The following is a 71811-nucleotide window of genomic DNA, read 5'->3' as shown; positions in this document are numbered from 1 at the left end:
GTTAGATACTGGAGGACTGTAGATGTACCTGTTAGATACTGGAGGTCTGTAGATGTACCTGTTAACCTGTTAGATACTGGAGGTCTGTAGATGTACCTGTTAACCTGTTAGATACTGGAGGTCTGTAGATGTACCTGTTAACCTGTTAGATACTGGAGGTCTGTAGATGTACCTGTTAACCTGTTAGATACTGGAGGTCTGTAGATGTACCTGTTAGATACTGGAGGACTGTAGATGTACCTGTTAGATACTGGAGGACTGTAGATGTACCTGTTAGATACTGGAGGTCTGTAGATGTACCTGTTAACCTGTTAGATACTGGAGGTCTGTAGATGTACCTGTTAACCTGTTAGATACTGGAGGTCTGTAGATGTACCTGTTAGATACTGGAGGACTGTAGATGTACCTGTTAACCTGTTAGATACTGGAGGTCTGTAGATGTACCTGTTAGATACTGGGGGGACTGTAGATGTACCTGTAGATGTACCTGTTAACCTGTTAGATACTGGAGGTCTGTAGATGTACCTGTTAGATACTGGGGGGACTGTAGATGTACCTGTTAGATACTGGGGAACTGTAGATGTACCTGTTAGATACTGGAGGACTGTAGATGTGCCTGTTAAACTGTTAGATACCTGAGGACTGTAGATGTACCTGTTAGATACTGGGGGGACTGTAGATGTACCTGTTAGATACTGGAGGACTGTAGATGTACCTGTTAGATACTGGGGGACTGTAGATGTACCTGTTAGATACTGGGGGACTGTAGATGTACCTGTTAGATACTGGAGGTCTGTAGATGTACCTGTTAGATACTGGGGGACTGTAGATGTACCTGTTAGATACTGGAGGACTGTAGATGTACCTGTTAGATACTGGAGGGCTGTAGATGTACCTGTTAGATACTGGGGGTGACTGTAGATGTACCTGTTAGATACTGGGGGACTGTAGATGTACCTGTTAGATACTGGGGGACTGCAGATGTACCTGTTAGATACTGGGGGACTGTAGATGTACCTGTTAGATACTGGGGGACTGCAGATGTACCTGTTAGATACTGGGGGACTGTAGATGTACCTGTTAGATACTGGGGGACTGTAGATGTACCTGTTAGATACTGGAGGACTGTAGATGTACCTGTTAGATACTGGGGGGGACTGTAGATGTACCTGTTAGATACTGGGGGACTGTAGATGTACCTGTTAGATACTGGGGGACTGTAGATGTACCTGTTAGATACTGGGGGACTGTAGATGTACCTGTTAGATACTGGGGGACTGTAGATGTACCTGTTAGATACTGGGGGACTGTAGATGTACCTGTTAGATACTGGAGGGCTGTAGATGTACCTGTTAACCTGTTAGATACTGGGGGGACTGTAGATGTACCTGTTAGATAATGGGGGGACTGTAGATGTATGTACCTGTTAGATACTGGGGGGACTGTAGATGTATCTGTTAGATACTGGAGGACTGTAGATGTACCTGTTAGATACTGGGGGACTGTAGATGTACCTGTTAGATACTGGGGGGACTGCAGATGTACCTGTTAGATACTGGGGGACTGTAGATGTACCTGTTAGATACTGGGGGGACTGTAGATGTACCTGTTAGATACTGGGGGACTGTAGATGTACCTGTTAGATACTGGGGGGACTGTAGATGTACCTGTTAGATACTGGGGGACTGTAGATGTACCTGTTAGATACTGGGGGACTGTAGATGTACCTGTTAGATACTGGAGGGCTGTAGATGTACCTGTTAGATACTGGGGGGGACTGTAGATGTACCTGTTAGATACTGGGGGACTGTAGATGTACCTGTTAGATACTGGGGGGACTGTAGATGTACCTGTTAGATACTGGAGGACTGTAGATGTACCTGTTAGATACTGGAGGGCTGTAGATGTACCTGTTAGATACTGGGGGACTGTAGATGTACCTGTTAGATACTGGGGGGACTGTAGATGTACCTGTTAGATACTGGAGGACTGTAGATGTACCTGTTAACCTGTTAGATACTGGGGGACTGTAGATGTACCTGTTAGATACTGGGGGGACTGTAGATGTACCTGTTAACCTGTTAGATACTGGGGGACTGTAGATGTACCTGTTAGATACTGGGGGGACTGTAGATGTACCTGTTAGATACTGGGGGACTGTAGATGTACCTGTTAGATACTGGAGGACTGTAGATGTACCTGTTATATACTGGAGGTCTGTAGATGTACCTGTTAGATACTGGGGGGGACTGTAGATGTACCTGTTAGATACTGGGGGGACTGTAGATGTACCTGTTAGATACTGGGGGACTGTAGATGTACCTGTTAACCTGTTAGATACTGGAGGTCTGTAGATGTACCTGTAAGATACTGGGGGACTGTAGATGTACCTGTTAACCTGTTAGATACTGGAGGTCTGTAGATGTACCTGTTAGATACTGGGGGACTGTAGATGTACCTGTTAGATACTGGGGGACTGTAGAAGTACCTGTTAACCTGTTAGATACTGGAGGACTGTAGATGTACCTGTTAGATACTGGGGGACTGTAGATGTACCTGTTAGATACTGGGGGGGACTGTAGATGTACCTGTTAGATACTGGGGGACTGTAGATGTACCTGTTAACCTGTTAGATACTGGAGGTCTGTAGATGTACCTGTTAGATACTGGGGGACTGTAGATGTACCTGTTAACCTGTTAGATACTGGAGGTCTGTAGATGTACCTGTTAGATACTGGGGGACTGTAGATGTACCTGTTAGATACTGGGGGACTGTAGATGTACCTGTTAACCTGTTAGATACTGGAGGACTGTAGATGTACCTGTTAGATACTGGGGGACTGTAGATGTACCTGTTAGATACTGGGGGGGACTGTAGATGTACCTGTTAGATACTGGGGGGACTGTAGATGTACCTGTTAGATACTGGGGGACTGTAGATGTACCTGTTAACCTGTTAGATACTGGAGGTCTGTAGATGTACCTGTTAGATACTGGGGGACTGTAGATGTACCTGTTAGATACTGGGGGACTGTAGATGTACCTGTTAACCTGTTAGATACTGGAGGTCTGTAGATGTACCTGTTAGATACTGGGGGGACTGTAGATGTACCTGTTAGATACTGGGGGACTGTAGATGTACCTGTTAGATACTGGAGGACTGTAGATGTACCTGTTAGATACTGGGGGACTGTAGATGTACCTGTTAGATACTGGGGAACTGTAGATGTACCTGTTAGATACTGGGGGACTGCAGATGTACCTGTTAGATACTGGGGGACTGTAGATGTACCTGTTAGATACTGGGGGACTGTAGATGTACCTGTTAGATACTGGAGGACTGTAGATGTACCTGTTAGATACTGGGGGGGACTGTAGATGTACCTGTTAGATACTGGGGGACTGTAGATGTACCTGTTAGATACTGGGGGGACTGTAGATGTACCTGTTAGATACTGGGGGGACTGTAGATGTACCTGTTAGATACTGGGGGGACTGTAGATGTACCTGTTAGATACTGGGGGACTGTAGATGTACCTGTTAGATACTGGGGAACTGTAGATGTACCTGTTAGATACTGGGGAACTGTAGATGTACCTGTTAGATACTGGGGAACTGTAGATGTACCTGTTAGATACTGGGGGACTGCAGATGTACCTGTTAGATACTGGGGGACTGTAGATGTACCTGTTAGATACTGGGGGACTGTAGATGTACCTGTTAGATACTGGGGGGACTGTAGATGTACCTGTTAGATACTGGGGGACTGTAGATGTACCTGTTAGATACTGGGGGGACTGTAGATGTACGTGTTAGATACTGGAGGACTGTAGATGTACCTGTTATATACTGGAGGTCTGTAGATGTACCTGTTAACCTGTTAGATACTGGAGGACTGTAGATGTACCTGTTAGATACTGGGGGACTGTAGATGTACCTGTTAGATACTGGGGGACTGTAGATGTACCTGTTAGATACTGGGGGGACTGCAGATGTACCTGTTAGATACTGGGGGACTGTAGATGTACCTGTTAGATACTGGGGGACTGTAGATGTACCTGTTAGATACTGGAGGACTGTAGATGTACCTGTTAGATACTGGGGGGGACTGTAGATGTACCTGTTAGATACTGGGGGACTGTAGATGTACCTGTTAGATACTGGGGGGACTGTAGATGTACGTGTTAGATACTGGAGGACTGTAGATGTACCTGTTATATACTGGAGGTCTGTAGATGTACCTGTTAACCTGTTAGATACTGGGGGGACTGTAGATGTACCTGTTAGATACTGGGGGACTGTAGATGTACCTGTTAGATACTGGGGGACTGTAGATGTACCTGTTAGATACTGGGGGACTGTAGATGTACCTGTTAACCTGTTAGATACTGGAGGTCTGTAGATGTACCTGTTAGATACTGGGGGACTGTAGATGTACCTGTTAGATACTGGGGGACTGTAGATGTACCTGTTAGATACTGGAGGACTGTAGATGTACCTGTTAGATACTGGGGGACTGTAGATGTACCTGTTAGATACTGGGGAACTGTAGATGTACCTGTTAGATACTGGGGGACTGCAGATGTACCTGTTAGATACTGGGGGACTGTAGATGTACCTGTTAGATACTGGGGGACTGTAGATGTACCTGTTAGATACTGGGGAACTGTAGATGTACCTGTTAGATACTGGGGGACTGTAGATGTACCTGTTAGATACTGGGGGACTGCAGATGTACCTGTTAGATACTGGGGAACTGTAGATGTACCTGTTAGATACTGGGGAACTGTAGATGTACCTGTTAGATACTGGGGACTGCAGATGTACCTGTTAGATACTGGGGGACTGTAGATGTACCTGTTAGATACTGGGGGACTGTAGATGTACCTGTTAGATACTGGGGGGACTGTAGATGTACCTGTTAGATACTGGGGGACTGTAGATGTACCTGTTAGATACTGGGGGGACTGTAGATGTACGTGTTAGATACTGGAGGACTGTAGATGTACCTGTTAGATACTGGGGGGACTGTAGATGTACCTGTTATATACTGGAGGTCTGTAGATGTACCTGTTAACCTGTTAGATACTGGAGGACTGTAGATGTACCTGTTAGATACTGGGGGACTGTAGATGTACCTGTTAGATACTGGGGGACTGTAGATGTACCTGTTAGATACTGGGGGGACTGTAGATGTACGTGTTAGATACTGGAGGACTGTAGATGTACCTGTTAGATACTGGGGGGACTGTAGATGTACCTGTTATATACTGGAGGTCTGTAGATGTACCTGTTAACCTGTTAGATACTGGAGGACTGTAGATGTACCTGTTAGATACTGGGAGACTGTAGATGTACCTGTTAGATACTGGGGGACTGTAGATGTACCTGTTAGATACTGGGGGGACTGCAGATGTACCTGTTAGATACTGGGGGACTGTAGATGTACCTGTTAGATACTGGAGGACTGTAGATGTACCTGTTAGATACTGGGGGGACTGTAGATGTACCTGTTAGATACTGGGGGACTGTAGATGTACCTGTTAGATACTGGGGGGACTGTAGATGTACGTGTTAGATACTGGAGGACTGTAGATGTACCTGTTATATACTGGAGGTCTGTAGATGTACCTGTTAACCTGTTAGATACTGGGGGGACTGTAGATGTACCTGTTAGATACTGGGGGACTGTAGATGTACCTGTTAGATACTGGGGGACTGTAGATGTACCTGTTAACCTGTTAGATACTGGGGGGACTGTAGATGTACCTGTTAGATACTGGAGGGCTGTAGATGTACCTGTTAGATACTGGGGGGGACTGTAGATGTACCTGTTAGATACTGGGGGACTGTAGATGTACCTGTTAGATACTGGGGGGACTGTAGATGTATCTGTTAGATACTGGAGGACTGTAGATGTACCTGTTAGATACTGGGGGACTGTAGATGTACCTGTTAGATACTGGGGGACTGTAGATGTACCTGTTAGATACTGGGGGGACTGTAGATGTACCTGTTAGATACTGGAGGACTGTAGATGTACCTGTTAGATACTGGGGGACTGTAGATGTACCTGTTAGATACTGGGGGACTGTAGATGTACCTGTTAGATACTGGGGGACTGTAGATGTACCTGTTAGATACTGGAGGACTGTAGATGTACCTGTTAGATACTGGGGGGGACTGTAGATGTACCTGTTAGATACTGGGGGACTGTAGATGTACCTGTTAGATACTGGGGGGACTGTAGATGTACCTGTTAGATACTGGGGGGACTGTAGATGTACCTGTTAGATACTGGGGGGACTGTAGATGTACCTGTTAGATACTGGGGGACTGTAGATGTACCTGTTAGATACTGGGGAACTGTAGATGTACCTGTTAGATACTGGGGAACTGTAGATGTACCTGTTAGATACTGGGGAACTGTAGATGTACCTGTTAGATACTGGGGGACTGCAGATGTACCTGTTAGATACTGGGGGACTGTAGATGTACCTGTTAGATACTGGGGGACTGTAGATGTACCTGTTAGATACTGGGGGGACTGTAGATGTACCTGTTAGATACTGGGGGACTGTAGATGTACCTGTTAGATACTGGGGGGACTGTAGATGTACGTGTTAGATACTGGAGGACTGTAGATGTACCTGTTATATACTGGAGGTCTGTAGATGTACCTGTTAACCTGTTAGATACTGGAGGACTGTAGATGTACCTGTTAGATACTGGGGGACTGTAGATGTACCTGTTAGATACTGGGGGACTGTAGATGTACCTGTTAGATACTGGGGGGACTGCAGATGTACCTGTTAGATACTGGGGGACTGTAGATGTACCTGTTAGATACTGGGGGGACTGTAGATGTACGTGTTAGATACTGGAGGACTGTAGATGTACCTGTTATATACTGGAGGTCTGTAGATGTACCTGTTAACCTGTTAGATACTGGGGGGACTGTAGATGTACCTGTTAGATACTGGGGGACTGTAGATGTACCTGTTAGATACTGGGGGACTGTAGATGTACCTGTTAGATACTGGGGGACTGTAGATGTACCTGTTAACCTGTTAGATACTGGAGGTCTGTAGATGTACCTGTTAGATACTGGGGGACTGTAGATGTACCTGTTAGATACTGGGGGACTGTAGATGTACCTGTTAGATACTGGAGGACTGTAGATGTACCTGTTAGATACTGGGGGACTGTAGATGTACCTGTTAGATACTGGGGAACTGTAGATGTACCTGTTAGATACTGGGGGACTGCAGATGTACCTGTTAGATACTGGGGGACTGTAGATGTACCTGTTAGATACTGGGGGACTGTAGATGTACCTGTTAGATACTGGGGAACTGTAGATGTACCTGTTAGATACTGGGGGACTGTAGATGTACCTGTTAGATACTGGGGGGACTGTAGATGTATCTGTTAGATACTGGAGGACTGTAGATGTACCTGTTAGATACTGGGGGACTGTAGATGTACCTGTTAGATACTGGGGGACTGTAGATGTACCTGTTAGATACTGGGGGGACTGTAGATGTACCTGTTAGATACTGGAGGACTGTAGATGTACCTGTTAGATACTGGGGGACTGTAGATGTACCTGTTAGATACTGGGGGACTGTAGATGTACCTGTTAGATACTGGGGGACTGTAGATGTACCTGTTAGATACTGGAGGACTGTAGATGTACCTGTTAGATACTGGGGGGGACTGTAGATGTACCTGTTAGATACTGGGGGACTGTAGATGTACCTGTTAGATACTGGGGGGAATGTAGATGTACCTGTTAGATACTGGGGGGACTGTAGATGTACCTGTTAGATACTGGGGGGACTGTAGATGTACCTGTTAGATACTGGGGGACTGTAGATGTACCTGTTAGATACTGGGGAACTGTAGATGTACCTGTTAGATACTGGGGAACTGTAGATGTACCTGTTAGATACTGGGGAACTGTAGATGTACCTGTTAGATACTGGGGGACTGCAGATGTACCTGTTAGATACTGGGGGACTGTAGATGTACCTGTTAGATACTGGGGGACTGTAGATGTACCTGTTAGATACTGGGGGGACTGTAGATGTACCTGTTAGATACTGGGGGACTGTAGATGTACCTGTTAGATACTGGGGGGACTGTAGATGTACGTGTTAGATACTGGAGGACTGTAGATGTACCTGTTATATACTGGAGGTCTGTAGATGTACCTGTTAACCTGTTAGATACTGGAGGACTGTAGATGTACCTGTTAGATACTGGGGGACTGTAGATGTACCTGTTAGATACTGGGGGACTGTAGATGTACCTGTTAGATACTGGGGGGACTGCAGATGTACCTGTTAGATACTGGGGGACTGTAGATGTACCTGTTAGATACTGGGGGGACTGTAGATGTACGTGTTAGATACTGGAGGACTGTAGATGTACCTGTTATATACTGGAGGTCTGTAGATGTACCTGTTAACCTGTTAGATACTGGGGGGACTGTAGATGTACCTGTTAGATACTGGGGGACTGTAGATGTACCTGTTAGATACTGGGGGACTGTAGATGTACCTGTTAGATACTGGGGGACTGTAGATGTACCTGTTAACCTGTTAGATACTGGAGGTCTGTAGATGTACCTGTTAGATACTGGGGGACTGTAGATGTACCTGTTAGATACTGGGGGACTGTAGATGTACCTGTTAGATACTGGAGGACTGTAGATGTACCTGTTAGATACTGGGGGACTGTAGATGTACCTGTTAGATACTGGGGAACTGTAGATGTACCTGTTAGATACTGGGGGACTGCAGATGTACCTGTTAGATACTGGGGGACTGTAGATGTACCTGTTAGATACTGGGGGACTGTAGATGTACCTGTTAGATACTGGGGAACTGTAGATGTACCTGTTAGATACTGGGGGACTGTAGATGTACCTGTTAGATACTGGGGGACTGCAGATGTACCTGTTAGATACTGGGGAACTGTAGATGTACCTGTTAGATACTGGGGAACTGTAGATGTACCTGTTAGATACTGGGGACTGCAGATGTACCTGTTAGATACTGGGGGACTGTAGATGTACCTGTTAGATACTGGGGGACTGTAGATGTACCTGTTAGATACTGGGGGGACTGTAGATGTACCTGTTAGATACTGGGGGACTGTAGATGTACCTGTTAGATACTGGGGGGACTGTAGATGTACGTGTTAGATACTGGAGGACTGTAGATGTACCTGTTAGATACTGGGGGGACTGTAGATGTACCTGTTATATACTGGAGGTCTGTAGATGTACCTGTTAACCTGTTAGATACTGGAGGACTGTAGATGTACCTGTTAGATACTGGGGGACTGTAGATGTACCTGTTAGATACTGGGGGACTGTAGATGTACCTGTTAGATACTGGGGGGACTGTAGATGTACGTGTTAGATACTGGAGGACTGTAGATGTACCTGTTAGATACTGGGGGGACTGTAGATGTACCTGTTATATACTGGAGGTCTGTAGATGTACCTGTTAGATACTGGGAGACTGTAGATGTACCTGTTAGATACTGGGGGACTGTAGATGTACCTGTTAGATACTGGGGGGACTGCAGATGTACCTGTTAGATACTGGGGGACTGTAGATGTACCTGTTAGATACTGGAGGGCTGTAGATGTACCTGTTAGATACTGGGGGGGACTGTAGATGTACCTGTTAGATACTGGGGGACTGTAGATGTACCTGTTAGATACTGGGGGGACTGTAGATGTACGTGTTAGATACTGGAGGACTGTAGATGTACCTGTTATATACTGGAGGTCTGTAGATGTACCTGTTAACCTGTTAGATACTGGGGGGACTGTAGATGTACCTGTTAGATACTGGGGGACTGTAGATGTACCTGTTAGATACTGGGGGACTGTAGATGTACCTGTTAACCTGTTAGATACTGGGGGGACTGTAGATGTACCTGTTAGATACTGGAGGGCTGTAGATGTACCTGTTAGATACTGGGGGGGACTGTAGATGTACCTGTTAGATACTGGGGGACTGTAGATGTACCTGTTAGATACTGGGGGGACTGTAGATGTATCTGTTAGATACTGGAGGACTGTAGATGTACCTGTTAGATACTGGGGGACTGTAGATGTACCTGTTAGATACTGGGGGACTGTAGATGTACCTGTTAGATACTGGGGGGACTGTAGATGTACCTGTTAGATACTGGAGGACTGTAGATGTACCTGTTAGATACTGGGGGACTGTAGATGTACCTGTTAGATACTGGGGAACTGTAGATGTACCTGTTAGATACTGGGGGACTGCAGATGTACCTGTTAGATACTGGGGGACTGTAGATGTACCTGTTAGATACTGGGGGACTGTAGATGTACCTGTTAGATACTGGAGGACTGTAGATGTACCTGTTAGATACTGGGGGGGACTGTAGATGTACCTGTTAGATACTGGGGGACTGTAGATGTACCTGTTAGATACTGGGGGGACTGTAGATGTACCTGTTAGATACTGGGGGGACTGTAGATGTACCTGTTAGATACTGGGGGGACTGTAGATGTACCTGTTAGATACTGGGGGACTGTAGATGTACCTGTTAGATACTGGGGAACTGTAGATGTACCTGTTAGATACTGGGGGACTGTAGATGTACCTGTTAGATACTGGGGGACTGTAGATGTACCTGTTAGATACTGGGGGACTGTAGATGTACCTGTTAGATACTGGGGGACTGCAGATGTACCTGTTAGATACTGGGGGACTGTAGATGTACCTGTTAGATACTGGGGGACTGTAGATGTACCTGTTAGATACTGGAGGACTGTAGATGTACCTGTTAGATACTGGGGGACTGTAGATGTACCTGTTAGATACTGGGGGACTGTAGATGTACCTGTTAGATACTGGGGGACTGTAGATGTACGTGTTAGATACTGGAGGACTGTAGATGTACCTGTTAACCTGTTAGATACTGGGGGGACTGTAGATGTACCTGTTAGATACTGGGGGACTGTAGATGTACCTGTTAGATACTGGGGGACTGTAGATGTACCTGTTAGATACTTGGGGGACTGCAGATGTACCTGTTAGATACTGGGGGACTGTAGATGTACCTGTTAGATACTGGGGGACTGTAGATGTACCTGTTAGATACTGGAGGACTGTAGATGTACCTGTTAGATACTGGGGGGGACTGTAGATGTACCTGTTAGATACTGGGGGACTGTAGATGTACCTGTTAGATACTGGGGGGACTGTAGATGTACGTGTTAGATACTGGAGGACTGTAGATGTACCTGTTAGATACTGGGGGACTGTAGATGTACCTGTTAGATACTGGGGGACTGTAGATGTACCTGTTATATACTGGAGGTCTGTAGATGTACCTGTTAACCTGTTAGATACTGGGGGGACTGTAGATGTACCTGTTAGATACTGGGGGACTGTAGATGTACCTGTTAGATACTGGGGGACTGTAGATGTACCTGTTAGATACTGGGGGACTGTAGATGTACCTGTTAACCTGTTAGATCCTGGGGGGACTGTAGATGTACCTGTTAATTAGATACTGGGGGGACTGTAGATGTACCTGTTAACCTGTTAGACACTGGGGGGACTGTAGATGTACTTGTTAGATACTGGGGGACTGTAGATGTACCTGTTCGATACTGGGGGACTGTAGATGTACCTGTTAGATACTGGAGGGACTGTAGATGTACCTGTTAACCTGTTAGACACTGGGGGGACTGTAGATGTACATGTTACATACTGGGGGGACTGTAGATGTACCTGTTAACCTGTTAGATACTGGGAGACTGTAGATGTACCTGTTAGATACTGGGGGGACTGTAGATGTACCTGTTAGATACTGGGGGGACTGTAGATGTACCTGTTAGATACTGGGGGGACTGTAGATGTACATGTTAGATACTGGGGGGACTGTAGATGTACTTGTTAGATACTGGGGGGACTGTAGATGTACTTGTTAGATACTGGGGGACTGTAGATGTACCTGTTAGATACTGGGGGGACTGTAGATGTACTTGTTAGATACTGGGGGACTGTAGATGTACCTGTTAACCTGTTAGATACTGGGGGGACTGTAGATGTACCTGTTAGATACTGGGGGGACTGTAGATGTACCTGTTAACCTGTTAGATACTTGGGGGACTGTAGATGTACCTGTTAGATACTGGGGGGACTGTAGATGTACCTGTTAGATACTGGGGGACTGTAGATGTACCTGTTAGATACTGGGGGACTGTAGATGTACCTGTTAACCTGTTAGATACTGGAGGTCTGTAGATGTACCTGTTAGATACTGGGGGACTGTAGATGTACCTGTTAGATACTGGGGGACTGTAGATGTACCTGTTAGATACTGGAGGACTGTAGATGTACCTGTTAGATACTGGGGGACTGTAGATGTACCTGTTAGATACTGGGGAACTGTAGATGTACCTGTTAGATACTGGGGGACTGCAGATGTACCTGTTAGATACTGGGGGGGACTGTAGATGTACCTGTTAGATACTGGGGGACTGTAGATGTACCTGTTAGATACTGGAGGACTGTAGATGTACCTGTTAGATACTGGGGGGGACTGTAGATGTACCTGTTAGATACTGGGGGACTGTAGATGTACCTGTTAGATACTGGGGGGACTGTAGATGTACGTGTTAGATACTGGAGGACTGTAGATGTACCTGTTAGATACTGGGGGACTGTAGATGTACCTGTTAGATACTGGGGGACTGTAGATGTACCTGTTATATACTGGAGGTCTGTAGATGTACCTGTTAACCTGTTAGATACTGGGGGGACTGTAGATGTACCTGTTAGATACTGGGGGACTGTAGATGTACCTGTTAGATACTGGGGGACTGTAGATGTACCTGTTAGATACTGGGGGACTGTAGATGTACCTGTTAACCTGTTAGATCCTGGGGGGACTGTAGATGTACCTGTTAATTAGATACTGGGGGGACTGTAGATGTACCTGTTAACCTGTTAGACACTGGGGGGACTGTAGATGTACTTGTTAGATACTGGGGGACTGTAGATGTACCTGTTCGATACTGGGGGACTGTAGATGTACCTGTTAGATACTGGAGGGACTGTAGATGTACCTGTTAACCTGTTAGACACTGGGGGGACTGTAGATGTACATGTTACATACTGGGGGGACTGTAGATGTACCTGTTAACCTGTTAGATACTGGGAGACTGTAGATGTACCTGTTAGATACTGGGGGGACTGTAGATGTACCTGTTAGATACTGGGGGGACTGTAGATGTACCTGTTAGATACTGGGGGGACTGTAGATGTACATGTTAGATACTGGGGGGACTGTAGATGTACTTGTTAGATACTGGGGGGACTGTAGATGTACTTGTTAGATACTGGGGGACTGTAGATGTACCTGTTAGATACTGGGGGGACTGTAGATGTACTTGTTAGATACTGGGGGACTGTAGATGTACCTGTTAACCTGTTAGATACTGGGGGGACTGTAGATGTACCTGTTAGATACTGGGGGGACTGTAGATGTACCTGTTAACCTGTTAGATACTTGGGGGACTGTAGATGTACCTGTTAGATACTGGGGGGACTGTAGATGTACCTGTTAGATACTGGGGGACTGTAGATGTACCTGTTAGATACTGGGGGACTGTAGATGTACCTGTTAACCTGTTAGATACTGGAGGTCTGTAGATGTACCTGTTAGATACTGGGGGACTGTAGATGTACCTGTTAGATACTGGGGGACTGTAGATGTACCTGTTAGATACTGGAGGACTGTAGATGTACCTGTTAGATACTGGGGGACTGTAGATGTACCTGTTAGATACTGGGGAACTGTAGATGTACCTGTTAGATACTGGGGGACTGCAGATGTACCTGTTAGATACTGGGGGGGACTGTAGATGTACCTGTTAGATACTGGGGGACTGTAGATGTACCTGTTAGATACTGGGGGACTGTAGATGTACCTGTTAGATACTGGGGAACTGTAGATGTACCTGTTAGATACTGGGGGACTGTAGATGTACCTGTTAGATACTGGGGGACTGCAGATGTACCTGTTAGATACTGGGGAACTGTAGATGTACCTGTTAGATACTGGGGAACTGTAGATGTACCTGTTAGATACTGGGGACTGCAGATGTACCTGTTAGATACTGGGGGACTGTAGATGTACCTGTTAGATACTGGGGGACTGTAGATGTACCTGTTAGATACTGGGGGGACTGTAGATGTACCTGTTAGATACTGGGGGACTGTAGATGTACCTGTTAGATACTGGGGGGACTGTAGATGTACGTGTTAGATACTGGAGGACTGTAGATGTACCTGTTAGATACTGGGGGGACTGTAGATGTACCTGTTATATACTGGAGGTCTGTAGATGTACCTGTTAACCTGTTAGATACTGGAGGACTGTAGATGTACCTGTTAGATACTGGGGGACTGTAGATGTACCTGTTAGATACTGGGGGACTGTAGATGTACCTGTTAGATACTGGGGGGACTGTAGATGTACGTGTTAGATACTGGAGGACTGTAGATGTACCTGTTAGATACTGGGGGGACTGTAGATGTACCTGTTATATACTGGAGGTCTGTAGATGTACCTGTTAACCTGTTAGATACTGGAGGACTGTAGATGTACCTGTTAGATACTGGGGGACTGTAGATGTACCTGTTAGATACTGGGGGACTGTAGATGTACCTGTTAGATACTGGGGGGACTGCAGATGTACCTGTTAGATACTGGGGGACTGTAGATGTACCTGTTAGATACTGGAGGACTGTAGATGTACCTGTTAGATACTGGGGGGGACTGTAGATGTACCTGTTAGATACTGGGGGACTGTAGATGTACCTGTTAGATACTGGGGGGACTGTAGATGTACGTGTTAGATACTGGAGGACTGTAGATGTACCTGTTATATACTGGAGGTCTGTAGATGTACCTGTTAACCTGTTAGATACTGGGGGGACTGTAGATGTACCTGTTAGATACTGGGGGACTGTAGATGTACCTGTTAGATACTGGGGGACTGTAGATGTACCTGTTAACCTGTTAGATACTGGGGGGACTGTAGATGTACCTGTTAGATACTGGAGGGCTGTAGATGTACCTGTTAGATACTGGGGGGGACTGTAGATGTACCTGTTAGATACTGGGGGACTGTAGATGTACCTGTTAGATACTGGGGGGACTGTAGATGTATCTGTTAGATACTGGAGGACTGTAGATGTACCTGTTAGATACTGGGGGACTGTAGATGTACCTGTTAGATACTGGGGGACTGTAGATGTACCTGTTAGATACTGGGGGACTGTAGATGTACCTGTTAGATACTGGGGGACTGTAGATGTACCTGTTAGATACTGGGGGACTGTAGATGTACCTGTTAGATACTGGGGAACTGTAGATGTACCTGTTAGATACTGGGGGACTGCAGATGTACCTGTTAGATACTGGGGGACTGTAGATGTACCTGTTAGATACTGGGGGACTCTAGATGTACCTGTTAGATACTGGGGGACTGTAGATGTACCTGTTAGATACTGGAGGACTGTAGATGTACCTGTTAGATACTGGGGGACTGTAGATGTACCTGTTAGATACTGGGGAACTGTAGATGTACCTGTTAGATACTGGGGGACTGCAGATGTACCTGTTAGATACTGGGGGACTGTAGATGTACCTGTTAGATACTGGAGGACTGTAGATGTACCTGTTAGATACTGGGGGACTGTAGATGTACCTGTTAGATACTGGGGGACTGTAGATGTACCTGTTAACCTGTTAGATACTGGAGGTCTGTAGATGTACCTATTAGATACTGGGGGACTGTAGATGTACCTGTTAGATACTGGGGGACTGTAGATGTACCTGTTAGATACTGGAGGACTGTAGATGTACCTGTTAGATACTGGGGGACTGTAGATGCACCTGTTAGATACTGGGGAACTGTAGATGTACCTGTTAGATACTGGGGGACTGCAGATGTACCTGTTAGATACTGGGGGACTGTAGATGTACCTGTTAGATACTGGGGGACTGTAGATGTACCTGTTAGATACTGGGGGACTGTAGATGTACCTGTTAGATACTGGGGAACTGTAGATGTACCTGTTAGATACTGGGGGACTGTAGATGTACCTGTTAGATACTTTAGATACTGGGGGGACTGCAGATGTACCTGTTAGATACTGGGGGACTGTAGATGTACCTGTTAGATACTGGAGGACTGTAGATGTACCTGTTAGATACTGGGGGGGACTGTAGATGTACCTGTTAGATACTGGGGGACTGTAGATGTACGTGTTAGATACTGGAGGACTGTAGATGTACCTGTTATATACTGGAGGTCTGTAGATGTACCTGTTAACCTGTTAGATACTGGGGGGACTGTAGATGTACCTGTTAGATACTGGGGGACTGTAGATGTACCTGTTAGATACTGGGGGACTGTAGATGTACCTGTTAACCTGTTAGATACTGGGGGGACTGTAGATGTACCTGTTAGATACTGGAGGGCTGTAGATGTACCTGTTAGATACTGGGGGGGACTGTAGATGTACCTGTTAGATACTGGGGGACTGTAGATGTACCTGTTAGATACTGGGGGGACTGTAGATGTATCTGTTAGATACTGGAGGACTGTAGATGTACCTGTTAGATACTGGGGGACTGTAGATGTACCTGTTAGATACTGGGGGACTGTAGATGTACCTGTTAGATACTGGGGGACTGTAGATGTACCTGTTAGATACTGGGGGACTGTAGATGTACCTGTTAGATACTGGGGGACTGTAGATGTACCTGTTAGATACTGGGGAACTGTAGATGTACCTGTTAGATACTGGGGGACTGCAGATGTACCTGTTAGATACTGGGGGACTGTAGATGTACCTGTTAGATACTGGGGGACTGTAGATGTACCTGTTAGATACTGGGGGACTGTAGATGTACCTGTTAGATACTGGAGGACTGTAGATGTACCTGTTAGATACTGGGGGACTGTAGATGTACCTGTTAGATACTGGGGAACTGTAGATGTACCTGTTAGATACTGGGGGACTGCAGATGTACCTGTTAGATACTGGGGGACTGTAGATGTACCTGTTAGATACTGGAGGACTGTAGATGTACCTGTTAGATACTGGGGGACTGTAGATGTACCTGTTAGATACTGGGGGACTGTAGATGTACCTGTTAACCTGTTAGATACTGGAGGTCTGTAGATGTACCTGTTAGATACTGGGGGACTGTAGATGTACCTGTTAGATACTGGGGGACTGTAGATGTACCTGTTAGATACTGGAGGACTGTAGATGTACCTGTTAGATACTGGGGGACTGTAGATGTACCTGTTAGATACTGGGGAACTGTAGATGTACCTGTTAGATACTGGGGGACTGCAGATGTACCTGTTAGATACTGGGGGACTGTAGATGTACCTGTTAGATACTGGGGGACTGCAGATGTACCTGTTAGATACTGGGGAACTGTAGATGTACCTGTTAGATACTGGGGAACTGTAGATGTACCTGTTAGATACTGGGGACTGCAGATGTACCTGTTAGATACTGGGGGACTGTAGATGTACCTGTTAGATACTGGGGGACTGTAGATGTACCTGTTAGATACTGGGGGGACTGTAGATGTACCTGTTAGATACTGGGGGACTGTAGATGTACCTGTTAGATACTGGAGGTCTGTAGATGTACCTGTTAACCTGTTAGATACTGGAGGACTGTAGATGTACCTGTTAGATACTGGGGGACTGTAGATGTACCTGTTAGATACTGGGGGACTGTAGATGTACCTGTTAGATACTGGGGGGACTGTAGATGTACGTGTTAGATACTGGAGGACTGTAGATGTACCTGTTAGATACTGGGGGGACTGTAGATGTACCTGTTATATACTGGAGGTCTGTAGATGTACCTGTTAACCTGTTAGATACTGGAGGACTGTAGATGTACCTGTTAGATACTGGGGGACTGTAGATGTACCTGTTAGATACTGGGGGACTGTAGATGTACCTGTTAGATACTGGGGGGACTGCAGATGTACCTGTTAGATACTGGGGGACTGTAGATGTACCTGTTAGATACTGGAGGACTGTAGATGTACCTGTTAGATACTGGGGGGGACTGTAGATGTACCTGTTAGATACTGGGGGACTGTAGATGTACCTGTTAGATACTGGGGGGACTGTAGATGTACGTGTTAGATACTGGAGGACTGTAGATGTACCTGTTATATACTGGAGGTCTGTAGATGTACCTGTTAACCTGTTAGATACTGGGGGGACTGTAGATGTACCTGTTAGATACTGGGGAACTGTAGATGTACCTGTTAGATACTGGGGGACTGCAGATGTACCTGTTAGATACTGGGGGACTGTAGATGTACCTGTTAGATACTGGGGGACTGTAGATGTACCTGTTAGATACTGGAGGACTGTAGATGTACCTGTTAGATACTGGGGGGGACTGTAGATGTACCTGTTAGATACTGGGGGACTGTAGATGTACCTGTTAGATACTGGGGGGACTGTAGATGTACCTGTTAGATACTGGGGGGACTGTAGATGTACCTGTTAGATACTGGGGGGACTGTAGATGTACCTGTTAGATACTGGGGGACTGTAGATGTACCTGTTAGATACTGGGGAACTGTAGATGTACCTGTTAGATACTGGGGGACTGTAGATGTACCTGTTAGATACTGGGGGACTGTAGATGTACCTGTTAGATACTGGGGAACTGTAGATGTACCTGTTAGATACTGGGGGACTGCAGATGTACCTGTTAGATACTGGGGGACTGTAGATGTACCTGTTAGATACTGGGGGACTGTAGATGTACCTGTTAGATACTGGAGGACTGTAGATGTACCTGTTAGATACTGGGGGACTGTAGATGTACCTGTTAGATACTGGGGGACTGTAGATGTACCTGTTAGATACTGGGGGACTGTAGATGTACGTGTTAGATACTGGAGGACTGTAGATGTACCTGTTAACCTGTTAGATACTGGTGGACTGTAGATGTACCTGTTAGATACTGGGGGACTGTAGATGTACCTGTTAGATACTGGGGGACTGCAGATGTACCTGTTAGATACTGGGGGACTGTAGATGTACCTGTTAGATACTGGGGGACTGTAGATGTACCTGTTAGATACTGGAGGACTGTAGATGTACCTGTTAGATACTGGGGGGGACTGTAGATGTACCTGTTAGATACTGGGGGACTGTAGATGTACCTGTTAGATACTGGGGGGACTGTAGATGTACGTGTTAGATACTGGAGGACTGTAGATGTACCTGTTAGATACTGGGGGACTGTAGATGTACCTGTTAGATACTGGGGGACTGTAGATGTACCTGTTATATACTGGAGGTCTGTAGATGTACCTGTTAACCTGTTAGATACTGGGGGGACTGTAGATGTACCTGTTAGATACTGGGGGACTGTAGATGTACCTGTTAGATACTGGGGGACTGTAGATGTACCTGTTAGATACTGGGGGACTGTAGATGTACCTGTTAGATACTGGGGGACTGTAGATGTACCTGTTAGATACTGGGGGACTGTAGATGTACCTGTTAGATACTGGGGGACTGTAGATGTACCTGTTAGATACTGGAGGACTGTAGATTTACCTGTTAGATACTGGGGGGGACTGTAGATGTACCTGTTAGATCCTGGGGGGACTGTAGATGTACCTGTTAACCTGTTAGACACTGGGGGGACTGTAGATGTACTTGTTAGATACTGGGGGACTGTAGATGTACCTGTTCGATACTGGGGGACTGTAGATGTACCTGTTAGATACTGGAGGGACTGTAGATGTACCTGTTAACCTGTTAGACACTGGGGGGACTGTAGATGTACATGTTACATACTGGGGGGACTGTAGATGTACCTGTTAACCTGTTAGATACTGGGAGACTGTAGATGTACCTGTTAGATACTGGGGGGACTGTAGATGTACCTGTTAGATACTGGGGGGACTGTAGATGTACCTGTTAGATACTGGGGGGACTGTAGATGTACATGTTAGATACTGGGGGGACTGTAGATGTACTTGTTAGATACTGGGGGACTGTAGATGTACCTGTTAGATACTGGGGGGACTGTAGATGTACTTGTTAGATACTGGGGGACTGTAGATGTACCTGTTAACCTGTTAGATACTGGGGGGACTGTAGATGTACCTGTTAGATACTGGGGGGACTGTAGATGTACCTGTTAACCTGTTAGATACTTGGGGGACTGTAGATGTACCTGTTAGATACTGGGGGGACTGTAGATGTATGTACCTGTTAGATACTGGGGGGACTGTAGATGTACCTGTTAGATACTGGAGGGACTGTAGATGTACCTGTTAACCTGTTAGATACTGGGGGGACTGTAGATGTACCTGTTAGATACTGGGGGGACTGTAGATGTACCTGTTAGATACTGGGGGACTGTAGATGTACCTGTTAACCTGTTAGATACTGGGGGGACTGTAGATGTACCTTTTAGATACTGGAGGACTGTAGATGTGTTGGGGGCATCCTGGGATGTGCTTGTGGATGTTATTGAGTTAGCTAGCATGCTCTATTTGTAATGGTCCCATTAGCTCCCTGGTAATTCAGTTATTTCCATGCCTACAGACGAATAACAAATCTACAACTATCAACATACTGTTATCCTACATATCTAATGTGCTTCCTTGCGTCTGTCATCAGAATAAACACCAATCACCTGGGACCTCTGACTAGACAGTCCTTTCTTTAAAAACACAACGCAAAAGAGTTACGAAGTACGATCACGTGTTACACTGGTGCCGTGACCAGTCTTAAATAATAATCTGTTAATCAGATGCACGTCATCTGAATAGTGCATATCCTCTAACAACAATATCCCCTTGACATCAATATACTCCAACATCAATATACTCTAACAACAATATCCTCTAACAACAATATCCTCTTGACAACAATATACTCTAACAACAATATACTCTAACAACAATATCCTCTTGACAACAATATACTCTAACAACAATATAATCCAACAACAATATACTCTAACAACAATATCCTCTAATAACAATATACTTCAACAACAATATACTCTAACAACAATATACTCTAATAACAATATACTCTAACAACAATATACTCTAACAACAATATCCTCTAATAACAATATACTTCAACAACAATATACTCTAACAACAATATACTCTAACAACAATATACTCTAACAACAATATACTCTAACAACAATATACTCAAACAACAATATACTCCAACAACAATATACTCTAACAACAATATACTCTAACAACAATATACTCTAACAACAATATACTCTAACAACAATATACTCTAATAACAATATACTTCAACAACAATATACTCTTAACACCAATATACTCTAACAACAATATACTCTAACAACAATATACTCCAACAACAATATACTCTAACAACAATATACTCTAACAACAATATACTCTAACAACAATATACTCTAATAACAATATACTTCAACAACAATATACTCTAACAACAATATACTCCAACAACAATATACTCTAACAACAATATACTCTAACAATAATATACTCTAACAACAATATACTCTAACAACAATATACTCCAACAAAAATATACTCTAACAACAGTATACTCTAACAACAATATCCTCTGACAACAATATAGTCTAACAACAATATCCTCTTGACAACAATATACTCCAACAACAATATACTCTAACAACAATATACTCTAACAACAATATCCTCTTGACAACAATATACTCTAACTACAATATACTCTCACAACAATATCCTCTAACAACAATATCCTCTTGACAACAATATACTCTAACAACAATATACTCTAACAACAATATCCTCCTGACAACAATATACTCTAACAACAATATACTCCAATAACAATATACTCTAACAACAATATCCTCTAATAACAATATACTTCAACAACAATATACTCAAACAACAATATACTCCAACAACAATATCCTCTAATAACAATATACTTCAACAACAATATACTCCAACAACAATATACTCTAACAACAATATACTCTAACAACAATATACTCTAACAACAATATACTCTAATAACAATATACTCCAACAACAATATACTCTAATAACAATATACTCCAACAACAATATACTCTAACAACAATATACTCTAACAACAATATACTCTAACAACAATATACTCTAACAACAATATACTCTAACAACAATATACTCTAATAACAATATACTCTAACAACAATATACTCTAACAACAATATCCTCTAATAACAATATACTTCAACAACAATATACTCTAACAACAATATACTCAAACAACAATATACTCCAACAACAATATACTCTAACAACAATATACTCTAACAACAATATACTCTAACAACAATATACTCTAACAACAATATCCTCTAATAACAATATCCTCTAACAATATACTCTAACAACAATATACTCCAACAACAATATACTCCAACAACAATATACTCTAACAACAATATCCTCTAATAACAATATACTTCAACAACAATATACTCTAACAACAATATACTCTAACAACAATATACTCCAACAACAATATACTCTAACAACAATATACTCTAACAACAATATACTCTAACAACAATATCCTCTTGACAACAATATACTCTAACAACAATATACTCTAACAACAATATCCTCCTGACAACAATATACTTCAACAACAATATACTCTAATAACAATATACTCTAACAACAATATACTCTAACAACAATATACTCTAACAACAATATACTCTAACTACAATATACTCTAACAACAATATACTCCAACAACAATATACTCTAACAACAATATACTCCAACAACAATATACTCTAACAACAATATACTCTAACACCAATATACTCTAACAACAATATACTCTAACAAAAATATACTTCAACAACAATATACTCTTAACAACAATATACTCTAACAACAATATCCTCTAATAACAATATACTTCAACAACAATATACTCTAACAACAATATACTCTAACAACAATATACTCTAACAACAATATACTCCAACAACAATATACTCTAACAACAATATACTCCAACAACAATATACTCTAACAACAATATACTCCAACAACAATATACTCTAACAACAATATACTCTAATAACAATATACTCTAACAACAATATACTCTAACAACAATATCCTCTAATAACAATATACTTCAACAACAATATACTCTAACAACAATATACTCAAACAACAATATACTCCAACAACAATATACTCTAACATCAATATACTCTAACAACAATATACTCTAACAACAATATCCTCTTGACAACAATATACTCTAACAACAATATACTCTAACAACAATATCCTCCTGACAACAATATACTCTAACAACAATATACTCTAACAACAATATACTCTAACAACAATATACTCTAACAACAATATCCTCTAATAACAATATACTTCAACAAAAATATACTCTAATAACAATATACTCTAATAACAATATACTCTAACAACAACATACTCTAACAACAATATACTCTAACAACAATATACTCTAACAACAATATACTCCAACAACAATATACTCTAACAACAATATACTCCAACAACAATATACTCTAACAACAATATACTCTAACAACAATATACTCTAACAACAATATACTCTAACAACAATATACTTCAACAACAATTAACTCTTAACAACAATATACTCTAACAACAATATCCTCTAATAACAATATACTTCAACAACAATATACTCTAACAACAATATACTCTAACAACAATATACTCTAACAACAATATACTCTAATAACAATATACTCTAACAACAATATACTCTAACAACAATATACTCTAATAACAATATACTTCAACAACAATATACTCTAACAACAATATACTCCAACAACAATATACTCTAACAACAATATACTCTAATAACAATATACTTCAACAACAATACACTCAAACAACAATACACTCAAACAACAATATACTCCAACAACAATATACTCTAACAACAATATACTCTAACAACAATATAGTCTTAACAACAATATACTCTAACACCAATATACTCTAACAACAATATACTCTAACAACAATATACTCCAACAACAATATACTCTAACAACAATATACTCTAACAACAATATACTCTAACAACAATATACTCTAACAACAATATACTCTAACAACAATATCCTCTAATAACAATATACTTCAACAACAATATACTCCAACAACAATATACTCTAACAACAATATACTCTAACAACAATATACTCTAACAACAATATCCTCCTGACAACAGTATACTCTAACAACAATATACTCTAACAACAATATCCTCTGACAACAAAATAGTCTAACAACAATATCCTCTTGACAACAATATACTCCAACAACAATATACTCTAACAACAATATACTCTAACAACAATATCCTCTTGACAACAATATACTCTAACAACAATATACTCTCACAACAATATCCTCTAACAACAATATCCTCTTGACAACAATATACTCTAACAACAATATACTCTAACAACAATATCCTCCTGACAACAATATACTCTAACAACAATATACTCTAACAACAATATACTCTAACAAAAATATACTCTAACAACAATATACTCTAACAACAATATCCTCTAATAACAATATACTTCAACAACAATATACTCTAACAACAATATACTCTAATAACAATATACTCTAACAACAATATACTCTAACAACAATATACTCTAACAACAATATACTCTAACAACAATATACTCTAACAACAATATACTCCAACAACAATATACTCTAACAACAATATACTCTAACAACAATATACTCCAACAACAATATACTCCAACAACAATATACTCTAACAACAATATACTTCAACAACAATATACTCTTAACACCAATATACTCTAACAACAATATACTCTAACAACAATATACTCCAACAACAATATACTCTAACAACAATATACTCTAACAACAATATACTCCAACAACAATATACTCTAACAACAATATCCTCTAACAATATACTCTAACAACAATATACTCCAACAACAATATACTCCAACAACAATATACTCTAACAACAATATACTCTAACAACAATATCCTCTAACAATATACTCTAACAACAATATACTCTAACAACAATATCCTCTAACAATATACTCTAACAACAATATACTCTAACAACAATATACTCTAACAACAATATCCTCTAATAACAATATACTTCAACAACAATATACTCTAACAACAATATACTCTAACAACAATATACTCCAACAACAATATACTCTAACAACAATATACTCTAACAACAATATACTCTAACAACAATATCCTCTTGACAACAATATACTCTAACAACAATATACTCTAACAACAATATCCTCCTGACAACAATATACTCTAACAACAATATACTCTAACAACAATATACTCTAACAACAATATACTCTAACAACAATATCCTCTAATAACAATATACTTCAACAACAATATACTCTAATAACAATATACTCTAACAACAATATACTCTAACAACAATATACTCTAACAACAATATACTCTAACTACAATATACTCTAACAACAATATACTCCAACAACAATATACTCTAACAACAATATACTCCAACAACAATATACTCTAACAACAATATACTCTAACACCAATATACTCTAACAACAATATACTCTAACAAAAATATACTTCAACAACAATATACTCTTAACAACAATATACTCTAACAACAATATCCTCTAATAACAATATACTTCAACAACAATATACTCTAACAACAATATACTCTAACAACAATATACTCTAACAACAATATACTCCAACAACAATATACTCTAACAACAATATACTCCAACAACAATATACTCTAACAACAATATACTCTAACAACAATATACTCTAACAACAATATACTCTAATAACAATATACTCTAACAACAATATACTCTAACAACAATATCCTCTAATAACAATATACTTCAACAACAATATACTCTAACAACAATATACTCAAACAACAATATACTCCAACAACAATATACTCTAACATCAATATACTCTAACAACAATATACTCTAACAACAATATCCTCTTGACAACAATATACTCTAACAACAATATACTCTAACAACAATATCCTCCTGACAACAATATACTCTAACAACAATATACTCTAACAACAATATACTCTAACAACAATATACTCTAACAACAATATCCTCTAATAACAATATACTTCAACAAAAATATACTCTAATAACAATATACTCTAATAACAATATACTCTAACAACAACATACTCTAACAACAATATACTCTAACAACAATATACTCTAACAACAATATACTCCAGCAACAATATACTCTAACAACAATATACTCCAACAACAATATACTCTAACAACAATATACTCTAACAACAATATACTCTAACAACAATATACTCTAACAACAATATACTTCAACAACAATTAACTCTTAACAACAATATACTCTAACAACAATATCCTCTAATAACAATATACTTCAACAACAATATACTCTAACAACAATATACTCTAACAACAATATACTCTAACAACAATATACTCTAATAACAATATACTCTAACAACAATATACTCTAACAACAATATACTCTAATAACAATATACTTCAACAACAATATACTCTAACAACAATATACTCCAACAACAATATACTCTAACAACAATATACTCTAATAACAATATACTTCAACAACAATACACTCAAACAACAATACACTCAAACAACAATATACTCCAACAACAATATACTCTAACAACAATATACTCTAACAACAATATAGTCTTAACAACAATATACTCTAACACCAATATACTCTAACAACAATATACTCTAACAACAATATACTCCAACAACAATATACTCTAACAACAATATACTCTAACAACAATATACTCTAACAACAATATACTCTAACAACAATATACTCTAACAACAATATCCTCTAATAACAATATACTTCAACAACAATATACTCCAACAACAATATACTCTAACAACAATATACTCTAACAACAATATACTCTAACAACAATATCCTCCTGACAACAGTATACTCTAACAACAATATACTCTAACAACAATATCCTCTGACAACAAAATAGTCTAACAACAATATCCTCTTGACAACAATATACTCCAACAACAATATACTCTAACAACAATATACTCTAACAACAATATCCTCTTGACAACAATATACTCTAACAACAATATACTCTCACAACAATATCCTCTAACAACAATATCCTCTTGACAACAATATACTCTAACAACAATATACTCTAACAACAATATCCTCCTGACAACAATATACTCTAACAACAATATACTCTAACAACAATATACTCTAACAAAAATATACTCTAACAACAATATACTCTAACAACAATATCCTCTAATAACAATATACTTCAACAACAATATACTCTAACAACAATATACTCTAATAACAATATACTCTAACAACAATATACTCTAACAACAATATACTCTAACAACAATATACTCTAACAACAATATACTCTAACAACAATATACTCCAACAACAATATACTCTAACAACAATATACTCTAACAACAATATACTCCAACAACAATATACTCCAACAACAATATACTCTAACAACAATATACTTCAACAACAATATACTCTTAACACCAATATACTCTAACAACAATATACTCTAACAACAATATACTCCAACAACAATATACTCTAACAACAATATACTCTAACAACAATATACTCCAACAACAATATACTCTAACAACAATATCCTCTAACAATATACTCTAACAACAATATACTCCAACAACAATATACTCCAACAACAATATACTCTAACAACAATATACTCTAACAACAATATCCTCTAACAATATACTCTAACAACAATATACTCTAACAACAATATCCTCTAACAATATACTCTAACAACAATATACTCTAACAACAATATACTCTAACAACAATATACTCAAACAACAATATACTCTAACAACAATATACTACAACAACAATATACTCTAACAACAATATACTACAACAACAATATACTCTAACAACAATATACTCTAACAACAATATCCTCAAACAACAATATACTCTAACAACAATATACTACAACAACAATATACTCTAACAACAATATACTCTAACAACAATATACTCTAACAACAATATACTCAAACAACAATATACTCCAACAACAATATACTCTAACAACAATATACTCTAACAACAATATACTCTAACAACAATATACTCTAACAACAATATACTTCAACAACAATATACTCTAACAACAATATACTCTAACAATATACTCTAACAACAATATCCTCTAATAACAATATACTTCAACAACAATATACTCTAACAACAATATACTCTAACAACAATATAGTCTAACAACAATATACTCTAACAACAATATACTCTAACAACAATATACTCTAACAACAATATACTCTAACAACAATATACTCTAACAACAATATCCTCCTGACAACAGTATACTCTAACAACAATATACTCTAACAACAATATCCTCTGACAACAATATAGTCTAACAACAATATCCTCTTGACAACAATATACTCCAACAACAATATACTCTAACAACAATATACTCTAACAACAATATCCTCTTGACAACAATATACTCTAACAACAATATACTCTCACAACAATATCCTCTAACAACAATATCCTCTTGACAACAATATACTCTAACAACAATATACTCTAACAACAATATCCTCCTGACAACAATATACTCTAACAACAATATACTCTAACAACAATATACTCTAACAAAAATATACTCTAACAACAATATACTCTAACAACAATATACTCTAACAACAATATACTCAAACAACAATATACTCCAACAACAATATACTCTAACAACAATATACTCTAACAACAATATACTCTAACAACAATATACTCTAACAACAATATACTCTAACAACAATATACTCTAACAACAATATCCTCTAATAACAATATACTTCAACAACAATATACTCTAACAACAATATACTCTAACAACAATATACTCTAACAACAATATACTCTAACAACAATATACTCTAACAACAATATACTCTAACAACAATATACTCCAACAACAATATACTCCAACAACAATATACTCTAACAACAATATACTCTAACAACAATATACTCTTAACAACAATATACTCTAACAACAATATACTCTAACAACAATATACTCTAACAACAATATCCTCTAATAACAATATACTCTAACAACAATATACTCTAACAACAATATCCTCTGACAACAATATAGTCTAACAACAATATCCTCTTGACAACAATATACTCCAACAACAATATACTACAACAACAATATACTACAACAACAATATAAGCCATACTGTAGCTGTAAAGTTGCCACATGAGATTAACGTGCAGAATATGTAATCTAATCAACATGTGGGTTCTGTTGACGCTCTTCGTTATCGCTGTTGACATGAAATCAAAAGCTCTCAGTACAAATCGTTTCACATCGTGTCTTTATTTCACAGACAAATAGAACTTTAGCAAAGACATTACACAGTTGGCACTCCTCCAAGTCAACGAACAATACAAAATAAATATGTGAAGATTTCAACAGACATTCTACAAATTGTACATGTAACCGGGCAACATTTAGAGAGAGAGACAGAGAGAGGTGGAGAGAGAGAGAGACAGAGACAGAGAGAGGGGGAGAGAGAGAGAGAGAGAGAGACAGAGAGAGAGACAGAGGGAGTGAGAGACAGAAACAGAGAGAGACACACAGAGAGAGAGAGAGAAACATACAGAGAGAGAGACACAGAGACAGAGACACAGAGAGAGACAGAGGGAGGGGGCGCGAGAGGCACAGAGAGACACACAGAGAGAGAGAGAGAGAGAGAGAGAGAGAGAGAGAGAGAGAGAGAGAGAGAGAGAGAGAGAGATATAGACACACACACACAGAGGGGCAGAGAGACACAGAGAGACAGAGAGAGACACACAGAGAGAGAGGGACATACAGAGAGAGAGACACAGAGACAGACACAGAGAGAAATAGAGAGAGACACAAACACACAGAGAGAGAGAGAGACACAGAGAGAGAGAGGGACATACAGAGAGAGAGACACAGAGAGAGAGGCACAGAGAGACACACTGAGGCAGAGAGACACAGAGAGACAGAGAGAGACACAAACACAGAGAGAGAGAGAGAGAGACACACAGAGAGAGAGGGACATATGTTTCATAAGATGAGGGACAGTGTCTGACAGACCAACCAACCTGAACATGGTCTCTATGCTTATTGTTATTGTTCAATGTATGGTTATTTTGATCCTTGGTTATTGTTGTTACTTTTGTCCCTTTGACAACATTGATTATTACTTTTTTTTATGTTAATATTGTAAATGTCCAAAGTAAGCTTTGGCAATATGCACATTAGTAACGTCATGCCAATAAAGTGTATTGAATTGAAATTAGAGAGAGAGAAAGAGAAGGAGAGCGAGAGAGAGAGAGAGAGAGATGTCTCTATTCTTTTAGTTCATTGTAAATACAACCCATATTTATGTTTATTTTCCCTTTTGTACTTTAACTATTTGCACATCATTACAACACTGTATATAGACATAATATGACATTTGAAATGTCTTTATTCTTTTGGAACTTCTGTGAGTGTAATGTTTACTGTTCATTTTTATTATTTATTTCACTTTTGTATATTATCTACCTCACTTGCTTTGGCAATGTAAACATAAGTCTCCCATGCCAATAAAGCCCTTTGAATTGAATTGAGAGGAGAGAGTGACAGAGAGAGAGAGAGAGACAGAGAGAGAGACAGATAGACAGGGAGAGAGAAAGACAGTGAGAGAGAGAGAGAGAGAGACAGCGAGAGACAGCGAGAGACAGCGAGAGAGAGAGAGAGAGAGAGAGAGACAGCGAGAGACAGCGAGAGAGAGAGAGACAGCGAGAGAGAGAGAGAGAGAGAGAGAGAGAGAGAGAGATGGAGAAAGAGAGAGAGAGATGGAGTCCAGGCTCTATTTAATGGGTGAGTTCAGTATCTCCTGGTAGTCCTGCCGTACAGCCCGGCTGACCCTGTATAGCTTCACTCCCGTTAGAGTAAACACACTGGCCATGATGACCAGCCCCCCGATGACGTCGTAGATGGAGGGGACCATGCGCAGCACCATGAGCTGAAGCAACATGGCCACCACTATCTCCAGGTGCTGCACGGTGCTCACCAGGGCGGGGTGGAACTTGTTGAGGGCGTAGTAGACCCCCAGGAACGCCACGGTGGAACAGATACAGATCCCCGTGAGGTAGCCCCACGTCTCCCCATCCAGGGGGATAATCGGCTCCTGCATAACGAACATGGTGGAGGCGCCCCACACCGTGCCCGTCCAGCCGAACGTGAACAGGGCTGTCCACATGCTGACACGCTCCTTGATGGCCCGGTAGACGATCATGGACAGGGCTCCGGTGAGGCCGGCCATCACCGTCATGGTGTAGCCGAACGCCTCCTTCCAGAAGGTGAGGCGAGACTTCTCCTCGTCGGCCACATTGGGGATCATGACGAGACACAGGCCGAACACGCTGCCCACCACCGTCACCACGTCCGTGTAGCCCAGCCTCTCGTCTAACAACAGGAAGGCCATCACGCCGCTGAACACCGTGGTGGTTGCGCGCCACATGATGGTACCGTTGCTGGGCGGCACGATGGCGAAGGCGGTGTAGGCGCAGGTGATGGAGATGACGTTGCAGACACCATAGAAGAAGAGGCGGAGGCGGTACCCCTTCGGGCCGAAGGGTTCCTCCTGGTTATAAAACACCACTGTGATGGACAGGACCTGGATCACAGACCGGATGAAGATCAGCTCCAGGGACGGCACTTTGGAGCGGTCTGCCGCCAGCCGCGTGATCAGAGCAACGCAGCCGTGAGCCACCGCTGCCCCGAACAACGCCATCCAGGTGACCCGGGACGCCAGGACGTTGGCCTCCCCGAAGCTAGCCAGCTGCCCCCCGACCCCCTTGTCCCGGCTCTGGGGCTCCACCCCTCCCCCCGATGGCCCCTTCCCCCCTAGCGGACAGGGGGTCTCTATGGTGCCAAAGAAAGTCCTCCTACTACTGTCTGTCACCAGTCTCTTAGCAGGGCTGGCCTCTGCAAACGACCCAAAGTCTTCAAAGGATGGAGCATCATCGTAACCCTCGTCTCCAGGCTGGGGGAAGTGGGTGGCGTATTTCACTGTGACGGAATTGGGGTGGATCTTCACCCTCTTCTTAGATCCTCCATACTGCTGCTGGCCCCCAGACACATCCATGTTCCTTCAGCAGATCAGAACACACTGGAGAAGGACAGAGGTCAGAGTTACTTCATGTACATACTACCTCAACCGCACATTGGCTAACCGGGCTATCTGCATTGTGTCCCATCACCCAACAACCCCTATTTTACGCTACTGCTACTCTCTGTTCATCATATATGCATAGTCACTTTAACCATACCTACATGTACATACTACCTCAATAAGCCTGACTAACCGGTGTCTGTATATAGCCTCTCTACTGTATATAGCCTCGCTACTGTATATAGCCTCTCTACTGTATATAGCCTCTCTACTGTATATAGCCTCTCTACTGTATATAGCCTCGCTACTGTATATAGCCTCACTACTGTATATAGCCTCACAACTGTATATAGCCTCACTACTGTATATAGCCTCACTACTGTATATAGCCTCTCTACTGTATATAGCCTCTCTACTGTATATAGCCTCGCTACTGTATATAGCCTCACTACTGTATATAGCCTCACAACTGTATATAGCCTCACTACTGTATATAGCCTCACTACTGTATATAGCCTCTCTACTGTATATAGCCTCTCTACTGTATATAGCCTCGCCACTGTATATAGCCTCACTACTGTATATACATCCCTCTACTGTACATAGCCTCTCTACTGTATATAGCCTCTCTACTGTATATAGCCTCTCTACTGTATATAGCCTCGCTACTGTATATAGCCTCACTACTGTATATACATCCCTCTACTGTATATAGCCTCTCTACTGTATATAGCCTCACTACTGTATATAGCCCCTCTACTGTATATAGCCTCACTACTGTATATACATCCCTCTACTGTATATAGTCTCTCCACTGTATATAGCCTCTCTCCTGTATATAGCCTCTACTGTATATAGCCTCTCTACTGTATATAGCCTCTACTGTATATAGCCTGTCTTTTTACTGTTGTTTTATTTCTTTACTTACCTATTGTTCACCTAATACCTTAATTGCACTATTGGTTAGAGCCTGTAAGTTAACATTTCACTGTAAGGTTGACGACACCTGTTGTATTCAGCGCACGGGACAAATAAACTTTGAATTATTAGACATGATTAAATTACTGACTGGTGGTAATATACTGGTAGTAATATACTGGTGGTAATATACTGACTGGTAGTAATATACTGGTGGTAATATACTGACTGGTAGTAATATACTGGTGGTAATATACTGGTGGTAATATACTTGTGGTAATATACTGGTGGTAAATACTGGTGGTAATATACTGGTGGTAATATACTGACCGGTGGTAATATACTGACTGGTGGTAATATACTGGTGGTAATATACTGACTGGTAGTAATATACTGGTGGTAATATACTGACTGGTAGTAATATACTGGTGGTAATATACTGGTGGTAATATACTGGTGGTAATATACTGACTGGTAGTAATATACTGGTGGTAATATACTGACTGGTGGTAATATACTGGTGGTAATATACTGACTGGTGGTAAAATACTGGTGGTAATATACTGGTTGTAATATACTGACTGGTGGTAAAATACTGGTGGCAATAAACTGGAGGTAATATACTGGTTGTAATATACTGACTGGTGGTAAAATACTGGTGGCAATATACTGACTGGTGGTAATATACTGGTGGTAATATACTGACTGGTGGTAATATACTGGTGGTAATATACTGGTGGTAATATACTGGTGGTAATATACTGACTGGTGGTAATATACTGGTGGTAATATACTGACTGGTGGTAATATACTGGTGGTAATATACTGGTGGTAATATACTGGTGGTAATATACTGGTGGTAATATACTGACTGGTGGTAATATACTGGTGGTAATATACTGGTGGTAATATACTGACTGGTGGTAAAATACTGGTGGTCATATACTGGTGGTAATATACTGACTGGTAATATACTGGTGATAATATACTGACTGGTAGTAATATACTGGTGGTAATATACTGACTGGTGGTAATATACTGACTGGTGGTAATATACTGGAGGTAATATACTGGTTGTAATATACTGACTGGTGGTCAAATACTGGTGGTAATATACTGGTGGTAATATACTGACTGGTGGTAAAATACTGGTGGTAATATACTGGTTGTAATATACTGACTGGTGGTAAAATTGTGGTGGTAATATACTGGCTGGTGGTAACATACTGGTGGTAATATACTGGTGGTAATATACTGGTGGTAATATACTGACTGGTGGTAATATACTGACTGGTGGTAATATACTGGTGGTAATATACTGACTGGTGGTAATATACTGGTGGTAATATACTGACTGGTGGTAATATACTGACTGGTGGTAATATACTGGTGGTAATATACTGGTGGTAATATACTGGTGGTAATATACTGACTGGTAGTAATATACTGACTGGTGGCAATATACTGGTGGTAATATACTGGAGGTAATATACTGGTGGTAATATACTAACTGGTGGTAATATACTGGTGGTAATATACTGGTGGTAATATACTGACCGGTGGTAATATACTGGTGGTAATATACTGGTGTTAATATACTGACCGGTGGTAATATACTGGTGGTAATATACTGACTGGTAGTAATATACTGACTGGTGGTAATATACTGGTGGTAATATACTGGTGGTAATATACTGGTGGTAATATACTGACTGGTAGTAATATACTGACTGGTGGCAATATACTGACTGGTGGTAATATACTGGTAGTAATATACTGACTGGTAATATACTGACTGGTAATATACTGACTGGTGGTAATATACTGAATGGTGTTAATATACTGGTGTTAATATCCTGGTGGTAAGATACTGGTGGTAATATACTGGTAGTAATATACTGGTGGTAATATACTGACTGGTGGTAAAATACTGGTGGTAATATACTGGTTGTAATATACTGACTGGTGGTAAAATACTGGTGGTAATATACTGGCTGGTGGTAACATACTGGTGGTAATATACTGGTGGTAATATACTGGTGGTAATATACTGACTGGTGGTAATATACTGACTGGTGGTAATATACTGGTGGTAATATACTGACTGGTGGTAATATACTGGTGGTAATATACTGACTGGTGGTAATATACTGACTGGTGGTAATATACTGGTGGTAATATACTGGTTGTAATATACTGACTGGTGGTAAAATACTGGTGGTAATATACTGGCTGGTGGTAACATACTGGTGGTAATATACTGGTGGTAATATACTGGTGGTAATATACTGACTGGTGGTAATATACTGACTGGTGGTAATATACTGGTGGTAATATACTGGTGGTAATATACTGACTGGTGGTAATATACTGACTGGTGGTAATATACTGGTGGTAATATACTGGTGGTAATATACTGGTGGTAATATACTGACTGGTAGTAATATACTGACTGGTGGCAATATACTGGTGGTAATATACTGGAGGTAATATACTGGTGGTAATATACTAACTGGTGGTAATATACTGGTGGTAATATACTGGTGGTAATATACTGACCGGTGGTAATATACTGGTGGTAATATACTGGTGTTAATATACTGACCGGTGGTAATATACTGGTGGTAATATACTGACTGGTAGTAATATACTGACTGGTGGTAATATACTGGTGGTAATATACTGGTGGTAATATACTGGTGGTAATATACTGACTGGTAGTAATATACTGACTGGTGGCAATATACTGACTGGTGGTAATATACTGGTAGTAATATACTGACTGGTAATATACTGACTGGTAATATACTGACTGGTGGTAATATACTGAATGGTGTTAATATACTGGTGTTAATATCCTGGTGGTAAGATACTGGTGGTAATATACTGGTAGTAATATACTGGTGCTAATATACTGGTAATAATATACTGGTTGTAATATACTGACTGGTGGTAATATACTGGTAGTAATATACTGGTAGTAATATACTGACTGGTGGTAATATACTGACTGGTAGTAATATACTGGTGGTAATATACTGGTGGTAATATACTGACTGGTAGTAATATACTGGTAGTAATATACTGACTGGTGGTAATATACTGGTGGTAATATACTGGTGGTAATATACTGACTGGTGGTAATATACTGACTGGTGGTAATATACTGACTGGTAGTAATATACTGGTGGTAATATACTGACTGGTGGTAATATACTGGTAGTAATATACTGGTAGTAATATACTGACTGGTAGTAATATACTGGTAGTAATATACTGACTGGTGGTAATATACTGGTGGTAATATACTGGTAGTAATATACTGGTGGTAATATACTGGTGGTAATATACTGACTGGTGGTAAAATACTGGTGGTAATATACTGACTGGTGGTAATATACTGGTGGTAATATACTGGTGGTAATATACTGACTATAATATACTGGTGGTAATATACTGACTGGTGGTAATATACTGACTGGTGGTAATATACTGACTGGTAGTAATATACTGGTGGTAATATACTGGTTGTAATATACTGACTGGTGGTAATATACTGACTGGTAGTAATATACTGGTGGTAATATACTGACTGGTGGTAATATACTGGTAGTAATATACTGGTAGTAATATACTGACTGGTAGTAATATACTGGTAGTAATATACTGACTGGTGGTAATATACTGACTGGTGGTAATATACTGGTAGTAATATACTGACTGGTGGTAATATACTAACTGGTGGTAATATACTGGTGGTAATATACTGACTGGTGGAATATACTGGTGGTAATATACTGGTGGTAATATACTGGTGGTAATATACTGGTGGTAATATACTGGTGGTAATATACTGACTGGTGGTAATATACTGGTGGTAATATACTGACTGGTGGTAATATACTGGTGGTAATATACTGGTGGTAACATACTGGTGTTAATATACTGACTGGTGGTAATATACTGACTGGTGGTAATATACTGACTGGTAGTAATATACTGGTGGTAATATACTGACTGGTAGTTATATACTGGTAGTAATATACTGACTGGTGGTAATATACTGGTGGTAATATACTGGTAGTAATATACTGACTGGTAGTAATATACTGGTAGTAATATACTGACTGGTGGTAATATACTGGTGGTAATATACTGGTAGTAATATACTGGTGGTAATATACTGACTGGTGGTAATATACTGACTGGTGGTAATATACTGACTGGTGGTAATATACTGGTGGTAATATACTGACTGGTGGTAATATACTGGTAGTAATATACTGGTGGTAATATACTGGTGGTAATACACTGGTGGTAATATACTGACCATTAGTAATATACTGGTGGTAATATACTGACTGGTGGTAATATACTGACTGGTGGTAATATACTGGTGGTAATATACTGACTGGTGGTAAAATACTGGTGGTAATATACTGGTGGTAATATACTGGTAGTAATATACTGGTGGTAATATACTGGTAGTAATATACTGGTGGTAATATACTGACTGGTAGTAATATACTGGTGGTAATATACTGGTAGTAATATACTGGTGGTAATATACTGGTAGTAATATACTGGTGGTAATATACTGGTGGTAATATACTGGTAGTAATATACTGGTGGTAATATACTGACTGGTAGTAATATACTGGTGGCAATATACTGGTAGTAATATACTGGTGGTAATATACTGGTAGTAATATACTGGTGGTAATATACTGGTAGTAATATACTGGTGGTAATATACTGACTGGTAGTAATATACTGGTGGCAATATACTGGTAGTAATATACTGGTGGTAATATACCGGTGGTAATATACTGGTGGTAATATACTGACTGGTAGTAATATACTGGTGGTAATATACTGGTAGTAATATACTGGTGGTAATATACTGGTGGTAATATACTGGTAGTAATATACTGGTGGTAATATACTGGTGGTAATATACTGGTAGTAATATACTGACTGGTGGTAATATACTGACTGGTGGTAATATACTGACTGGTGGTAATATACTGGTGGTAATATACTGACTGGTGGTAATATACTGACTGGTGGTAATATACTGACTGGTGGTAATATACTGGTGGTAATATACTGACTGGTGGTAATATACTGGTGGTAATATACTGACTGGTGGTAATATACTGACTGGTGGTAATATACTGACTGGTGGTAATATACTGACTGGTGGTAATATACTGGTGGTAATATACTGACTGGTGGTAATATACTGACTGGTGGTAATATACTGACTGGTGGTAATATACTGACTGGTGGTAATATACTGGTGGTAATATACTGGTGGTAATATACTGACTGGTGGTAATATACTGACTGGTGGTAATATACTGGTGGTAATATACTGACTGGTGGTAATATACTGACTGGTGGTAATATACTGACTGGTGGTAATATACTGACTGGTGGTAATATACTGACTGGTGGTAATATACTGACTGGTGGTAATATACTGGTGGTAATATACTGACTGGTGGTAATATACTGACTGGTGGTAATATACTGGTGGTAATATACTGGTGGTAATATACTGACTGGTGGTAATATACTGACTGGTGGTAATATACTGGTGGTAATATACTGACTGGTGGTAATATACTGGTGGTAATATACTGACTGGTAGTAATATACTGGTAGTAATATACTGACTGGTGGTAATATACTGGCTGGTGGTAATATACTGACTGGTGGTAATATACTGACTGGTAGTAATATCAATCAAATCAAACAATCCACAAGCAATAAAGATGACAGATGAAAATATGAATATATTGTGGTCTTGGAGAGGAACAGCAAAGGGAGAAATATTTGAGAAAGACAGAGGGCCAGCGGGTTTCTGCTGCTCAAGATGGAGGTTTTCCCAAACACAGATGAAACACTTACATAATTCATAACTCACTGCCTCAGTGATCTCTCTGTCTCTCTCTCTCTCTCTCTCTCTCTCTCACTTTCTCTCTCTCTCTCTCTCTCTCTCTCTCTCTCTCTCTCTCTCTCTCTCTCTCTCTGTCTCTCTCTCTCTACCTCTCTCTCTCTGTCTCTCTCTCTCTCCCTCTCTCTCTCACTCGCTCTATGTCTCTCTAAATCCCTGTATTGAGCATTTCTCCATTCCCAAAATTATCCATCCACCTGACAGGTGTGGCATATCAAGAAGCTGATTAAACAGCATAATCACTCTCTCTCTCTGTCTCTCTCTCTCTCTCTCTCCATCCACCTGACAGGTGTGGCATATCTAGAAGCTGATTAAACAGCATAATCACTCTCTCTCTGTCTCTCTCTCTCTGTCTCTCTCTCTCTCTCCATCCACCTGACAGGTGTGGCATATCAATAAGCTGATTAAACAGCATAATCATTACACAGGTGCATCTTTTGATGGGAAAAAAGATATGAAAATATATGATGATGAAAATATCCTCAAATTAAAGCTGACAGTCTGTATTTTAACCTCAGCCATTGTATCATTTAAAATCCAAAGTGATGGGGTAGAGAGCAAAAACAACACGTTTGTCACTTTCACAATATTTTTGGAGCTCCCTGTCCCTGCTTTCAACCCCTTCTGCCATCAGAACAGCTTCAATTCATTTGGGAAAGTGTTCCACAGGGATGCTGGCTCATGTTGACTAAAAGTGCTTCCCACAGTTGTGTCAAGTTGGCTGGATGAACCATTCTTGATACACACAGTAAACTGTTGAGTGGGAAAGAAAAGAGCAGATTTGTAGTTCTTGACACACTCAAACTAGGGCTGGACTGTATACCGTATTTTACTGTATACCGGTAGTGATGCACGGACCGGTCTGGGTTTATCGGTAACAGAATCCTCCTTCATGGTCTGACCCAACAACAGAAGGTCACCTCCTTCATGGCCTGACCCAACAACAGAAGGTCACCTCCTTCATGGTCTGACCCAACAACAGAAGGTCACCTCCTTCATGGTTTGACCCAACAACAGAAGGTCACCTCCTTCATGGTCTGACCTAACAACAGAAGGTCACCTCCTTCATGGTCTGACCCAACAACAGAAGGTCACCTCCTTCATGGCCTGACCCAACAACAGAAGGTCACCTCCTCCATGTCCTGACCCAACAACAGAAGGTCACCTCCTTCATGGTCTGACCCAACAACAGAAGGTCACCTCCTTCATGGCCTGACCCAACAACAGAAGGTCACCTCCTTCATGGTCTGACCCAACAACAGAAGGTCAGAAGTGCCTCCCTAAAAGCGTCAAGGGTTCTAACTAAACACAACATGCCCTTCACAGACTACGGAGGTATTTAAAAAGTGCATGGTGACAGTTTTGGCAGAATTGGCTACAGACAAGTCTATGGATAGCATAATTTCTCTCTGTTAAACAGGTGCCCCTGTTCTGTGTCAACAGCCGGATGCCGTGTCCGTGCACTGGGAGATGAGGTGCATAGGATTGTTCTGGAGGGGCTCAGTCAGGCTGATGATGAGAGTACTGACAACACCGATGGAGAACAGTTGTGTGTGTAGCGGACCGTTATTTTACTGGACATGAAAGGAAGAGCTACGGATTCGAAGGGACACACCATCGGGGACATTCTATTCACACAACTGGAACAATTGTTTACGCAGCATGGCCTGTCACTTGGTGGTCCCCGATGGGGCTCCTGGTGTGGTGGGCAGACACAGGGGCCTGGTGTGGTGGGCAGACACAGGGGCCTGGTGTGGTGGGCAGACACAGGGGCCTGGTGTGGTGGGCAGACACAGGGGCCTGGTCAGCAGGTTGAAGGAGATCGCCCCACAAACGAATGGTTTGCATTGTCTCATCCATCAGAGTGTGTTGTGTGCCAGAATAAACGCTGAGCTAAAAAGATGTGATGGGATGAAGTCATATGCATAATCAACTTTGTTAGGGAGATCAGACAGAATCAGAGGAGGCCTCCCACGATGATCTCCTGCTTCACAACACTGTCTTTTTCTGCAAGCTTGTGACAGAATCAGAGGAGGCCTCCCATGACGATCTCCTGCTTCACAACGACGTGATCTGGCTGAGTAAAGGAAAAGAGAGGTTCAGTGAGCTGCACGACCAGGTTGTAGATTTTCTCAGAAAAAGCCAAATGAAAGCAGCATCTGGCCACCTTTGTTTCAGGGAATGTAGGAATTCGTATCCAATCTGCAGTTACAAGGAAGAGGGAAAACAGTCGTGGACATGATGGAAAAACTTGAGGTCTTTACTGGGAAAGCGGTTTGATCTGACCTTCTGCAAGACCACTGCACTTCAGCACACTGAAGAACATATAGGCAGTCCACCCAAGTGGTGAATTCTCCTCCCCGAGCTCAGAAAACGATACCTTCGCTGGATGAGGCCGCATTTCAAACGGAGCTGATTGAACTCCAGACGTCGAGCCGAATCAGGGATGCGCTCAGGAGTGCCGAGTCCCTGTGTGCGTTTTGGGTGGGCATGCTCAGAGAACTACAGCACTATAAAGAAACGTGCATTTTATGTTCTAACAATGTTTGGATCGACTTACAACGACCTGTGAGTCGTCCTTTCCACATCAGTCAATAGACTGACTGCCTGCACATCCATCTCACTCGACATCCACAAGTTGATGTCTGAGGGGTAAGTAACTCAGCGGCCTATATGCCTGTATTTAGTAAACACTGACATTATTGTCCAGGGATATTTAGGTGTTAAGCTGTTTGTTCTGTCGTGAAAAGAGCAGGCTATCCCGATTATAGACATTCAGACACAAACATTACATATTTCTCTTTAAATGACTGTTTTATGTAGGATGCTACATTTTTTGGGCCAGTTACAATTGTAAGTAGGCCTAATGAAAACCAATCCTACTTCTATTAGGCTGTTAAGCCTCATAGTCTACCTCAGCCAGTTAAGATATTTTATATAGGTCTAGGCTCTGAAGAAATAGACTCCAATTAAGCCCTCTTGTTGTTTGTAAAGTCAAATTCAAATTAAGATTATTGTTGAAATGAATTATTCTACTGGTGTAGCTTTTCTCCATCTGTTGCTGGGCAAGATATATATATTTTCAGCACCAGGCCTCCTATTGGTTGCAGCTTTACGTTTCAGCACCAGGCCTCCTATTGGTTGCAGCTTTACGTTTCAGCACCAGGCCTCCTATTGGTCGCAGCTTTACGTTTCAGCACCAGGCCTCCTATTGGTTGCAGCTTTACGTTTCAGCACCAGGCCTCCTATTGGTTGCAGCTTTACGTTCATGTGACTAAAACATTTCAGTTAATTACTAGTGCTCCCAACTTGGGCCAATCAGTGTAATTGTGTAAATAACAGATCTCTATGGCAAGATGCGTCATTCACCCACGTTTAGTCAAAATGGGGTCAGTGCTCGCTGCGATATCGCGTGTGACTAACGCATGAACGGACGGATGGAGACAGATCCACAGTCCCCTCCCTGATTTCATTGTGGGGGACAATGATTCACATGATGTTTCCCTATTAGCTGCTTGACTGGACCACAACAAAAGAAGCCCCACTCAGTGAGATGAAGCACAGCTTGATGCTTCATGCTGCCGTGCACTAGCCTGCCGTGCACTAGCCTGCCGTGCACTAGCCTGCCGTGCACTAGCCTACTAATAGCAGAGAGGGAATGGGGGCGGAGGGAACAGATGATATTCAGATGTTGTAGCATCTAATGATGAGAAAATATATAGAAATCTTGTAAGAATCTAAATGCATTGTGTTTAGTACAACACAATACAGCAGGCCTATCCATGGCCTTACAATACAATACAATATATTACATTACAATACATTACATTACAATACAATACATTACTTTACAATACATTACATTACCATACATTACAATACATTACAATACATTACAATACAATACATTACTTTACAATACAATACATTACAATACAATACTTTATAATACAATCCATACATTACCATACAATACAATACATTACCATACATTACAATACATTACATTACCATACAATACTTTACAATACATTCCTTTACATTACAATGCATTACTTTACAATACAATACATTACATTACATTACAATACAATACAATACATTACAATACAATACATTACAATACAATACATTATAATACAATACATTACAATACAATACAATACATTACAATACAATATATTACATTACAATACATTATAATACAATACATTACATTACAATACAATACATTACAATACAATACATTACAATACAATACATTACAATACAATACATTACATTACATTACAATACATTATAATACATTACATTACATTACAATACAATATATTACATTACAATACATTATAATACAATACATCACATTACAATACATCACAATACAATACATCACAATACAATACATCACAATACATTACAACACATGGCCTTACAATACATTACAATACAATACAAAATCCATTCAAATCAAATCAAATGTTATTGGTCACATATTTAGCTCCAACAGTGCAGTAGTATCTAACAATTCACAACAACATACACATCTGAAAGTAGAAGAATGGAATTAAGAAATATATAAATATTAGGACGAGCAATGTTGGAGTGGCATTGACTAAATACAATAGAATATAATACAGTATATACATATGAGATGAGTAAAGCAGTATGTAAACATTATTAAAGTGGCTAGAGTTCCATTATTAAAGTGACTAGAGTTCCATTATTAAAGTGACTAGAGTTCCATTATTAAAGTGACTAGAGTTCCATTATTAAAGTGGCTAGAGTTCCATTATTAAAGTGGCTAGAGTTCCATTATTAAAGTGACTAGAGTTCCATTATTAAAGTGGCTAGAGTTTCATTATTAAAGGGACCAGTGTTCCATTATTAAAGTGGCCAGTGTTCCATTATTAAAGTGGCCAGTGTTCCATTATTAAAGTGGCTAGAGTTCCATTATTAAAGTGGCTAGAGTTCCATTATTAAAGTGACTAGAGTTCCATTATTAAAGTGGCTAGAGTTCCATTATTAAAGGGACCAGTGTTCCATTATTAAAGTGGCCAGTGTTCCATTATTAAAGTGGCTAGAGTTCCATTATTAAAGTGGCTAGAGTTCCATTATTAAAGTGGCCAGTGTTCCATTATTAAAGTGACCAGTGTTCCATTATAAAAGTGGCCAGTGTTCCATTATTAAAGTGGCTAGAGTTCCATTATTAAAGTGGCCAGTGTTCCATTATTAAAGTGGCCAGTGTTCCATTATTAAAGTGGCTAGAGTTCCATTATTAAAGTGGCTAGAGTTCCATTATTAAAGTGGCCAGTGTTCCATTATTAAAGTGGCTAGAGTTCCATTATTAAAGTGGCTAGAGTTCCATTATTAAAGTGGCCAGTGTTCCATTATTAAAGTGGCTAGAGTTCCATTATTAAAGTGGCTAGAGTTCCATTATTAAAGTGGCTAGAGTTCCATTATTAAAGTGGCTAGAGTTCCATTATTAAAGTGGCCAGTGTTCCATTATTAAAGTGGCTAGAGTTCCATTATTAAAGTGGCTAGAGTTCCATTATTAAAGTGGCCAGTGTTCCATTATTAAAGTGGCTAGAGTTCCATTATTAAAGTGGCTAGAGTTCCATTATTAAAGTGGCCAGTGTTCCATTATTAAAGTGGCTAGAGTTCCATTATTAAAGTGGCCAGTGTTCCATTATTAAAGTGGCCAGTGTTCCATTATTAAAGTGGCTAGAGTTCCATTATTAAAGTGGCTAGAGTTCCATTATTAAAGTGGCCAGTGTTCCATTATTAAAGTGGCTAGAGTTCCATTATTAAAGTGGCCAGTGTTCCATTATTAAAGTGGCTAGAGTTCCATTATTAAAGTGGCTAGAGTTCCATTATTAAAGTGGCCAGTGTTCCATTATTAAAGTGGCTAGAGTTCCATTATTAAAGTGGCCAGTGTTCCATTATTAAAGTGGCTAGAGTTCCATTATTAAAGTGACTAGAGTTCCATTATTAAAGTGGCTAGAGTTCCATTATTAAAGTGACCAGTGTTCCATTATTAAAGTGGCTAGAGTTCCATTATTAAAGTGACTAGAGTTCCATTATTAAAGTGACTAGAGTTCCATTATTAAAGTGACTAGAGTTCCATTATTAAAGTGGCAAGAGTTCCATTATTAAAGTGGCTAGAGTTCCATTATTAAAGTGGCTAGAGTTCCATTATTAAAGTGGCCAGTGTTCCATTATTAAAGTGGCTAGAGTTCCATTATTAAAGTGGCCAGTGTTCCATTATTAAAGTGGCCAGTGTTCCATTATTAAAGTGGCTAGAGTTCCATTATTAAAGTGGCTAGAGTTCCATTATTAAAGTGGCCAGTGTTCCATTATTAAAGTGGCTAGAGTTCCATTATTAAAGTGGCCAGTGTTCCATTATTAAAGTGGCTAGAGTTCCATTATTAAAGTGGCTAGAGTTCCATTATTAAAGTGGCCAGTGTTCCATTATTAAAGTGGCTAGAGTTCCATTATTAAAGTGGCCAGTGTTCCATTATTAAAGTGGCTAGAGTTCCATTATTAAAGTGACTAGAGTTCCATTATTAAAGTGGCTAGAGTTCCATTATTAAAGGGACCAGTGTTCCATTATTAAAGTGGCCAGTGTTCCATTATTAAAGTGGCTAGAGTTCCATTATTAAAGTGACTAGAGTTCCATTATTAAAGTGACTAGAGTTCCATTATTAAAGTGACTAGAGTTCCATTATTAAAGTGGCAAGAGTTCCATTATTAAAGTGGCTAGAGTTCCATTATTAAAGTGGCTAGAGTTCCATTATTAAAGTGGCTAGAGTTCCATTATTAAAGTGACTAGAGTTCCATTATTAAAGTGGCTAGAGTTCCATTATTAAAGTGACTAGAGTTCCATTATTAAAGTGACTAGAGTTTCATTATTAAAGTGACTAGAGTTCCATTATTAAAGTGGCTAGAGTTCCATTATTAAAGTGACTAGAGTTCCATTATTAAAGTGACTAGAGTTTCATTATTAAAGTGACTAGAGTTCCATTATTAAAGTGGCTAGAGTTCCATTATTAAATTGACTAGAGTTCCATTATTAACGTGACTAGAGTTCCATTATTAAAGTGGCTAGAGTTCCATTATTAAAGTGACCAGTGATTCCATGTATACATACAGTTGAAGTTGAAAGTTTGCATACACTTAGGATGGAGTCATTAAAACTTGTTTTTCAACCACTCCACAAATTTCTTGTTAACAAACTATAGTTTTGGCAAGTCGGTTAGGACATCTACTTTGTGCAAGACACAAGTCATTTTTCCAACAATTGTTTACAGACAGATTATTTAACTTATAATTCACTGTATCACAATTCCAGTGGGTCAGAAGTTTACATACACTAAGTTGACTGTGCCTTTAAACAGCTTGGAAAATTCCAGAAAATTATGTCATGGCTTTAGAAGCTTCTGATAGGCTAATTGATATAATTTGAGTCAATTGGAGGTTTTTCAAGGCCTACCTTCATACTCAGTGCCTCTTTGCTTGACATCATGGGAAAATCAAAAGAAATCAGCCAAGACCTCAGAAAAAAAATTCTAGACCTCCACAAGTCTGGTTCATCCTAGGGAGCAATTTCCAAACGCCTGAAGGTACCACGTTCATCTGTACAAACAATAGTATGCAAGTATAAACACCATGGGACCACGCAGCCATCATACCGCTCAGGAAGGAGACACGTTCTGTCTCCAAGAGATGAACGTACTTTAGTGTGAAAGTGCAAATCAATCCCAGAACAACAGCAAAGGACCTTGTGAAGATGCTGGAGGAAACCGGTACAAAAGTATCTATATCCACAGTAAAACGAGTCCTATATCGACATAACCTGAAAGGCCGCTCAGCAAGGAAGAAGCCACTGCTCCAAAACCGCCATAAAAAAGCCAGACTACAGTTTGCAACTGCACATGGGGACAAAGATCGTACTTTTTGGAGAAATGTCCTCATGACTGATGAAAAATGTTGACCCAAGTTAAATAATTTAAAGGCAACGCTACCAAATACTAATTGAGTGTATGTAAACTTCTGACCCACTGGGAATGTGATTAAAGAAATAAAAGCTGAAATAAATAATTCTCTCTCCTTTTATTCTGACATTTCACATTCTTAGAAAAAAAGTGGTGATTCTAACTGAACTAAGACAGGGAATTTTTACTAGGATTAAATGTCAGGAATTGTGAAAAACTGAGTTTAAATGTATTTGGCTAAAGTGTATGTAAACTTCTGACTTCAACTGTATATAGGGCAGCAGCCTCTAAGGTGCAGGGTTGAGTAACCGGGTGGTAGCTGGCTAGTGATGGCTGTTTAACATTCTGATGGCCTTGAGATAGAAGCTGTTTTTCAGTCTCTCGGTCCCAGCTTTGATGCACCTGTACTGACCTCGCCTTCTGGATGATAGCGGGGTGAACAGGCCGTGGCTCGCCTGGTTGTTGAGAGACTTTTAGATTTCTTCAAAACAATCAAACATGACAATATCAGAATACATTCTAATATAAAGTTATGTGGATAACATAATGTTGTAATTTCCACAACACAGTTTGCCCCCAGTGATGCATTGGACAGACCGCACCACCCTGTGGAGAGCCTTGCGGTTGAGAGCGGGGGCAGTTCCCGTACCAGGCGGTGAAACACCCAGACAGGATGCTCTCGATTGTGCGTCTGTAAATGTTTCTGAGGGTCTTAGGTGCCAAGCCAAACATTACAATACATTACAATATATTACATTACAATGCAATACAATATATTACATTACAATGCAATACAATACATTACATTACAATACATAAATTACATTGCATTACAATGCAATACATTACATTACAATACATAAATTACATTGCATTACAATACAATACTTTGCAATACAATACTAAAATAATTTCAGAATCCTCTCACTTCCACCCTCCCCCATAATACACACCAGTGGTGGCTGGTGGGAGGAGCTATAGGAGGATGGGCTCATTGTAATGTCTGGAACGGAATCAGACACGTCAAACATACGGAAACCAGATTTAACTCCATTACATTGTTCCCGTTGCAGCCATTACAATGAGCGACGTCCTCCTATAGCTCCTCCCACCAGCCTCCACTGCTACACATGAAGCACCCTCAGACCAGTCTCCTCCTGTTCTATCCACAACCAGGATTAACCTTCTGAATTGTGGACACTTGGAATGTGATGGATAAGATTTGGTAAGCTCTCCTTGGCTATGCCAAACTGAAAGTCTGGTCAACCCACACTCTAATTTTAGTTCATACCACAAGAGGGCAGAGATATGATCCATCCTATCTGACTCACACCCAGCTACATCACCAGCACCCTCACCTCTCCCTCTCTCTTCCCTCTCTCCCTCTCTCTCTCCCCTCTCTCTCTCTCTTGCTCTCTCTCTCTCTCTCTCTCCCCCCTCTCTTTCCTCTCTCTCTCTCTTGCTCTCTCTCTCCCCTCTCTCTCTCTCTCTCCTCTCTCCCTCTCTCTCTCTCTCTCCCTCTCTTTCCTCTCTCTCTCTCTTGCTCTCTCTCTCTCTCTCTCTCTCTCTCTCTCTCTCTCTCTATGCCTCCCTCTTTCTCTCTATCCCTCCCTCTGTCTTTCTCTTTCTCTCTCCCTAGCTCTCTCTCCCTACACTACCAACATTCTCTCATCTCTGATATATTGCTTTCTGGTCAAACGTTCATAACCAATTAGATTGTTATATGTAATAAATAAAGGATTGTTCATATATGAAATATAAGGAAAAACTTGAAAGGTTTAATATGTATTTATTAATTTAAATGGATAATTCCTCTAAAAACACAATTTCCTCGAGAAAAAAGGGCGAATCCATAATCAAACTTATGAAATCACAATTTCACCCCGGAGGTCTCGGATAACTAATGGAACAAATGTTGAACCAATCTTCGATTCACACTCAAATAATCTCCGATTTTTTTTTTTTTTTTGTGATACAGTTTATGTATCACATGGACATAAACTATACGAGTAATGTATATATATATATAATGCTTCTAATGAGGCAGAATGTCAATCATTTAGATATTTAGAAATACGCATGCAGACTATTTGTGCGCAATTCATAAAATATTTGACGTCAACGTGTGCCAGTTTCAATCGTTCCGGTGAGTCTGATATATTGTGATGTGTAAAATGTGTTCCCTTCGTGAGATAGCCTGTCATTTCAACATAGACTAATTGAATAATGTTGTGGCACTATAAAGCGACACAGTAGCCTACTACCATATGTCTGCTTCAACAGAACTACATATCCAGTCCACAAAAATCTATCTCATTCTGTAAAAAAATGTGTCACTTACCCTTTCGCTAAAATAAGTTCCTATCGACGGTAAATTATTTGCATCATAAATGACAGCTTTCCTTGGTTTCTTGTGATAACTGTGCTTGCCGTTTCTCCATCTTCCCGTGGAGCGGATGCAGCGCGTCTCCAACAGGCACGGTCTCGGTGTGCGACGCACGAGAGGTTCTCCACGCCTTCGATAGGTGGACTTTGAAGGGAGCGAGGGAAAGAGCGGTGGGAACCGGAGGGAGGAAGAATGGTTGCGGCAACAGCTTTTCTCTCTCCCCGCTCAAAACATTGCATCTCAAGACCACCCCTTCGAAATATTCCTCCAACTACCAGGTTAGGGTGGGGGATGGGTGTGTGTTTCTGTCTGTGTGTTCATCATCATCATCATCATCATCATTACCCCATCATCGTCGTCATCAAAATAAAATTGGATTCATAATGGCCTATTCCCACAATGTGAAAGAGGAAGTGAACACAGAAGCCTATATGAATTGGGACATTGGTATGATGGTTGATATTTCATCTCTTAAATCTCCACTAGAATAACATATGAATACTAAGAGCGTTTCAGATCAAGAGGGGAAGACACAGAGCACAGCAGTGATCCAACCTCTCCTCTCCGTTCTGCTTGATGATTGTATCAGAGCCCTCCTTCCTGCTGTCTCTCCTCTCCTCTCTGTTCTGCTTGATGCTTGTATCAGTGCCCTCCTTCCTGCTGTCTCTCCTCTCCGTTCTGCTTGATGCTTGTCTCAGAGCCCTCCTTCCTGCTGTCTCTCCTCTCCGTTCTGCTTGATGCTTGTATCAGAGCCCTCCTTCCTGCTGTCTCTCCTCTCCTCTCTGTTCTGCTTGATGCTTGTCTCAGAGCCCTCCTTCCTGCTGTCTCTCCTCTCCGTTCTGCTTGATGCTTGTCTCAGAGCCCTCCTTCCTGCTGTCTCTCCTCTCCTCTCTGTTCTGCTTGATGCTTGTATCAGAGCCCTCCTTCCTGCTGTCTCTCCTCTCCTCTCCTCTCTGTTCTGCTTGATGCTTGTATCAGAGCTCTCCTTCCTGCTGTCTCTCCTCTCCTCTCTGTTCTGCTTGATGCTTGTATCAGTGCCCTCCTTCCTGCTGTCTCTCCTCTCCTCTCTGTTCTGCTTGATGCTTGTATCAGAGCCCTCCTTCCTGCTGTCTCTCCTCTCCGTTCTGCTTGATACTTGTATCAGAGCCCTCCTTCCTGCTGTCTCTCCTCTCCTCCCCGTTCTGCTTGATGCTTGTATCAGAGCCCTCCATCCTGCTGTCTCTCCTCTCCGTTCTGCTTGATGCTTGTATCAGAGCCCTCCTTCCTGCTGTCTCTCCTCTCCTCTCTGTTCTGCTTGATGCTTGTATCAGAGCCCTCCTTCCTGCTGTCTCTCCTCTCTGTTCTGCTTGATGCTTGTATCAGAGCCCTCCTTCCTGCTGTCTCTCCTCTCCTCTCTGTTCTGCTTGATGCTTGTATCAGTGCCCTCCTTCCTGCAGTCTCTCCTCTCTGTTCTGCTTGATGCTTGTATCAGAGCCCTCCTTCCTGCTGTCTCTCCTCTCCGTTCTGCTTGATGCTTGTATCAGAGCCCTCCTTCCTGCTGTCTCTCCTCTCTGTTCTGCTTGATGCTTGTATCAGAGCCCTCCTTCCTGCTGTCTCTCCTCTCTTCTCTGTTCTGCTTGATGCTTGTATCAGTGCCCTCCTTCCTGCTGTCTCTCCTCTCCTCTCTGTTCTGCTTGATGCTTGTATCAGAGCCCTCCTTCCTGCTGTCTCTCCTCTCCGTTCTGCTTGATGCTTGTATCAGAGCCCTCCTTCCTGCTGTTTCTCCTCTCCTCCCCGTTCTGCTTGATGCTTGTATCAGAGCCCTCCATCCTGCTGTCTCTCCTCTCCGTTCTGCTTGATGCTTGTATCAGAGCCCTCCTTCCTGCTGTCTCTCCTCTCCTCTCTGTTCTGCTTGATGCTTGTATCAGAGCTCTTCTTCCTGCTGTCTCCCCTCTCCTCTCTGTTCTGCTTGATGCTTGTATCAGAGCCCTCCTTCCTGCTGTCTCTCCTCTCCTCTCTGTTCTGCTTGATGCTTGTATCAGAGCCCTCCTTCCTGCTGTCTCCCCTCTCTGTTCTGCTAGATGATTGTATCAGAGCCCTCCTTCCTGCTGTCTCGCTTCTCCGTTCTGCTTGATGCTTGTATCAGAGCCCTCCTTCCTGCTGTCTCTCCTCTCTGTTCTGCTTGATGCTTGTATCAGAGCCCTCCTTCCTGCTGTCTCTCCTCTCCTCTCTGTTCTGCTTGATGCTTGTATCAGAGCCCTCCTTCCTTCTGTCTCTCCTCTCCTCTCTGTTCTGCTTGATGCTTGTATCAGAGCTCTTCTTCCTGCTGTCTCTCCTCTCCTCTCTGTTCTGCTTGATGCTTGTATCAGAGCCCTCCTTCCTGCTGTCTCCCCTCTCTGTTCTGCTAGATGATTGTATCAGAGCCCTCCTTCCTGCTGTCTCGCTTCTCCGTTCTGCTTGATGCTTGTATCAGAGCCCTCCTTCCTGCTGTCTCTCCTCTCTGTTCTGCTTGATGCTTGTATCAGAGCCCTCCTTCCTGCTGTCTCCCCTCTCTGTTCTGCTAGATGATTGTATCAGAGCCCTCCTTCCTGCTGTCTCGCTTCTCCGTTCTGCTTGATGCTTGTATCAGAGCCCTCCTTCCTGCTGTCTCTCCTCTCTGTTCTGCTTGATGCTTGTATCAGAGCCCTCCATCCTGCTGTCTCTCCTCTCCGTTCTGCTTGATGCTTGTATAAGAGCCCTCCTTCCTGCTGTCTCTCCTCTCCGTTCTGCTTGATGCTTGTATCAGAGCCCTCCTTCCTGCTGTCTCGCTTCTCCGTTCTGCTTGATGCTTGTGTCAGAGCCCTCGTTCCTGCTGTCTCTCCTCTCTGTTCTGCTTGATGCTTGTATCAGAGCCCTCCTTCCTGCTGTCTCTCCTCTCCTCTCTGTTCTGCTTGATGCTTGTATCAGAGCCCTCCTTCCTTCTGTCTCTCCTCTCCTCTCTGTTCTGCTTGATGCTTGTATCAGAGCTCTTCTTCCTGCTGTCTCTCCTCTCCTCTCTGTTCTGCTTGATGCTTGTATCAGAGCCCTCCTTCCTGCTGTCTCCCCTCTCTGTTCTGCTAGATGATTGTATCAGAGCCCTCCTTCCTGCTGTCTCGCTTCTCCGTTCTGCTTGATGCTTGTATCAGAGCCCTCCTTCCTGCTGTCTCTCCTCTCTGTTCTGCTTGATGCTTGTATCAGAGCCCTCCTTCCTGCTGTCTCTCCTCTCCGTTCTGCTTGATGCTTGTATCAGAGCCCTCCTTCCTGCTGTCTCTCCTCTCCGTTCTGCTTGATGCTTGTATCAGAGCCCTCCTTCCTGCTGTCTCTCCTCTCTGTTCTGCTTGATGCTTGTATCAGAGCCCTCCTTCCTGCTGTCTCTCCTCTCTGTTCTACTTGATGCTTGTATCAGAGCCCTCCTTCCTGCTGTCTCTCCTCTCTGTTCTGCTTGATGCTTGTATCAGAGCCCTCCTTCCTGCTGTCTCTCCTCTCCGTTCTGCTTGATGCTTGTATCAGAGCCCTCCTTCCTGTTGTCTCTCCTCCCCGTTCTGCTTGATGCTTGTCTCAGAGCCCTCCTTCCTGCTGTCTCTCCTCTCCGTTCTGCTTGATGCTTGTATCAGAGCCCTCCTTCCTGTTGTCTCTCCTCCCGTTCTGCTTGATGCTTGTCTCAGAGCCCTCCATCCTGCTGTCTCTCCTCTCTGTTCTGCTTGATGCTTGTATCAGAGCCCTCCTTCCTGCTGTCTCTCCTCTCTGTTCTGCTTGATGCTTGTATCAGAGCCCTCCTTCCTGCTGTCTCTCCTCTCCGTTCTGCTTGATGCTTGTATCAGAGCCCTCCTTCCTGCTGTCTCTCCTCTCTGTTCTGCTTGATGCTTGTATCAGAGCCCTCCTTCCTGCTGTCTCTCCTCTCCGTTCTGCTTGATGCTTGTATCAGAGCTCTCCTTCCTGCTGTCTATCCTCTCCTCTCCGTTCTGCTTGATTCTTGTATCAGAGCTCTCCTTCCTGCTGTCTCTCCTCTCCTCTCTTTTCTGCTTGATGCTTGTATCAGAGCCCTCCTTCCTGCCGTCTCTCCTCTCATCTCTGTTCTGCTTGATGCTTGTATCAGAGCCCTCCTTCCTGTTCTCTCCTCCCCGTTCTGCTTGATGCTTGTCTCAGAGCCCTCCTTCCTGCTGTCTCTCCTCTCCGTTCTGCTTGATGCTTGTATCAGAGCCCTCCTTCCTGCTGTCTCTCCTCTCCTCTCCGTTCTGCTTGATGCTTCTATCATACCCCTCCTTCCTGCTGTCTCTCCTCTCCGTTCTGCTGGATGCTTGTATCAGAGCCCTCCTTCCTGCTGTCTCTCCTCTCTGTTCTGCTTGATGCTTGTATCAGAGCCCTCCTTCCTGCTGTCTCTCCTCTCCGTTCTGCTTGATGCTTGTATCAGAGCCCTCCTTCCTGCTGTCTCTCCTCTCTGTTCTGCTTGATGCTTGTATCAGAGCCCTCCTTCCTGCTGTCTCTCCTCTCCGTTCTGCTTGATGCTTGTGTCAGAGCTCTCCTTCCTGCTGTCTATCCTCTCCTCTCCGTTCTGCTTGATTCTTGTATCAGAGCTCTCCTTCCTGCTGTCTCTCCTCTCCTCTCTTTTCTGCTTGATGCTTGTATCAGAGCCCTCCTTCCTGCCGTCTCTCCTCTCATCTCTGTTCTGCTTGATGCTTGTATCAGAGCCCTCCTTCCTGTTCTCTCCTCCCCGTTCTGCTTGATGCTTGTCTCAGAGCCCTCCTTCCTGCTGTCTCTCCTCTCCGTTCTGCTTGATGCTTGTATCAGAGCCCTCCTTCCTGCTGTCTCTCCTCTCTGTTCTGCTTGATGCTTGTATCAGAGCCCTCCTTCCTGCTGTCTCTCCTCTCCGTTCTGCTTGATGCTTGTATCAGAGCTCTCCTTCCTGCTGTCTATCCTCTCCTCTCCGTTCTGCTTGATTCTTGTATCAGAGCTCTCCTTCCTGCTGTCTCTCCTCTCCTCTCTTTTCTGCTTGATGCTTGTATCAGAGCCCTCCTTCCTGCCGTCTCTCCTCTCATCTCTGTTCTGCTTGATGCTTGTATCAGAGCCCTCCTTCCTGTTCTCTCCTCCCCGTTCTGCTTGATGCTTGTCTCAGAGCCCTCCTTCCTGCTGTCTCTCCTCTCCGTTCTGCTTGATGCTTGTATCAGAGCCCTCCTTCCTGCTGTCTCTCCTCTCCGTTCTGCTTGATGCTTGTATCAGAGCTCTCCTTCCTGCTGTCTATCCTCTCCTCTCCGTTCTGCTTGATTCTTGTATCAGAGCTCTCCTTCCTGCTGTCTCTCCTCTCCTCTCTTTTCTGCTTGATGCTTGTATCAGAGCCCTCCTTCCTGCCGTCTCTCCTCTCATCTCTGTTCTGCTTGATGCTTGTATCAGAGCCCTCCTTCCTGTTCTCTCCTCCCCGTTCTGCTTGATGCTTGTCTCAGAGCCCTCCTTCCTGCTGTCTCTCCTCTCCGTTCTGCTTGATGCTTGTATCAGAGCCCTCCTTCCTGCTGTCTCTCCTCTCTGTTCTGCTTGATGCTTGTATCAGAGCCCTCCTTCCTGCTGTCTCTCCTCTCCGTTCTGCTTGATGCTTGTATCAGAGCTCTCCTTCCTGCTGTCTATCCTCTCCTCTCCGTTCTGCTTGATTCTTGTATCAGAGCTCTCCTTCCTGCTGTCTCTCCTCTCCTCTCTTTTCTGCTTGATGCTTGTATCAGAGCCCTCCTTCCTGCCGTCTCTCCTCTCATCTCTGTTCTGCTTGATGCTTGTATCAGAGCCCTCCTTCCTGTTCTCTCCTCCCCGTTCTGCTTGATGCTTGTCTCAGAGCCCTCCTTCCTGCTGTCTCTCCTCTCCGTTCTGCTTGATGCTTGTATCAGAGCCCTCCTTCCTGCTGTCTCTCCTCTCCTCTCCGTTTTGCTTGATGCTTCTATCATAGCCCTCCTTCCTGCTGTCTCTCCTCTCCGTTCTGCTGGATGCTTGTATCAGAGCCCTCCTTCCTGCTGTCTCTCCTCTCTGTTCTGCTTGATGCTTGTATCAGAGCCCTCCTTCCTGCTGTCTCTCCTCTCCGTTCTTCTTGATGCTTGTATCAGAGCCCTCCTTCCTGCTGTCTCTCCTCTCTGTTCTGCTTGATGCTTGTATCAGAGCCCTCCTTCCTGCTGTCTCTCCTCTCCTTTCTGCTTGATGCTTGTATCAGAGCTCTCCTTCCTGCTGTCTATCCTCTCCTCTCCGTTCTGCTTGATTCTTGTATCAGAGCTCTCCTTCCTGCTGTCTCTCCTCTCCTCTCTTTTCTGCTTGATGCTTGTATCAGAGCCCTCCTTCCTGCCGTCTCTCCTCTCATCTCTGTTCTGCTTGATGCTTGTATCAGAGCCCTCCTTCCTGTTCTCTCCTCCCCGTTCTGCTTGATGCTTGTCTCAGAGCCCTCCTTCCTGCTGTCTCTCCTCTCCGTTCTGCTTGATGCTTGTATCAGAGCCCTCCTTCCTGCTGTCTCTCCTCTCCTCTCTGTTCTGCTTGATGCTTGTCTCAGAGCCCTCCTTCCTGCTGTCTCTCCTCTCCGTTCTGCTGGATGCTTGTATCAGAGCCGTCCTTCCTGCTGTCTCTCCTCTCCTCTCTGTTCTGCTTGATGCTTGTATCAGAGCTCTCCTTCCTGCTGTCTCTCCTCTCTGTTCTGCTTGATGCTTGTATCAGAGCCCTCCTTCCTGCTCTCTCTCCTCTCCTCTCTGTTCTGCTTGATGCTTGTATCAGAGCTCTCCTTCCTGCTGTTAATCCTCTCCTCTCCGTTCTGCTTGATGCTTGTATCAGACCCCTCCTTCCTGCTGTCTCTCCTCTCCTCTCTGTTCTGCTTGATGCTTGTATCTGAGCTCTTCTTCCTGCGGTCTCTCCTCTCCTCTCTGTTCTGCTTGATGCTTGTATCAGAGCTCTCCTTCCTGCTGTCTCTCCTCTCCTCTCTGTTCTGCTTGATGCTTGTATCAGAGCCCTCCTTCCTGCTGTCTCCCCTCTCTTCTCTGTTCTGCTTGATGCTTGTATCAGAGCTCTCCTTCCTGCTGTCTCTCCTCTCCTCTCTGTTCTGCTTGATGCTTGTATCAGAGCCCTCCTTCCTGCTGTACAGTGGCACCTCAGCTAGATGGCAACCCAGCCTACAGCCATGGTGATGTCCCAGGCAGGGACTCAGTCATACTTAGATAACAACAATTGTTCCCACAACTTTAGAGGACATTCCCTTAGGAGTCTCATTACCTTGCGCTTTGATAGGAACGTTCCAGTGATATACAAGGACTGTTTCCAATAAACAATTTCACATTTTAGTAATTTAGTAGATGCTCTCATCCATAGTAACTTACAGGGGAAATTAGAGTTAAGTGCCTTGTTCAAGGGCACATCTACAGATTTTTCACCTAGTCGCTGAGGGATTCAAACCAACGCTCTTAACATTGTATCACATCCGGCTGTATCACATCACATACTTATTTTCCACCATAATTTGCAAATAAATTCATTAAAAACCCTACAATGTGATTTTGTGGATTTGTTTCTTCTCATTTTGTCATAGTTGAAGTGTACCTATGATGAAAATTACAGGCCTCTCTCATCTTTTTAAGTGAGAGAACTTGCACAATTGGTGGCTCACTAAATACTTTTTGCCCCACTGTAACTATGTGAGAATGCTGTTCATTGACTTCAGCTCAGCGTTCAACACCATAGTCCCCTCCAAGCACATCACCAAGCTATGGACCCTGGGACTGAACACCTCCCTCTGCAACCTGATCCTGAACATCCTTATGGGCCGCCCCTAGGTGGTGAGGGTAGGTAACAACACCTCCACCACGCTGGTCCTCAACACGGGGGCCCCTCAGAGGTGTGTGCTCAGTCCCCTCCTGTACTCCCTGTTAACACACGACTGCACGGCCAGGCACGACTACAACACAATCATTACGTTTGCAGACGACACGAAGGTGGTAGGACTGATCACCCACAACGATGAGACAGCCTATAGGGAGGAGGTTCAGTGACCTGGCTGTGTGGTGCCAGGACAACAACCTCTCCCTCAACGTCAGTAAGACCAAGGAGCTGATCGTGGACTACAGGAGAATGAGGGGAGAGCACACCCCCATCCACATTGACAGGGCTGTTGTAGAGTTGGGTTGATAGCTTCAAGTTCCTTCACGTCCTCATCACTAATGACTTAACATGGTCCACACACACCCGCACAGTCATGAAGAGGGCACGCCAGCATCTCTTCCCCCTCAGGAGGCGGAAAAGATTAGGCATTCAAAAAGTATGGCGGATGCAATGCCTTTGACAGCAAAGCATTACAGAGGCCCAGTGCATCATGGGCCGTCCTCCCTGCCATCCAGGACCTCTTTCAGAAGGTGTCAGAGGAAGGCCCGAAAAATTGCAGATGACTCCAGCCACCCAAGCCATAGACTGTTCACTCTGATACGCATAGGGCTCCATAGGGCTCCATAGGGCTCCATAAGGCTCCATAGGGCACCATAGGGCTCCATAGGGCTCCATGACCAACAGGCTCTGAGACAGCTTCTACCCTCAAGTCATAAGACTGCTAAATAGTCAAGTAATGGTTCCCAAACTATCTTGCAGAGAACTTACTCACACTCACTTGACTACACAGTATACAGTGTAACAACTATATATACACTCACCAGACTACACAGTATACAGTATACCCAGTATATATACACCCAGTAGACTATATACTGTATACCTACAATATATACACTCACTAGACTAGACAGTATACAGTATACCCACTATATATACACCCAGTAGACTATATACTGTATACCCACTATATATACACTCACTACACTATATACAGTATACCCACTATATATACACTCACTAGACTATACAGTATACCCACTATATATACACTCACTAGACTATACAGTATACAGTATACCCACTATATATACACTCACTAGACTATACAGTATACAGTATACCCAGTATATATACACCCAGTATACTATATACTGTATACCCACTATATATACACTCACTAGACTACACGGTATACAGTATACCCAGTATATATACACCCAGTAGACTATATACTGTATAGCCACTATATATACATTCACTACACTATATACAGTATACCCACTATATATACACTCACTAGACTATACAGTATACAGTATACCCACCATATATACACTCACTAGACTACACAGTATACAGTATACCCATTATATATACACCCAGTAGACTATATATTGTATAGCCACTATATATACACTCACAACACTATATACTGCATACCCACTATATATACAATCAGTAGACTATATACTGTATACCCACTATATATACACCCAGTACGCTATATACTGTATACCCACTATATATACTGTACACTCACTAGACTATATACTGTATACCCACCATATGTACACTCAGTACACTATATACTGTATACCCACCATATGTACACTCAGTACACTATATACTGTATACCCACTATATATACTGTACACTCAGTACACTATATACTGTATACCCACTATATATACTGTACACCCAGTATACTATATACTGTATACCCACCATATGTACACTCAGTCAGACGCACTACATTGACACTCCCACATAACCCCCCTATTCATATAATAAACATCCATTTTTTGAACTGTCTGCATCTGGGTATTTTCTGGGTATTATGTTTAAGTTAGTTCGCTTTTGGGTCCTCATTCACTCACCGTAACAATCCTGATGCCTAGTCACTTTACCCTGCCTTCATGTACATATCTACCTCAAATACCTTATTATTATCTATCCTGATGCCTTGTCACTTTACCCTGCCTTCATGTACATATCTACCTCAAATACCTTATTATTATCTATCCTGATGCCTAGTCACTTTACCCTGCCTTCATGTACATATCTACCTCAAATACCGTATTATTATCTATCCTGATGTCTAGTCACTTTACCCTGCCTTCATGTACATATCTACCTCTAATACCTTATTATTATCTATCCTGATGTCTAGTCACTTTACCCTGCCTTCATGTACATATCTACCTCAAATACCTTATTATTATCTATCCTGATGTCTAGTCACTTTACCCTGCCTTCATGTACATATCTACCTCAAATACCTTATTATTATCTATCCTGTCTAGTCACTTTACCCTGCCTTCATGTACATATCTACCTCAAATACATTATTATTATCTATCCTGATGTCTAGTCACTTTACCCTGCCTTCATGTACATATCTACCTCAAATACATTATTATTATCTATCCTGATGTCTAGTCACTTTACCCTGCCTTCATGTACATATCTACCTCAAATACCTTATTATCTATCCTGATGACTAGTCACTTTACCCTGCCTTCATGTACATATCTACCTCAAATACATTATTATTATCTATCCTGATGTCTAGTCACTTTACCCTGCCTTCATGTACATATCTACCTCAAATACATTATTATTATCTATCCTGATGCCTAGTCATTTTACCCTGCCTTCATGTACATATCTACCTCTAATACCTTATTATTATCTATCCTGATGCCTAGTCATTTTACCCTGCCTTCATGTACATATCTACCTCAAATACCTTATTATTATCTATCCTGATGTCTAGTCATTTTACCCTGCCTTCATGTACATATCTACCTCTAATACCCTATTATTATCTATCCTGATGTCTAGTCACTTTACCCTGCCTTCATGTACATATCTACCTCATATACCCTATTATCATCTATCCTGATGACTAGTCACTTTACCCTGCCTTCATGTACATATCTACCTCAAATACCTTATTATTATCTATCCTGATGTCTAGTCACTTTACCCTGCCTTCATGTACATATCTACCTCCAAATACCTTATTATTATCTATCCTGATGTCTAGTCACTTTACCCTGCCTTCATGTACATATCTACCTCAAATACCTTATTATTATCTATCCTGATACCTAGTCACTTTACCCTGCCTTCATGTACATATCTACCTCTAATACCTTATTATTATCTATCCTGATGTCTAGTCACTTTACCCTGCCTTCATGTACATATCTACCTCAAATACCTTATTATTATCTATCCTGATGTCTAGTCACTTTACCCTGCCTTCATGTACATATCTACCTCAAATACCTTATTATTATCTATCCTGATGTCTAGTCACTTTACCCTGCCTTCATGTACATATCTACCTCAAATACCTTATTATTATCTATCCTTGTCATGTATTGTCATGTTGTGTCTTTCTGTCCTTTCCTTTCACCCTGTCTCCCTCTGCTGGTCGTATTAGGTTACCTTTTCTCCCCCGCTTTCCCCCAGCTGTTCCTTGTCTCCTCTTGACTACCTCGTCACCCCTTCTCCCACCTGTTCCCCTTTTCCCTCTGATTAGTCCCCTATATCTCTCTCTGTTTTTGTTCCTGTCCTTGTCGGATTCTTGTTTGTTGTGTTTCATGCCTGAGCCAGACTATCGTCATGTTTGCTGTAACCTTGTCCTGTCCTGTCGGAATCTGCCGGTCTATCTGAGCCTACCTATGTTTGGTTATTAAAGAAGCTCTGTTTAAGTTAGTTCGCTTTTGGGTCCTCATTCACTCACCGTAACAGAAGAATCCGACCAAGAATGGACCCAGCGACTTCGGATCCTCTCCACTCAGCCGTCGAGATCCAGGGAGCGATGCTAGGCAGACACGAGCAGGAATTGTCTGCTGCTCGACATGCCGTTGAGACCCTGGCCACCCAAGTCTCCAACCTCACAGAACAGGTTCACCATCTCCGCCTCGATCCACCGGCCACTTCCAGGGCTTTCGAATCTCCGGAGCCCAGAATCAATAACCCGCCGTGTTACTCTGGGGAGCCCACTGAATGCCGCTCGTTCCTCACCCAGTGTGATATTGTGTTTTCTCTCCAGCCCAACACTTACTCCAGGAGCACTGCTCGTGTCGCCTACGTCATATCTCTCCTTATTGGACGGGCTCGTGAGTGGGGCACGGCAATCTGGGAGGCAAGGGCTGAGTGTACTAACCAGTATCAGGACTTTAAGGAGGAGATGATACAGGTTTTTGATCGATCTGTTTTTGGGGAGGAGGCTTCCAGGGCCCTGTCTTCCCTATGTCAAGGTAATCGATCCATAACAGACTACTCTATTGAGTTTCGCACTCTTGCTGCCTCCAGTGGCTGGAACGAGCCGGCTTTGCTCGCTCGTTTTCTGGAGGGTCTCCGCGCAGAGGTAAAGGATGAGATTCTCTCCCGGGAGGTCCCTTCCAGCGTGGATTCCCTGATTGAACTCGCTATTCGCATTGAGCGACGGGTTGATCTTCGTCACCGAGCTCGTGGAAAGGAGCTCGCGTTCTCCGTTGCCCCCCTCTCCGCATCACTACCATCTTCCTCTGCCGGCTCGGGAGCTGAGCCTATGCAGCTGGGAGGTATCCGCATCTCGACTAAGGAGAGGGAACGGAGAATCACCAACCGCCTCTGTCTCTATTGCGGTTCTGCTGGTCATTTTGTCACTTCATGTCCAGTAAAAGCCAGAGCTCATCAGTAAGCGGAGGGCTACTGGTGAGCGCTACTACTCCTGTCTCTCCTTCAAGATCCTGCACTACCTTGTCGGTCCATCTACGCTGGACCGGTTCGTCAGCTTCCTGCAGTGCCTTAATAGACTCTGGGGCGGAGGGCTGTTTTATGGACGAGACCTGGGCTCGGGAACATGACATTCCTCTCAGACAGTTAAGGGAGTCCACGGCCTTGTTCGCCCTGGATGGTAGTCCTCTCCCCAGGATTCAGCGTGAGACGCTACCTTTAACCCTCACTGTTTCTGGTAATCATAGCGAAACCATTTCTTTTTTGATTTTTCGTTCACCTTTTACACCTGTTGTTTTGGGCCATCCCTGGCTAGTTTGTCATAATCCTTCCATTAATTGGTCTAGTAATTCTATCCTCTCCTGGAACGTCTCTTGTCATGTGAAATGTTTAATGTCTGCTATCCCTCCTGTTTCCTCTGTCTCTTCTTCACAGGAGGAGCCTGGTGATTTGACAGGGGTGCCGGAGGAATATCACGATCTGCGCACGGTGTTCAGTCGGTCCAGGGCCACCTCTCTTCCTCCACACCGGTCGTATGATTGTAGTATTGATCTCCTTCCGGGAACCACTCCCCCCCGGGGTAGACTATACTCTCTGTCGGCTCCCGAACGTAAGGCTCTCGAGGATTATTTGTCTGTAGCTCTTGACGCCGGTACCATAGTCCCCTCCTCCTCTCCCGCCGGAGCGGGGTTTTTTTTTGTCAAGAAGAAGGACGGGTCTCTGCGCCCCTGCATAGATTATCGAGGGCTGAATGACATAACAGTTAAGAATCGTTATCCGCTTCCTCTTATGTCTTCAGCCTTCGAGATCCTGCAGGGAGCCAGGTTTTTCACTAAGTTGGACCTTCGTAACGCTTACCATCTCGTGCGCATCAGGGAGGAGGACGAGTGGAAGACGGCGTTTAACACTCCGTTAGGGCACTTTGAATACCGGGTTCTTCCTTTCGGCCTCGCTAACGCTCCAGCTGTCTTTCAGGCATTAGTCAATGATGTCCTGAGAGACATGCTGAACATCTTTGTTTTCGTTTACCTTGACGATATCCTGATTTTTTCACCGTCACTCCAGATTCATCTTCAGCACGTTCGACGTGTCCTCCAGCGCCTTTTAGAGAATTGTCTTTTTGTGAAGGCTGAGAAGTGCACTTTTCATGCCTCCTCCGTCACATTTCTCGGTTCTGTTATTTCCGCTGAAGGCATTAAGATGGATCCCGCTAAGGTCCAAGCTGTCATTGATTGGCCCGCCCCTAAGTCACGCGTCGAGCTGCAGCGCTTTCTCGGCTTCGCGAACTTCTATCGTCGTTTCATCCGTAATTTCGGTCAGGTGGCAGCTCCTCTCACAGCCCTTACTTCTGTCAAGACGTGCTTTAAGTGGTCCGTTTCCGCCCAGGGAGCTTTTGATCTCCTCAAGAATCGTTTTACATCCGCTCCTATCCTTGTTACACCTGACGTCTCTAGACAGTTCGTTGTCGAGGTTGACGCGTCAGAGGTGGGCGTGGGAGCCATTCTTTCTCAGCGCTCCCTCTCTGACGACAAGGTCCACCCATGCGCGTATTTTTCTCATCGCCTGTCGCCGTCGGAACGTAACTATGATGTGGGAAACCGCGAACTGCTCGCCATCCGGTTAGCCCTAGGCGAATGGCGACAGTGGTTGGAGGGGGCGACCGTTCCTTTTGTCGTTTGGACTGACCATAGGAACCTTGAGTACATCCGTTCTGCCAAACGACTTAATGCGCGTCAGGCGCGTTGGGCGCTGTTTTTCGCTCGTTTCGAGTTCGTGATTTCTTATCGTCCGGGCTCTAAGAACACCAAGCCTGATGCTTTATCTCGTCTCTTCAGTTCTTCAGTAGCCTCCACTGACCCCGAGGGGATTCTCCCTGAGGGGCGTGTTGTCGGGTTGACTGTCTGGGGAATTGAGAGGCAGGTAAAGCAAGCGCTCACTCACACTCCGTCGCCGCGCGCTTGTCCTAGGAACCTTCTTTTCGTTCCCGTTCCTACTCGTCTGGCCGTTCTTCAGTGGGCTCACTCTGCCAAGTTAGCCGGCCACCCTGGCGTTCGGGGTACGCTTGCTTCCATTCGCCAGCGTTTTTGGTGGCCCACCCGGGAGCATGACACGCGTCGTTTCGTGGCTGCTTGTTCGGTCTGCGCGCAGACTAAGTCCGGTAACTCCCCTCCTGCCGGCCGTCTCAGGCCGCTTCCCATTCCCTCTCGACCGTGGTCTCACATCGCCTTAGATTTTGTCACCGGACTGCCTTCGTCAGCGGGGAAGACTGTTATTCTTACGGTTGTCGATAGGTTCTCTAAGGCGGCTCATTTCATTCCCCTTGCTAAGCTTCCTTCTGCTAAAGAGACGGCACAAATCATCATCGAGAATGTTTTCAGAATTCATGGCCTTCCGTCAGACGTCGTTTCGGACAGAGGTCCGCAATTCACGTCTCAATTTTGGAGGGAGTTTTGCCGTTTGATTGGGGCTTCCGTCAGTCTCTCTTCCGGCTTTCACCCCCAGTCTAACGGTCAAGCAGAACGGGCCAATCAGACTATTGGTCGCATCTTACGCAGTCTTTCTTTTCGCAACCCTGCGTCTTGGTCAGAACAGCTCCCCTGGGCAGAATACGCCCACAACTCGCTTCCTTCGTCTGCGACCGGGCTATCTCCTTTTCAGAGTAGCCTCGGGTACCAGCCTCCGCTGTTCTCATCTCAGTTCGCCGAGTCCAGCTTCCCCTCCGCTCAGGCTTTTGTCCAACGTTGCGAGCGCACCTGGAAGAGGGTCAGGTCTGCACTTTGCCGTTATAGGACGCAGACTGTGAGGGCTGCTAATAAGCGTAGAACTAAGAGTCCTAGATATTGTCGCGGTCAGAGAGTTTGGCTCTCCACTCAGAACCTTCCCCTTAAGACGGCTTCTCGCAAGTTGACCCCGCGGTTCATTGGTCCGTTCCGTATTTCTCGGGTCATTAATCCTGTCGCAGTTCGACTTCTTCGTCCGCGATACCTTCGTCGCGTCCACCCGGTCTTCCATGTCTCCTGTATTAAGCCCGTTCTTCGCGCCCCCGCTCGTCTCCCCCCCCCCCCCCCATCCTTGTCGAGGGCGCACCCATCTACAGGGTCCGCAGGATTTTGGACATGCGTCCTCGGGGCCGTGGTCACCAGTACCTCGTTGATTGGGAGGGGTACGGTCCTGAGGAGAGGAGTTGGGTTCCCTCTCGGGACGTGCTGGACCGTGCGCTGATCGAGGATTTCCTCCGTTGCCGCCAGGTTTCCTCCTCGAGTGCGCCAGGAGGCGCTCGGTGAGTGGGGGGGTACTGTCATGTATTGTCATGTTGTGTCTTTCTGTCCTTTCCTTTCACCCTGTCTCCCTCTGCTGGTCGTATTAGGTTACCTTTTCTCCCCCGCTTTCCCCCAGCTGTTCCTTGTCTCCTCTTGACTACCTCGTCACCCCTTCTCCCACCTGTTCCCCTTTTCCCTCTGATTAGTCCCCTATATCTCTCTCTGTTTTTGTTCCTGTCCTTGTCGGATTCTTGTTTGTTGTGTTTCATGCCTGAGCCAGACTATCGTCATGTTTGCTGTAACCTTGTCCTGTCCTGTCGGAATCTGCCGGTCTATCTGAGCCTACCTATGTTTGGTTATTAAAGAAGCTCTGTTTAAGTTAGTTCGCTTTTGGGTCCTCATTCACTCACCGTAACAATCCTGATGCCTAGTCACTTTACCCTGCCTTCATGTACATATCTACCTCAAATACCTTATTATTATCTATCCTGATGCCTTGTCACTTTACCCTGCCTTCATGTACATATCTACCTCAAATACCTTATTATCTATCCTGATGCCTAGTCACTTTACCCTGCCTTCATGTACATATCTACCTCAAATACCTTATTATTATCTATCCTGATGTCTAGTCACTTTACCCTGCCTTCATGTACATATCTACCTCTAATACCTTATTATTATCTATCCTGATGCCTAGTCACTTTACCCTCCCTTCATGTACATATCTACCTCAAATACCTTATTATTATCTATCCTGATGCCTTGTCACTTTACCCTGCCTTCATGTACATATCTACCTCAAATACCTTATTATTATCTATCCTGATGCCTAGTCACTTTACCCTGCCTTCATGTACATATCTACCTCTAATACCTTATTATTATCTATCCTGATGTCTAGTCACTTTACCCTGCCTTCATGTACATATCTACCTCAAATACCTTATTATATATCCTGATGCCTAGTCACTTTACCCTGCCTTCATGTACATATCTACCTCAAATACCTTATTATCTATCCTGATGCCTAGTCACTTTACCCTGCCTTCATGTACATATCTACCTCAAATACCTTATTATCTATCCTGATGCCTAGTCACTTTACCCTGCCTTCATGTACATATCTACCTCAAATACCTTATTATCTATCCTGATGTCTAGTCACTTTACCCTGCCTTCATGTACATATCTACCTCAAATACCTTATTATCTATCCTGATGCCTAGTCACTTTACCCTGCCTTCATGTACATATCTACCTCAAATACCTTATTATCTATCCTGATGTCTAGTCACTTTACCCTGCCTTCATGTACATATCTACCTCAAATACCTTATTATCTATCCTGATGTCTAGTCACTTTACCCTGCCTTCATGTACATATCTACCTCAAATACCTTATTATTATCTATCCTGATGTCTAGTCACTTTACCCTGCCTTCATGTACATATCTACCTCAAATACCTTATTATTATCTATCCTGATGTCTAGTCACTTTACCCTGCCTTCATGTACATATCTACCTCAAATACCTTATTATCTATCCTGATGCCTAGTCACTTTACCCTGCCTTCATGTACATATCTACCTCATATACCTTATTATATATCCTGATGTCTAGTCACTTTACCCTGCCTTCATGTACATATCTACCTCAAATACCTTATTATCTATCCTGATGCCTAGTCACTTTACCCTGCCTTCATGTACATATCTACCTCAAATACCTTATTATCTATCCTGATGCCTAGTCACTTTACCCTGCCTTCATGTACATATCTACCTCAAATACCTTATTATTATCTATCCTGATGTCTAGTCACTTTACCCTGCCTTCATGTACATATCTACCTCAAATACCTTATTATCTATCCTGATGCCTAGTCACTTTACCCTGCCTTCATGTACATATCTACCTCAAATACCTTATTATTATCTATCCTGATGTCTAGTCACTTTACCCTGCCTTCATGTACATATCTACCTCAAATACCTTATTATCTATCCTGATGCCTAGTCACTTTACCCTGCCTTCATGTACATATCTACCTCAAATACCTTATTATTATCTATCCTGATGCCTAGTCACTTTACCCTGCCTTCATGTACATATCTACCTCAAATACCTTATTATCTATCCTGATGTCTAGTCACTTTACCCTGCCTTCATGTACATATCTACCTCAAATACCTTATTATCTATCCTGATGCCTAGTCACTTTACCCTGCCTTCATATACATATCTACCTCAAATACCTTATTATCTATCCTGATGCCTAGTCACTTTACCCTGCCTTCATGTACATATCTACCTCAAATACCTTATTATCTATCCTGATGCCTAGTCACTTTACCCTGCCTTCATGTACATATCTACCTCAAATACCTTATTATTATCTATCCTGATGTCTAGTCACTTTACCCTGCCTTCATGTACATATCTACCTCAAATACCTTATTATCTATCCTGATGCCTAGTCACTTTACCCTGCCTTCATGTACATATCTACCTCAAATACCTTATTATATATCCTGATGTCTAGTCACTTTACCCTGCCTTCGTGTACATACACTATATATACTATCCTGCTTCGGGTCACTATTACTCCTGTTTACATATACAGTGCCTAAGGAAAGTATTCAGACGCCTTGACTTTTTCAAAATTACGTGGCAGGTTTCTTCCTAGGTTCTGGCTTTTCTAGGGAGTTTTTCCTAGCCACCGTGCTTCTACACCTGCATTGCTTGCTGTTTTGGGTTTTAGGCTGGGTTTCTGTACAGCACTTTGAGATATCAGCTGATGTACGAAGGGCTATATAAATACATTTGATTTGATGTGGTACTGGTACTCCCTGTATATAGCTCCACATTGATCTGGTACTCCCTATATATAGCTCCACATTGATCTGGTACTTCCTGTATGTAGCTCCACATTGATCTGGTACTGGTACTCCCTGTATATAGCTCCACATTGATCTGGTACTCCCTGTATATAGCTCCACATTGATCTGGTACTTCCTGTATATAGCTCCACATTGATCTGGTACTGGTACTCCCTGTATATAGCTCCACATTGATCTGGTACTTCCTGTATATAGCTCCACATTGATCTGGTACTGGTACTCCCTGTATATAGCTCCACATTGATCTGGTACTGGTACTCCCTGTATATAGCAGCACATTGATCTGGTACTGGTACTCCCTGTATATAGCTCCACATTGATCTGGTACTGGTACTCCCTGTATATAGCAGCACATTGATCTGGTACTGGTACTCCCTGTATATAGCTCCACATTGATCTGGTACTGCTACTCCCTGTATATAGCTCCACATTGATCTGGTACTCCCTGTATATAGCTCCACATTGATCTGGTACTCCCTGTATTTAGCAGCACATTGATCTGGTACTGGTACTCCCTGTATATAGCTCCACATTGATCTGATACTCCCTGTATATAGCTCCACATTGATCTGGTACTGGTACTCCCTGTATATAGCTCCACATTGATCTGGTACTGGTACTCCCTGTATATAGCTCCACATTGATCTGGTACTGGTACTCCCTGTATATAGCTCCACATTGATCTGGTACTGGTACTCCCTGTATATAGCTCCACATTGATCTGGTACTCCCTGTATATAGCTCCACATTGATCTGGTACTCCCTGTATATAGCAGCACATTGATCTGGTACTGGTACTCCCTGTATATAGCTCCACATTGATCTGGTACTTCCTGTATATAGCTCCACATTGATCTGGTACTGGTACTCCCTGTATATAGCTCCACATTGATCTGGTACTCCCTGTATATAGCTCCACATTGATCTGGTACTCCCTGTATATAGCAGCACATTGATCTGGTACTGGTACTCCCTGTATATAGCTCCACATTGATCTGGTACTTCCTGTATATAGCTCCACATTGATCTGGTACTGGTACTCCCTGTATATAGCTCCACATTGATCTGATACTCCCTGTATATAGCTCCACATTGATCTGGTACTGGTACTCCCTGTATATAGCTCCACATTGATCTTATACTCCCTGTATATAGCTCCACATTGATCTGGTACTGGTACTCCCTGTATATAGCTCCACATTGATCTGATACTCCCTGTATATAGCTCCACATTGATCTGGTACTGGTACTCCCTGTATATAGCTCCACATTGATCTGGTACTCCCTGTATATAGCTCCACATTGATCTGATACTGGTACTCCCTGTATATAGCAGCACATTGATCTGGTACTGGTACTCCCTGTATATAGCTCCACATTGATCTGATACTGGTACTCCCTGTATATAGCAGCACATTGATCTGGTACTGGTACTCCCTGTATATAGCTCCACATTGATCTGATACTCCCTGTATATAGCTCCACATTGATCTGGTACTGGTACTCCCTGTATATAGCTCCACATTGATCTGGTACTCCCTGTATATAGCTCCACATTGATCTGATACTGGTACTCCCTGTATATAGCAGCACATTGATCTGGTACTGGTACTCCCTGTATATTGCTCCACATTGATCTGGTACTGGTACTCCCTGTATATAGCAGCACATTGATCTGGTACTTCCTGTATATAGCTCCACATTGATCTGGTACTCCCTGTATATAGATCCACATTGATCTGGTACTGGTACTCCCTGTATATAGCTCCACATTGATCTGGTACTCCCTGTATATAGCTCCACATTGATCTGGTACTTCCTGTATATAGCTCCACATTGATCTGGTACTCCCTGTATATAGCTCCACATTGATCTGATCTGATACTCCCTGTATATAGCTCCACATTGATCTGGTACTCCCTGTATATAGCTCCACATTGATCTGGTACTCCCTGTATATAGCTCCACATTGATCTGATACTGGTACTCCCTGTATATAGCAGCACATTGATCTGGTACTGGTACTCCCTGTATATAGCTCCACATTGATCTGATACTGGTACTCCCTGTATATAGCTCCACATTGATCTGATCTGATACTCCCTGTATATAGCTCCACATTGATCTGGTACTTCCTGTATATAGCTCCACATTGATCTGGTACTGGTACTCCCTGTATATAGCTCCACATTGATCTGGTACTGGTACTCCCTGTATATAGCTCCACATTGATCTGATACTCCCTGTATATAGATCCACATTGATCTGGTACTGGTACTCCCTGTATATAGCTCCACATTGATCTGGTACTGGTACTTCCTGTATATAGCTCCACATTGATCTGATACTGGTACTTCCTGTATATAGCAGCACATTGATCTGGTACTGGTACTCCCTGTATATAGCTCCACATTGATCTGGTACTGGTACTTCCTGTATATAGCTCCACATTGATCTGGTACTGGTACTTCCTGTATATAGCTCCACATTGATCTGGTACTCCCTGTATATAGCTCCACATTGATCTGGTACTGGTACTCCCTGTATATAGCTCCACATTGATCTGATACTGGTACTCCCTGTATATAGCAGCACATTGATCTGGTACTTCCTGTATATAGCTCCACATTGATCTGGTACTCCCTGTATATAGATCCACATTGATCTGGTACTGGTACTCCCTGTATATAGCTCCACATTGATCTGATACTCCCTGTATATAGATCCACATTGATCTGGTACTGGTACTCCCTGTATATAGCTCCACATTGATCTGGTACTCCCTGTATATAGATCCACATTGATCTGGTACTGGTACTCCCTGTATATAGCTCCACATTGATCTGATACTCCCTGTATATAGATCCACATTGATCTGGTACTGGTACTCCCTGTATATAGCTCCACATTGATCTGGTACTGGTACTCCCTGTATATAGCTCCACATTGATCTGGTACTCCCTGTATATAGCTCCACATTGATCTGGTACTCCCTGTATATAGATCCACATTGATCTGGTACTGGTACTCCCTGTATATAGCTCCACATTGATCTGATACTCCCTGTATATAGCAGCACATTGATCTGGTACTGGTACTCCCTGTATATAGCTCCACATTGATCTGGTGCTTCCTGTATATAGCTCCACATTGATCTGGTACTTCCTGTATATAGCTCCACATTGATCTGTTACTGGTACTCCCTGTATATAGCTCCACATTTATCTGGTACTGGTACTCCCT

The 71811-nt window shown here is 42.3% G+C and overlaps 1 protein-coding gene across 1 annotated transcript; it reads right to left on the bottom strand.

Moving 5' to 3' along the window:
• Window positions 1–29748: 29748 nt before the first annotated feature.
• Window positions 29749–50453, bottom strand: LOC110514451 (solute carrier family 35 member G2). Its single transcript, XM_036945640.2, has 2 exons — window positions 49798–50453; window positions 29749–32579 (listed from the first exon to the last, which is right to left on the bottom strand). Exon 2 carries the CDS (start codon window positions 32553–32555, stop codon window positions 31275–31277), a length of 1281 nt encoding a protein of 426 aa, XP_036801535.1. The 5' UTR covers window positions 32556–32579; window positions 49798–50453; the 3' UTR covers window positions 29749–31274.
• Window positions 50454–71811: the final 21358 nt, after the last annotated feature.

This window comes from Oncorhynchus mykiss, chromosome 15 (genome assembly GCF_057628025.1).
Source record: "Oncorhynchus mykiss isolate SJ-2025 chromosome 15, ASM5762802v1, whole genome shotgun sequence".
Taxonomy (NCBI): domain Eukaryota; kingdom Metazoa; phylum Chordata; class Actinopteri; order Salmoniformes; family Salmonidae; genus Oncorhynchus; species Oncorhynchus mykiss.
The sequence above is the reverse complement of the archived record's forward strand: the minus strand, read 5'-3'. Positions and strand labels throughout refer to the sequence as shown.

Excerpts from the sequence above, each read along its gene's own strand:
- LOC110514451 (XM_036945640.2), bottom strand. The coding sequence starts at position 32,555 with ATGGATGTGTCTGGGGGCCAGCAGCAGTATGGAGGATCTAAGAAGAGG.